This window comes from Epinephelus fuscoguttatus, linkage group LG23 (genome assembly GCF_011397635.1).
Source record: "Epinephelus fuscoguttatus linkage group LG23, E.fuscoguttatus.final_Chr_v1".
Taxonomy (NCBI): domain Eukaryota; kingdom Metazoa; phylum Chordata; class Actinopteri; order Perciformes; family Serranidae; genus Epinephelus; species Epinephelus fuscoguttatus.
The window spans coordinates 36,780,203-36,852,291 of NC_064774.1; the positions used below are offsets into that span (position 1 = coordinate 36,780,203).

At 38.9% G+C, this 72,089-nt stretch overlaps 1 protein-coding gene and 2 pseudogenes across 1 annotated transcript in view; all 3 read right to left on the minus strand.

The window, feature by feature from the left end:
- Positions 1-701: 701 nt before the first annotated feature.
- On the minus strand, positions 702-9,892 carry LOC125883468 (Fc receptor-like protein 5; annotated as a pseudogene).
- Positions 9,893-15,783: 5,891 nt separating this feature from the next.
- Positions 15,784-56,273, minus strand: LOC125883469 (Fc receptor-like protein 5; annotated as a pseudogene).
- Positions 56,274-65,210: 8,937 nt separating this feature from the next.
- Positions 65,211-72,089, minus strand: part of LOC125883470 (uncharacterized) — a 39,042-nt gene continuing 32,163 nt past the window's right edge. Inside the window, exons 21-31 of the mRNA XM_049567752.1 lie at positions 71,719-72,021; positions 70,692-70,967; positions 69,635-69,898; positions 68,601-68,708; positions 68,467-68,482; positions 68,278-68,366; positions 67,876-67,926; positions 67,710-67,766; positions 67,520-67,585; positions 67,149-67,205; positions 65,211-65,474 (exon numbers count right to left, since the gene is read on the minus strand). Coding sequence (XP_049423709.1) covers positions 65,467-65,474; positions 67,149-67,205; positions 67,520-67,585; positions 67,710-67,766; positions 67,876-67,926; positions 68,278-68,366; positions 68,467-68,482; positions 68,601-68,708; positions 69,635-69,898; positions 70,692-70,967; positions 71,719-72,021 — 1,295 coding nt within the window. The 3' untranslated portion in view covers positions 65,211-65,466. The remainder of the gene's footprint in view (positions 65,475-67,148; positions 67,206-67,519; positions 67,586-67,709; positions 67,767-67,875; positions 67,927-68,277; positions 68,367-68,466; positions 68,483-68,600; positions 68,709-69,634; positions 69,899-70,691; positions 70,968-71,718; positions 72,022-72,089) is intronic.

Genomic DNA, 72,089 nt, shown 5'->3' on the forward strand with positions numbered 1-72,089 from the left:
CTTTGTGATACACTGAGTCAAGAGGCTCAAAGGTGGAGGAAGAAGCATGCATATATACAATATCACCATAATCAAGAGCAGACGTGACTGTAGATTAAACAATGGTCTTTCAACTAGCAGGAGAAAAACAAGATTTGTTTCTATACAAAAATCCAATTTTGACCTTCAGTTTTCTTGATAGGTTTTCCGCATGGGTTTAATAAGTGAGTCTGGTATCCAGCCAGAGTCCCAAATATTTATAACAATTTCAATTGCAGAACCCTGAAGGGTTTGGATATGGACAGTAGGCTGGATATTCTTGGGTAACATAGAGCAGTGGTTCCCAACCTTTTTTCCTTAAAGGAAATGGCCACTTTAGGAGGATAACAGCTCGCTGGAATAACAGCTACACTTGAAGTATTACATTTTGAAAATGTAATAAAAGTCCACTGATGCATTTCAAAAACGTCAGAATGGCTCATCCGTCATAATCCAAGTGCCCTGAAGCTGTGGCAGCCCGTCATCCTCCGATACCCTGTACAAGTTTTGTGGATTAAAAAACTACACTGGACTTCTTGTTGGCATGAGGGTCAGTAAGTACTGTCTGTATTTTCAAAGTGGCCATTTTCCTTTAAGAGACCCCTTTTCTGTCATTGAGTTAAACACTACTGCAGTTCTTCATGTTGTCATCCATTCTGCTGGTTTTGTCTATGCAGATCTCTTTATTGATCTGGATGAAAACCAAAAGGAAAAACAAGGTTAGGGTTATTTAAGAATTGAGGGTGCTCAATGACATTTTACACCCATTTCTAACCCATTTAACTATCTGTATCTGTAAAATAAGTCACTATAGTGACTTATCCCAAAATGCATATTGTGTTAATGCTGTATTATTACCAAGAGCTTTTCCTGGTTTGACCTCTGAATAAACAGTTTCATCCACCGCTGCAGGACGTGATTTTCCTATGAATGTTTTGCATTAAACACTAACGCCCCAGTAAACAATCATAATGATATGTACACTGTCTTCTTTAGCAATGCATCCATACATGATCTAAAATAATCTTAGTGTCCACAACAAAACACAAGAGAAGGCATGATACAGGTTACAGTGTTAGGAGGAAGAGGTCGTTGTTTCTAAAAGTGGAGTATGGGTACCCCTAGGGGTACTTTGGAGTACTGCAGGGGGTACATGAGATTTTTAAAATACAAAAAAGTGAATATAGTGGATTTTAGTTTAATACAAAAATGTAATTACAATATTGATAGACCACGTTTTATATATATTCAGTTATATTTTATATAGCTATATATTTTATATTGACAGCACAGGAGATACATGGACCAAAAAGGTCCACACACTGAGATCAATGCGAAGATAGTCTATTTATGTAACACATCTTTGCACAAGAAAAGATGCTAAACATGCAACAAAATGATGAAGAGCAGCAAATGTTTCAGTCCTTGACTATAATCAGAGCTACTGACATGAGTACCTCACAGAACAGATATAGACACAGACAGATTCCTACCAGGTGTGGTCAGTCAGCTGGTGCCACTTATTAGATGAGATCAACTCTGAGGTGCAGAAGCATGACTACCAAATCACAATGACCTGTCATATGAGTACTACACTACTCACAGCATCCTCAAACACCAATATATGATAACAGAACATAAGAATATACAATATACACTAAACACAACCATACACAGGATGATAGAAAAGAAAGGACAGAACATGACCAAGCATGTCCAACAAGGCCATGTTGACACATGCAGCTCTGGAGAGGAACAAGAAACCTAGAAAAAAACAAGACCAATTGCGTGTTTGATTCAGACCTAAAGGCTGTTCAGTTTTGTGAAGAAAGATCCATCTACTTTCACACTGAAGACGTTTTGTTTCCAGATCTGTATGTCTGCAGCGAGGGTTAACTACATCACTGCCACAGAAGCTGAGTGCAGTGGCTGGATGTTTGGCCTCCTGGAGGTGAGCACCTTTGAGCACCTTATTTTGTACACAGATGTCTTATATAAATAGACTGTTTTTGCATTGATCTCAGCCTGTGGAGCTTTTCGTGGCTTTGTGGCATGTTCACATTTCCATTTGTCCACTGTGTGTTTCTGCCAAAAATGTTTTTGCTCTGGTCAGGGAATACTCAGCTGAATAAATATTTCAAAGGGTGTACATTATTGAAAAACCTTTCGGAAACCACTGGAATAGGTCATAATGATGGCTTCGTGAACTTAATGAATGAAAAATTGTCATGATTTTAGAATATGTAAACAGTAAATCAATGAAAATAAGAGAAGAAAATAAGAAATTACAGCCACCATTTTCCAACACTGAAGCATTTTTGACTTGGATGACAAACTGTGTCAAAGAACAGCTGCAGGTGGACGTTTTACTTACCTTTGTCTTTCTTGGCTTTATTGTGAAAGTTCACCTGGGCATACATCACATTGTTGTCTGAAACAGAAGCCACATTTCAAGTTTTATTTGTACAACAGTTACAAACAAATGGATGGATCGATAAGCAGAATTAAACCAATTAAATGTAATGTGTCCTGATGTGTTTTCCATGACTGCACAGTAGGGCCAGGTATTAAAGCAATAAATGGAAAAGTAAATGACATACAATTTACATAAAATCTGAACGCTCTTTATGTACTGTAGGATTTGACCACTGCAGACACACCAAGTGGTATGAAGTGGTATGAAAAGATTACACTGTGACAGTACCCAGTAAAAAGTTAGAGTGAATCTGTTGTACTTCACTGTACCTGTAGCTGATCTTATCTTCACATCTGAGTAAACTGCGCTCTCCTCTGGCTCCTCTGTTTTCTTCCCTGTTTGAAGGATCAGATGAATGCATGAAAAGACAACTTCCTGTATTTTATTTAGGTACTGTTGGTCTACAAAGGCATCTCTAGTGTTTGATGTAATTGTCACTACATAAAATAAAGTACTCACCCTTCTTAGCGATGTTTTTGAGCTCAACCACAGAATATGTGACATTGCTGGATTCACCTGAAACATAGATATTTGTTTAAACTTAAGGGATTGTCAATAAATCACTGATCATCTTATTCTAGTATATCTAACTGCTCAGTGTCAAATATAAAGTCTATACTTTACCATGTTCAGGTTCTTCAAAGCCTTTGATTGATTCAGAGAAGAACAGCATCGCCTACAGAGCAGTGAAAATCAAGCCAAGGTCATAGTAAAACCTTTGATCACATTATAGAATATTCTACATAATTCCAAAACATAGTGATGGCCAAATGAGTCCTCTTGAACCACTGTCTTTATTTTCTGAAGCCACCAGATGGCACTGTCTGCTCAACAAAGGTTTGAAAGCACACTTTGAGTCCTTCATCTTTATATTTAAACCAAGAGTGCCATCTGGTGGGGTCAGAAAATAAAGAAAGTGGTTCATGAGGTTTCATTTGGCCATCACTACCAAAACAGATAATCACATGTGAAATACTAGTCTTAGAGTTGATGATAAATCATAAAATTAATCAGGATGAAGGCTGACCATGGAGGAGGAGCATATTCCTTGAGCTGAGTTTCATCCTGGTTGATCATGTGGTCTGTAGCAGGGCCCCGACTGCTGCTCTGAGACCTGGTGGGCCCAAAACATGAAGTAAATACAGTGACTTTAAAAGAATATGCACTGTGCTACTGTCACATTCAGAATGAGAGAAGAGAGTGTTGGACCGACCTCAAAACATGAATCTGTGGAGCAAAAAGACATCTGTTGTTACATTGTTTTGTATGCCAAATTGTTCGACTGTTACTACAGTACATGTAATCACATCAGAGTCAGTCTAACATCAGAAGTAAAAGATCTCACCTTTTGACTTTCTGTAGAGATACAGAAACAGCAGCAGGAGAAGAATCAGTAAAACTCCACAAACCGGCCCAACAATCAACAGCACAGGAAATGGAGGCCTGGGCGCTGCTATAATAAATATTCTATATTAATATTTACTCATATAACACTTTGATCAAATAGAGTTCCCAAAGTGCTTTACATAAACACAGAGTCAAGGTCCAGTCAAGCCAAGTAATAAAACTCCAAGAGTAAAAAGACAATGACTGACGTCCAAAAATGTATAAGAACATACATCAGACTGTTCTCACAAACTGCTTGTACATTTTCCTACGAAAAGTAATGCGCCAAATTCATTCATATTCCACGGATTTGAAATGCTGCGATAACATGACCAATGCACTGTGACAGTAAACAAGGAGGCAGTCCCGAGCACGCAGATTGGAGTGGTGGAGGGTCACAAACAATAGACATTTACTTGTTACTTTCCGCTGGTGTCACATGTGTACTTTGAATGAATTTTGAGGTCTTTCAAGGTGCGTCTTCACCATGTTTGATCCTAACCTAACCACTGTAACTTCCACTGGCTAACCTAACATCCCAAACTTGTTAACAAGTTAACAACGTAACTATGTGTTAAGGACGCAACATAATATGTGGGCGCTAATTCATAGGAACCATACAAACCATTATGAGAATATGTTGCACACATAGATACTAACATGCAAACATAATCTAAGTATGTATACAAAAATACATTCACGCATTAATAAATGCACAACTAGAAAACCACATACACTAAAATACACCTTTATAATCCCCTGATCAGATACCATGCACATTTAGATTAACACACAAACACATACAGTATCATAATAAATTCTAAACCTTTCACTTCTAATCATATATATTTTTTTAAATGTATGAAACAGTTTCTCTTTCACAAACAGTTTTTGAAAAAGCTAAACAAAGTCAGACTAATTCAGATATAATCTTTCTATCTTGGACCGTAACACAGCTTTACAAAAAATGCTGAAGAAACTGTTTTAATCATACTCACATTTTACTGACATCCAACTCTCTGGTGACGTCCATCTCTGCCGACCTTGTGGTGAATCTTTTCCTGTACATTTATAAAAGCCTTCATCTGACTTTGACACTGCAGAGATAGTCAGCTCCCCTCCAGTAACATTTTGGATGAGTTTGTCATTTTTATAGAAATCCACATTATAAGGAACTTTTTCTGTCTTGAATTTGCAGCCAAGAGTGACAGAATCTCCCTCAGTAACAGGATGGACAGGGCTCATCAGGGTAATATTACCGTCTGTAAAAAGATTAAAGAATACAAAGATTTGGTTGCAGAGATCAGCTGGTGCAGCTTAAACAAGCTGATGTAACATTATGAAAATAAATGTTTGAATTAATTTTACAGCTGCATGCAGTAACTGAGAAATCCCTGTCTTACTGTAAATGTATCTTTCTGTCATCAAACCAACAAAAGATTATAGTACTTGTTTCAGTGTTGCTCACTGATGTACTGTAACACTGTAATTTCAGTGCAGATCACCCTTAAAGGTCTGGTGTAGGATTTAGTGGAATCCAGCGGTGAGGTTGTCGAACTGAAACTTCTTCCTTTGACCAAGCCTGTAGGAGAACTACTGTGGCTGTATGTAGATATAAACAGCTCATTCTAAGGTAACGAAAACACAATGACTCTTTTTTCAGATGATAATAAACCAATTAAAACATAGTTATGAATACTATACACCATTTCTGCCAATAGATGCCCCTAAATCCTACACACTGGACCTTTAAACAAGTCCTTTCATTTCAGCTGCTGGTGACTGGGGATGTGACAGTATAAAATTAATGTTAGATGATTATTGTCATAAAGGTGTCAGTGAGCAATAAAATCCATCTGACAACATCTTGGAAAATATTAAGAAATGATACTTGAATGAACCAAAGCTGATGAGCTCTTTTAAAGGTCATCAAGTTTCACTCATTTTGAAAATCAGTTTGTATAATGTTAGTCACCTTCAGATTTTCAAAACTATGTAACAGAATGTTAAAATACTTCAGAAACAAAATCTTTTAAATGAATTAAGACTCACACTGTATAGTGATGTTGACTGCATTGCTGAACTGTCCTGTTTCAGACTCACACCAGAAGACTCCACTCTGCCAGTGACGGTCCATGTTGCATCTGGATCCAGTCATGGTCCCCCAGTAAGAAGAGGAAGAAGAACAGTGTCCAAGGTAGCCATCTACAGAAAACCTGCTCACTCTCCACTCAGCAGAGTTTCCCTCACAACTCAGTGACACAGGCTCTCTGCTGAAGTGTTGCATTCTGTCAGGACTCACTGTGAGAGACGCTGCTGAATGAGAATCTAAAAACACATAAAAAGCAGACAAAAAATAAACATTTAAAAGGCTATACTGTCAACAATCATTTGGTTTCCTTGTTGGTTTTAATGTGTTTAAATGCTGGAGTATAGACACAAAGGATCACACCAGTACAGGTATATAATAAAATTTAAAATTACACCATGGAAACAATCCTTCAGGTTTAATGTGGATTTAATCATTTTGTTATTTCAGGCTACAATGCACTAATACAAGGGTGCATAAATTGAAGTACAGCTCTCTGGGTACATAACCTCCATGTTTATCCCAAAACATGAAGAGAGGAAGAAGAGAGCTAGCATGAAAAGACAGAAGATAAGAAACAAGCCAACATAAAGGTTTGAGGGACAGAGAGAAGGAAACAAGCAAACATAAACTGAAGGAAGTAAAAAAAAAAATGTGTGAAAATAAAAACAGGAAAAAAGAAAAGAGGAAAGGGACGCTGAAGAAATGAATTCAAGGAAAGAAAAAAGAATCTCGACCTTTCGCTACAGTACAGTAAGTACTCAAAATGTAATGTAGTAGTCTTATGAGATTGGGTTATGGATTTCAGTATAGTTGAAGGTTTGAACAAATGTGCACAATGAATGATGTGTAAAAATAAAAAGGAAGTCATGAGATGCACTCATTTTAAAATTCAGTCCAGCAAAAGAATCTGACAACAAAAACATCAGTAGTTTGAAAAACTAAACTACTGACCTGATGCTGGTGTGAGGGAAAGGTCACAACAAGTGCTTTTATACAATCATCTGAGCATGGAAAAGTCAAAAAAACCTACCTCCAGACCAGACAAACTTAGGTTCACTGTAATGAGTATAATACACAGGATCTCCTCTTCAAGCTCTGCACACATATCCTGCTGTGTGTGTCTGTCCATCAACCATGTAGGAAAACTGTTCAGTACCATGTATGCTGCCAGGCATCAGCTCATAGCTGTAGGAGTCGTCTGACAGTTTGGGAACAGCCTTATACCAGAAGAACCTCCATCCTGCAGATGGATGTTTAACACTGCAGTTCAGAGTTACTGAGGCTCCAGGACTCAGCCATAATGGAGACACAGTGAGGACAGGCTGAGGTATATCTGTTGGAAAGTGATTTCACAGAATGAAGACATGCTATAATTTGTTGTTGGTAGATGACATCCACGACTTGTATTCAAATTCAAATATAAAGATACACTGTCTGAAAATACAGGGAACAATAATTTCTTTTCACATTCAGCAAAATAAAGATGACGACTGATGACATGTGACTTACAATCAGATACTCTCAATGTGAAAGCATCACTCCACTCTGTTGAAGACTTTTCATGTTTCAGTGTGCCCACACACCTGTAGTCTCCACTGTGTGATGACAAAGCATATGTAATCATGTTTTCCTTTTGTTTTTCAGGTCTGTATGAGCTGAGTGTCGTCCACTCATACTCCCACTCAGCCTCCTCCATCCTCAATTTCACATGTCAGTGTGATCGTCTCCAGATAGTATATCTCAGGCCAGTTGGGTCGCAGGGTCACAACAGCTCTGTTTGTAACTGTTCATGATCAAGAGGCCACAAATATAAAGATTAGAAAAGATTAAACATCAAACTCATTTCAGTGTTAGTCTTAATCCTCATTCAAAAATACACGGTGTATTATTTTCTGCATTTTATATTCCATATCATATTACCGACTGGATCACTGTACTCTGTGTAGTAAAGTGGATCTCCTCTTCCTCCTCTGCACCAGTAGAGTCCTCCTGTGAGACACTGATTGTTTCATTTGAGAGGAAGACAACATCTTGTGTGGTCAGAGGTTCAGAGGCTTTATTGCCTCTGTACCAGAAGTATTTCCAACCAGATGATGATGATGATGATGATGATGATGATGGGCTCACAGAGCAGGTCAGCGTCACACTGCCCCCTGATGGAAAGTGTCTGCTGAGGTTGGCCTTTGGTTGTGCTGTTTAATTTAGACAAAGACATAAAAGTGGTCATTATTTCCCTGTGAATCAGTCCAGTTTGAAAGAGAATGAAAATGAATAATATAATCTCATCCAGCATTCTTGGTGGTGCTACAACTTACTGTAGAAAATGATATCAAATTATTTTGATCACCTTTTTAAATCAGTAATATATTATTAAAGTATCATAAACTGATGGAAATCAGTTGCAACAATGCTTCTGTTAAACATTTATTAACCACTAAAGCTGCTGGTTAAATTAACCTAACATGGATTAAAGTGAGCACAAACACACTTCTAAGAATGAACGACAATTTAAACACAGCTTTCTTTTTTCCTTGTTAAGTGTCCACTGTGTTCAAAGATAATGCAGAGAAATCATCACTCCACTTCACTCTGGAAATGCTAAAGTACATGCCTGCTGCTCTTTATCGCAAAATGCCCTTAAATTTTGAGACTCTAGTGTGAAAACTACTTACGTTCCATTTTGAGTTTTACTGGTTCAGATTCTTCGTCCTCAAATTTACACATGTAAGAGCTCCCATCTGAAATGACTTGAACTGTGTTTTCTGAAGACATCGCTGACTGATGGTTTGTGTCTCTTTCAATAGGTGATCCGTCTTTGTAGAAAACAGCATTCTTCTCCTTTGTCTGAGTACGATGTCGACAGCGCAGGGTCACTGATTCTCCTTCAAACACAGTGGATGCAGGACTTTCCAGGATCACATCTTTGTCTGTGGAACACAGGTCAGTAGGTGTTTCATTAAATCATCTCAACAAATGAACGTATCAGTCATTTGAAGATCTTGTTTGAGTCGTAGGGGACAAATTCTTGACCATCCCTGTGGATTGTGCAATAACAGTCTTTTTCTCAACCTAAAACTGTTTTTAAACAAGATTAACAACATTCATACATTATATATTGGCACTTTGCCAAACAGGTTGATCATATCAACATGGCTGATAAAAATAAATAAATATATAAATAAATGCTTATAATGAACTCGGTCATGGTGGTAAAACTTATCACTTACCTGATACAGTTAGAGAGACTTTATTACTTTGTTTTCTTGAATATGGTGAGCGCTTGTGATCACCAAAGCACTGGTATTCACCACTGTGGCCTGTAGATAGAGACTGTGATGTATATCTCTTATGGGGGCTGTAGCGGATAAATTCTTGACGTTCCCTCTTGATTGTGTAATACCAGTCGGTGTCTTTTCCCACCCTCATGTCACATATGAAGGTAACAGACTCTCCGGTAAATAAAGTGGACCAGTTTGGTTCAGTGGTCAGCACAGCATCTATAAAACCAACATAAACATTGTGTTTTCTTTATTGTATTAATTAAACACTGCCGAAACAGAACACACAGAAAATGGTGAAAAGTGATGCAGGTGTTGAATATTTGTCTCCAGTGAATATATAAACAAGAAGAAGTATAATTACCTTGAGCATGTCCACAGTAGAGGAGTAGATTCAGTGCTGAGATAAAAATTGGAACTTCATCAGACATTATCAAACTTACAGAAAAGATCGATTATAATAACCTCAGACATTTTTTTCATTCATGGCGACAATTCTTTCAAAGTCACTGGTGTACTCACAGAAAACCCCCAGCACACAGAGCAGAGTGTGCCCCATCTTCACACTCACGACTGTTACTCTGCCTCTGAGAAATGCTTCTACGCTGTGTAAAGAAAAAGCTCAGAACGTGTGAATCATATGATGAAAGATCAGAAACTGTGGGATGACAGAAGATGCAGTACACATAAATACTGGACAGGAAGTTTTCTCTCACTTCTTCCTCTGAGTCATTGCATTCTGTACTTCCTTCCCTTTTACACGGAGCTTACACAACCAGACTGGTTTGACCACAGCATGTTTTAATGATAGTTTTTGTTGGACTTTATTTGTGGTGACCCACACAAGACAATCTATAAATTGATTTGCAAATACACAGAACGTACTCTGTGGACATGTACTTTAATTTCACAGAAAAATGTTACAGGTTTTACGAGGTTTCACATTCAGTGAATGTAGAGTCTGTAGGCAAACCCCGGAGATCTTGCCTCCGGAAGAAGAGCGGAAGAGCCCCGGTTTCCGGTTGTAGGCTGTTTGTAGTCTGCGTGATATTGATCAATCACGTTCTAGCCGGCTGCAGTTGTTGCCAGGTTAAACGGTCGTGTGGTGAACACTGTGAGGCGGAACATAATTGGCGTCATTGTGTCTGAATCCATCGCAATGGTTCAGCATATTTACTTATATAGAAATGGAAGTGTGAAACAGAAATGCAGCCTTACTCAAATCAAAGCCGAATGCCAAAAACGGGTTCTGCCCCAGAGGCTACCTCTGGATTGCTTCTCTGATAATGTGAGCCATTTCATGAGACACACTACTTGTGTTTATTCATGGCTAACATAACTAATGCTTAGTACGCTTTTATTTTGATATTGATCGGGGCAGCATTCAGTCAAAAATGGTGGCTGCGCTGTAAGTGCACCCTCTTGTGGCTGTTAATCATAAATAACTTCAGTGTCATCTCTTGTCATTGTAACCTGTTTGGTCCAGTGACGGTAACAGCTGATGGTGCTGATGAGAAGACGGGAAGAAAGAATCATGTAGCAGAGACACACCAGTGACATCATCTCTTACGAAGCATTTAACCTTAACGTTACCGTCACGAGGATAGTGATCATTTTCGTTATCAGGCCAACTGTCAAGAACGTTAACTGATCACCTGACAGAGGTAAATGTAGGCTACTAAAGTGACTGATAATTCCATCTGTGGTGTAAATGACTAATTATTGTGAAATCCATCAATACATGCCCTATATGACTCCTAGCCATGCCTTACACAGCACTGCACCCACCCCAAAACAGTTACAGTTCGCTAACACCTCAGTTTGACCCCCTAAGCATATTCAATCAGTGTATCAACAAAGTAGTGGTGGTGGAAATGAACAAAGTACATTACGACTTAGGTCCTGTACCTCAGTATCATTTTGATGTACTTGTACTTTACTTGAGAATAACTCCTTCATCAAGATGTGGGATTTAAGTGTGCTTTAAGATCTTGCAGACTAAGTTTTCTCACAGTGTTTGAGACTGTGAAATTGATTGTAGCCATCCCCTTTCTCATATTTTTATAAACCAACATCACCAGAGACAGTTGCAGTCAACACCACAGTGACAGCAGGTTTTATGGCTATGTTTATAATCATATGCATTTTACCTTCCAGGTTAACGACATGATATTTAAAATGCACAGCTACCCTGAAGACATTATATTACTAAAGTAATCTGTTGCTGTGTGCAGAAGGTTCTGGTGTTAATGGGATGATGTCGTTGTCTAAATGTGTATGCAGCAACACATTTTGTAGGTGTGAAAAGGAAGTGAAGGAGGGTTTAATGACCTCATACTGACAGGCGGTGCCTTGGCCGGCTTTTTCTCCGGCTCTAGTTGGAGCAAGACATAACATTTTTTTAAAAAGCAACATTTGGTGATTGCTGTTTATTTTATGATGTTTATGGCAGAGTCAAAGAAAACAATGTTTAAATTCTGGACAGAGTGCCCAGGAGACAATTTATATTTAGTTAATGTTCATTTAGTCACTTCCTCTGTGTGTGTGTGTGTGTGTGTGTGTGTGTGTGTGTGTGTGTGTGTGGGTGGGTGGCGTATTTAATCTGAACGATGCATCACAGACTCTACTGGTGCAAAAGTTCATTTTTACTATCATGTCATTTTCTATTTATGTTTACATGCAGCCCTTCTTTTAATATCCTTCTCTGAGCTTTATTGTGACAACTACGTGATCTAAGCTGTTGAGACAGTTGTATTTTCTGATTAAATCAGCATTGCATTGTACCCTGTGGTTTTTGTTTGTTTATTTCTTAATGGTCATAAAAAATCTTCCAAAACATGAACTCATCCTGATCTATAAGTATTTTTACACCCACAACTCTGAGAATACTGTAAATAGGGATTATTTCACTATAGTTCAGTTGATCATTTCCATCATTGCTCTCTGTGTAGAAACACAACACACAACTATGAAAAATGCAAAATGCCCAACAATTATGTGTTATAATTATGAACTACTTAGTGCAATACTAGTGTTGTCTAAAATGCTGTGACCGTGTGACGTCCCTGCATGCTACCTGCAGTGGTTGGGCAGGAAGTGTGGGACTGTCAACATATGTGGTCAAACCCAAAGTGTTGTGAGGCCTCAGAAAAAGAAGATGTGGGAAAGGTCTGGTCTCATGTACTATTTATACATATTAGGTATGTAAGTTCTCTTTTCTTTTGTCCAGCAGCTCCAGCTGTTTTTAAATGCTTTTGTTTATTATGTATTTGACAGTTCAGCCAGTTTATGGTTGAGATAATCAGTGAACTATCACAGAGACATAATCAAGAGGAATAAAGTAGCAGCCAAAAACATGAGGCACGAACACAGCGCATCATGTGGGCAGGGTTTAACCTGCTACACAGACTCCATGTTTGCTGCATGTAGTTGCTGCAGTTTACTGTGTGTGTACTGAGTTTTGTTGAGTAATAATGCAGTTGGATATGCAGGGTTTGGAGGTGTATGCGATATTAAATCCACATTCAACCTGAAGGATTGTTTCCATGTGTGTGATCCTTTGTGTCTATACTCCAGCATTTAAACAGATTAAAACCAACAAGGAAACCAAATGATTGTTGACTTTGTGGCCTTTTTCCTTTTTTTAATGCTTTGTCTACTTTTTATGTGTTTTTAGATTCTCGTTCAGCAGCGTCTCTCACAGTGAGTCCTGACAGACTCCGTGTGTATCAACAAGCTCAACGACACAGACAGTGGCAGCTATCAAGTTTCAGTCACTGATGGGAATTATGATGAATCAGTGGAGAAACACATACTGATTGTTGAAGGTAAGATCTGAATGCTTCTCTTGTCTTTAGCCAGTGTATGGGTCTTCTTGGTCTGCAGATTTCATTGTTAAGGTTATTATGGCAGTCCTTATGATACATGTCTCTTTAACTTGCAGTATTTAGTGCAAGACCACCTTCAAGATTTTCTCAAACCTTTTATGACATCAGACACCCTTTAAATGCTTACACCACATGTTTTCATTGTGACTTCAAAAAAGTTCTATCGTCCAGTTTACAAATAAAATCACATACACTGTACATTGTTACACAGTTGGCATCTGCCATTGTACATCTCTGTTTATTTTCAAATGATATGTGAAAGTTAAAGTCTCTGTCTTAATTTCAGATCTTTCATTTGCCTATGAATCTTTGATAAAGACCACGTGGCTTGAACCTTCATGTAAATTTTGTGTTACCAGAACTGGCTGCTGACATAGAAAGTATAGACAAAGCTTAGGTATGCTGGGATACTGTAAGGGCACTCAATGGCCAGGGAAATAAATTCATGAAAACATTTCTTAAAACATGCAGTTATACATGCATATGTGTGCTGTGGAGGCTTTATCTGAGGCTTGTGTTGGTACAAACTTATTGATGTTGTTATTCCTACTAGTTGCCACCAGAGGGTGCCAACAAATCACCCAATGCCTCAATCTCTCGGTTTGGTTGGGTGCTGCATAAACTGCTCCTACACCCAGTTACGGTTATTGCAATCGGCTATATAGGCGGCCGCCTGGGCCACAATTCAAAGGGGGGCGCAAAAATTGCACCTGTGAAAAAAAAAAAAAAAAAAGTTTCAGTGTGTCATCACAGTCTGTTGGCGTCTGCCACAGTCCACCCACCTGTCAGCCACAAAGCTATTGGAATAAAGAGTCCACCCACCTTCTCCTCTGTAACCCACTCATCTACCTATTAGTACACCCACCTCATCAGCTATCACTACACTACTGAGAGGAGTGTATGTGGAGAGAAATAAAATAAAACACAACAACAACAACAACAACAACAACAACAACAGTAAACCCGTGTTGAAATCAGGAGGAGAGCTAGTTATCATTACCTCTGAGCAGCAGGTGGCCACAATGAACAGCTCCACTGATTTACATTGTGGTGCCTTCATCCTCTATTCAGTAAAAATAGAATTGGGCGAAGGTACATTACAACATTCTCATGATGTGTTCAGTGTAATCTTGTAAAATGTATCTTTTGGAGAGAAACTTGAATAAATCCAGCTGTTTGAAGGAGAAATTTGTTGATGTTTTCACAGCAATATAAAAAAGAAATTAGAGAGGGAATTACGGCATATTATAAAAAGTTTTTTGTCACACTTACAGAAACCAGAGGTAACACAGCAGTTTTTGCAATAGAGCCTTATAAATAAACAAGATACAATGGTGCTCCCTTCTGTTTGTTAAGGAGGACCATCCCACCTTTTCATATAAGATGCAACGGAGTGTGAGAAATGTACCACCTATGATGAAGTGCAGCGCTTTGTGAATCACAGAGTCAAGAGGCTTTAAGGTGGAGGAAGAAGCATGCATATATACAATATCACCATAATCAGGAGCAGACGTGACTGTAGATTAAAAAATAGTCTTTCGATGAGCAGGAGAAAAACAAGATTTGTTTCTAAAGTTGTCTAGTCTTTAGAAATTGTCTACCACCAAATGTCCAAATGAACTGTGCAAGCTTTGGTGACCCTTAGTGGGTGTCAGGACTTTAAGAAAGAAGCATAAACTTGTTTGATGAGAGAGATCTGAAATGTATCAGAGCAGTGTGTAGATTTTCCATGGCCTGATTAAGAGAAGAGCTGCTGACACATAAAAGCATGTCATCTGCATAAAAATGTGCAAGTTTTTCCGATTGCTATCAAAAAAACATATGTCTAACAAAAGCATGACTTTACTGGATCACTACAATCAGAGAGAAGAAAAACAAATAAACTGCTTATGTACAGGAAATCATTTAAGAACAATTAAAAACACTGGCAACAGCAAAGTATTGGAACAAAAGTTTATTGATACATGAAAAGGGTCAACCATACTTTCAAAATACAGAAGCTATTTATAGTATACAGAAGATATTTTGGAAGATTTTTAATGAGGGTTGAGAAATAAACAAACAAAAACCAGGGTACAATGCAATGCTGATTTAATCAGAAAATACAACTGTCTCAACAGCTTAGATCACATAGTTGTCACAATAAAGCTCAGAGAAGGATATTAAAGAAGGGCTGCATGTAAAAATAAAAACAAAATGACATGATTGTGAAAACAGCGTAGGAATGGCGTCTTGTATGACAACTGCATTACATTTTGAGCTACAAACCATCAATGTCTCATGATTAATATTTATTTATTTCTATTAGTTAACATTTTTAACTTAAAACATGGTAAACTGAGGATGCCACCAATATACAGATCTGGAAAATAAACAGATTCTTACTTCATTATGTACCGTAGTGAAAGCATGCATATATACAATATCACCATAATCAAGAGCAGACGTGACTGTAGATTAAACAATGGTCTTTCAACTAGCAGGAGAAAAACAAGATTTGTTTCTATACAAAAATCCAATTTTGACCCTCAGTTTGCTTGATAGTTGTTCTACATGGGTTTTAAAAGTGAGTCTAGTATCCAGGCAGAGGCCCAAAGATTTATAATATTTTACAATTTCAATTGCAAATATTTCAAACTTCTGCTGTTATTTGGAACAAACTGCAGCTGATCCTGTCGTCACATTTGAGTATTCGTTCTCCTCTGGCTCATTATTCCTCCCTGTTAAAAGAATAAGATGAATTCATGAAAAGACAAGTTACTGTACTGTATTCAGGGTACACTGGCCTACACAAGCATCTCAACTTTTGCACGTCATTCTCACCACATAAAATGAAGCATGCAGCCCTCTTAGCAATCAGTGTTTTTAAGATCAGTTACAGAATATGTGACATCCCTGGTTTCATTTAAAATCAGTCCTTTAACCAACTCTATTATTTCTGCTCCATGTTGAACAAAAAGTATCTACTGTACCATGTTCAGGTTCTTCAGAGCCTCTGATTGTTTCGTAGAGACAGACGTCACCTACAGAACAGAAAATCAAGCCAAGCTATTCATCATTTTAATCCCATCATGTAGGAATTCCTAATCTTCTAAAACAGATAATCAAAACTAAAAATGTTAGTCTTAGATTTAATGATAAATCATAACATGAATCAGGATTAAGGCTGACCGTGGAGAAGAGAAGCATACTCTCTGCCTTGAGTTTCATCCTGGTTGATCATGTGGTCTGGAGCAGGACCCTGATTGGTGCTCTGAGACCTGGTGGGCCCAAAACATGAAGTAAATACAGTGGGTTTAATAAGGAACATGTAATGTGCTGCTGTTATGTTCAGAATGAGAGAAGAGAGTGTTGGACCGACCTCATGAAGCATGAATCTGTAACAAAAGAAAAAAAAAGACATTAACTGTGACATTGTTTAGTATTGCAAATTGTTGTTATTTACAGTACATGTGATTACATCACAATCTGATATCAGCAGGAAAAGATCTCACCTTTTGACTTTGTGTAGCGACACACAAACAGCAGCAGGAGAAGAATCAGTGACACTCCACCAACCAGCCCAACAATCAACAGCACAGGAAATGGAGAGCTTTGTTCAGGCCTGACGCTGCTATAATAAATATTATATTAGTAATTACAAGTACTGACTCATAAATAAATGTACAAATATTAGAACACATACACTCATAAACCCTGATCACACACCATGTACATTTAGATTCACACATAAACACACAGTAAAAACTTCTCAGTCTAACCTGTTATTTGATGAAAACTTTTCTTTGGCTCAAAAGAATAAGTAATATGAAGTAATATACAGTTAATTTATTAACATGTATTTACTAGTTTATTTCTGTGTTTCATCACTTAATGCCCTAGTTTATAAAACTAATATCTAACAACAAACTTGCAGGTAAACTCAGCTGAAACTTACCCATCTTCTAATTTAGTGATGACTTTTCTAACTCAGACCGTAACACAGCTGACAAATAAAGATTGTGTTTTGAATCATACTCACATTTTACTGACATCCAACTCTCTGGTGACGTCCAATTCTGCCGACCTTGTGATGAATCTTTTCCTCTACATTTATAAAAGCCTTCATCTGACTTTGACACTGCAGAGATAGTCAGCTCCCCTCCAGTAACATTTTGGATGAGTTTGTCATTTTATAGAAATCCACATTATAAGGAACTTTTTCTGTCCTCAATTTGCAGCCAAGAGTGACAGAATCTCCCTCAGTAACAGGATGGACAGGGCTCATCAGGTAATATTACCGTCTGTAAAAGATTAAAGAATACAAAGATTTGGTTGCAGAGATCAGCTGGTGCAGCAAACAAGCTGATGTAACATTATGAAAATAAATGTTTGAATTAATTTTACAGCTGCATGCAGTAACTGAGAAATCCCTGTCTTACTGTAAATGTATCTTTCTGTCATCAAACCAACAAAAAGATTATAGTGCTTGTTTCAGTGTTGCTCACTGATGTACTGTAACACTGTAATTTCAGTGCAGATCACCCTTAAAGGTCTGGTGTGTAGGATTTAGTGGAATCCAGCGGTGAGGTTGTCGAACTGAAACTTCTTCCTTTGACCAAGCCTGTAGGAGAACTACTGTGGCTGTATGTAGATATAAACAGCTCATTCTAAGGTAACGAAAACAAAGTGACTCTTTTTTCAGATGATAATAAACCAATTAAAACATAGTTATGAATACTATACAGCATTTCTGCCAATAGATGCCCCTAAATCCTACACACTGGACCTTTAAACAAGTCCTTTCATTTCAGCTGCTGGTGACTGGGGATGTGACATTTTTTAGATAAAATGTTGACTTTTGTGGAAATTACATTCAGAAAATGTCAATTTAACCAAGAAGCCAACCTTCGTCAGGCTGGAAAATATGGCACTAGGGTGTTGTACGTGGTTTAATTACAGCTTTAATAACATTTTTATGTATTCATACATTAACGTTCATTATTATTGGTATTTGTTGGCAGCCAATGTGGATTTTATGGCAGTGTGCTACAGACTGGTAGAGCTTCAAAACTCTGGTACTTCAAGTAAAATTAATGTTAGATGATTATTGTCATAAAGATGTCAGTGAGCAATAAAATCCATCTGACAATATCTTGGATAATATTAAGAAATTATACTTGAATGAACCAAAGCTGATGAGCTCTTTTAAAGGTCATCAAGTTTCACTCATTTTGAAAATCAGTTTGTATAATGTTAGTCACCTTCAGATTTTCAAAACTATGTAACAGAATGTTAAAATACTTCAGAAACAAAATCTTTTAAATGAATTAAGACTCACACTGTATAGTGATGTTGACTGCATTGCTGAACTGTCCTGTTTCAGACTCACACCAGTAGACTCCACTCTGCCAGTAACGGTCCATGTTGCATCTGGATCCAGTCATGGTCCCCCAGGAAGAAGAGGAAGAACAGTGTCTCAGGTAGCCATCTACAGAAAACCTGCTCACTCTCCACTCAGCAGAGTTTCCCTCACAGCTCAGTGACACAGGCTCTCTGCTGAAGTGTTGCATTCTGTCAGGACTCACTGTGAGAGACGCTGCTGAATGAGAATCTAAAAACACATAAAAAGCAGACAAAAATAAACATTTAAAAGGCTATACTGTCAACAATCATTTGGTTTCCTTGTTGGTTTTAATGTGTTTAAATGCTGGAGTATAGACACAAAGGATCACACCAGTACAGGTATATAATAAATTTAAAATTCCTCCATGGAAACAATCCTTCAGGTTTAATGTGGATTTAATCATTTTGTTATTTCAGGCTACAATGCACTAATACAAGGGTGCATAAATTGAAGTACAGCTCTCTGGGTACATAACCTCCATGTTTATCCCAAAACATGAAGAGAGGAAGAAGAGAGCAAACATAAAAAGTGAGTATATAATTGATGCCTAAAATGCATTTTGGAGAGAATAGTTGGATGTTAAAGTGCCACAGTAAAGCACCATTACATAAAAGCAGCAACACCAGACCAGACAAATACCCCATTACAACTAAAAGTCCTGTATTTAAAGGTTTGAGGGACAGAGAGAAGGAAACAAGCAAACATAAACTGAAGGAGGTAAAAAAATACATGAAAATAAAAACAGGAAAAAAGAGCAGAGGAAAGGGACGCTGAAGAAATGGATGGAAGGAAAGAAAATAAATGTATCTCAATGTTTTACAACAATACATATTGAAGAAAAACTTTATTTTCAAGATCTGTGTATTGGTGGCATTCTTAATTTACAATGTCTTTAGATAAAAGTTAACACAGAAATAAATGAATATTATAATAATAATATCTTATAAGATTGAGTTATGGATTTAAACTAAGCATGTGTAAAAATGAAAAGGAGGTCATGAGATTCACTCATGTTAAAATTATTAGTACAGTAGTTTGGAAAACTCAAACTAAACCTACCTCCAGACCAGACAAACTTAGGTCCACTGTAATGAGTATAATACACTGGATCTCCTCTTCCAGCTCTGCACACATATCCTGCTGTGTGTGTCTGTCCATCAACAATGTAGGAATCCTGTTCAGTCCCATTGATGCTGCCAGGTATCAGCTCATAGCTGTAGGAGTTGTCTGACAGTTTGGGAACAGCCTTATACCAGAAGAACCTCCATCCTGCAGATGGATGTTCAACACTGCAGTTCAGAGTTACTAAGGCTCCAGGACTCAGCCATAATGGAGACACAGTGAGGACAGGCTGAGGTTTATCTGTTGGAAAGTGATTTCACAGAATGAAGACATGTTTTGGTGTGTTGTTGGTGCATTACATGCACTGCTTGTATCATAACTCAAATGTTAAGGTGCACTGTCTAAGAATACATGGACCAAAATAAAGATGACGACTGATGACATGTGACTTACAATCAGATACTCTCAATGTGAAAGCATCACTCCACTCTGTTGAAGACTTTTCATGTTTCAGTGTGCCCACACACCTGTAGTCTCCACTGTGTGATGACAAAGCATATGTAATCATGTTTTCCTTTTGTTTTCAGGTCTGTATGAGCGGGTGTCGTCCACTCATACTTCCACTCAGCGCCTCCATCCTCAATTTCACATGTCAGTGTGATCGTCTCCAGATAGTATATCTCAGGCCAGTTGGGTCGCAGGGTCACAACAGCTCTGTTTGTGACTGTTTATGCACAAGTTAGAAAAGATAAAACATAACATTTTCAGTGTTAGTCTTAATCAAAATTTATGAATACACAATGTAACCTATTGTTACTGCATGTTGTTTTTCATGTCATTTTGCCAACTAGTAACTACTACTAACTGGATCACTGTACTCTGTGTAGTAAAGTAGCTTTCCTCTTCCTTCCCGACACTGATAGATACCATCTTGTGAGATACTGATGTTTTGTTCACCATTGGTAAGGATTATAGTTTCATGGGAATCTGAGGAACGTCTGAACCAGTCATATTTCCATCCAGCAGAGCCTTCCACAGAACAGTTCAGTGTCAGAGTGCCCCCTACTGGTACTGTTGTCCTGCCTGCTCTCAGAGTGGCCACAGGTCTTTGTGCTTGGTTTAGAATACATTTTTATTATTTGTCTATTATTCACTATTATCTTCTAGGGAGTGAGTACCAGTTGTCTGTATTGAAGGAGACAACTGGTCGACCGTTCCTGTTGAATGTGTAAAGCCAGTCAGTGTCTGTTCCTTCTCTCATGTCACATATGAAGGTAACAGACTCTCCACTAAATAAATAGGGTGAGTTGGGTTCAGTGATCAGCTCAGCGTCTACAAACCCACGCAAACATATAACAGATACACAGTCAACATACAAACCCTAAAAAAATTGTCTGAGGAACATGTAATGACACACTCTTAATCACTGCTTTAGTCACATCATAACTGCTACATGAAATGATACATATATTGATCAAATATAGTGAATAAATAGTGAATAAACCCCAAAACAGAAAAGACAGAAAATTGTTCAGTCACCTTCAGTGTGTCCACAGTCGAGAGTGTATTCAGCGCTGTAATAAAGATTGATACTTAAGACATTATAAACTGGCTGAACTGTCAAATACATAATAAACAAAAGCATTTAAAAACAGCTGGAGCTGGACAAACATATGATACTCTGTTCCTCTCACTACATGTTCCTTAATCTGTATCTGTCAAACAAATAAAGTCACTTATGTACTCACAGAATAACAACAGCACGCAGAACAAAGTCAGCCCCATCCTCACATCGAGCACTGACACTCTGCACTCTGTTTTATTAGAAGGGGTCCGCCTCTAATAAACAGAAGGACTGACACTGTACCAGGAAGAAAAAAAAGAGAACTTACATTTCAAATATGCAACACTTTGGGTTTGACCACATATGTTGAACTGCCATTGTGCAATGCTGATTTAATCAGAAAATACAACTGTCTCAACAGCTGAGATCACATTGTTGTCACAATAAAGCTCAGAGAAGGATATTAAAAGAAGGGCTGCATGTAAACATAAAAAGGAATGGAATGAAATGAAATGAATGTAATTTTTCACCAGCAGAGTCCACTTGTCAGTATGAGGTCATTTAACCCTCCTTCACTTCCTTTTCACACCTACAAAATGTGTTGCTGCATACACATTTAGACAACGACATCATCCCATTAACACCACAATGTTCTGCACACAGCAACAGATTACTTTAGGAATATAATGTCTTCAGGGTAGCTGTGCATTTTAAATATCATGTAGTTAACCTGGAAGGTAAAATGCATATGATTATAAACAGAGCAATAAAACCTGCTGTCACTGTGGTGTTGACTGCAACTATCTCTGGTGGTGTATCAGTAGTGTGTACGGCCCCCAAGTGCCTGTATGCACTCACAGCAACATCTGGGCACGCTCCTGATGGCAGATGGTTTCGGGACAGACTGTGGCGGCACATGGCGGCAACGGATGCACTGATACATAACGTCACATAGGTGCTCAGTTGGACTTAGGTCAGAGGAACGAGAGGGCCAGGCAATGACCTGACATATGAGGTCATAAAAAATCTTCCAAAACATGAACTCATCCTGATCTATAAGTATTTTTACACCCACAACTCTGAGAATACTGTAAATAGGGATTATTTCACTATAGTTCAGTTGATCATTTCCATCATTGCTCTCTGTGTAGAAACACAACACACAACTATGAAAAATGCAAAATGCCCAACAATTATGTGTTATAATTATGAACTACTTAGTGCAATACTAGTGTTGTCTAAAATGCTGTGACCGTGTGACGTCCCTGCATGCTACCTGCAGTGGTTGGGCAGGAAGTGTGGGACTGTCAACATATGTGGTCAAACCCAAAGTGTTGTGAGGCCTCAGAAAAAGAAGATGTGGGAAAGGTCTGGTCTCATGTACTATTTATACATATTAGGTATGTAAGTTCTCTTTTCTTTTGTCCAGCTCCAGTGTCAGTCCTTCTGTTTCTTGTTGAGTGCAGAGTGTCAGTGCTCGATGTGAGGATGGGGCTGACTTTGTTCTGCGTGCTGTTGTTATTCTGTGAGTACATAAGTGACTTTATTTGTTTGACAGATACAGATTAAGGAACATGTAGTGAGAGGAACAGAGTATCATATGTTTGTCCAGCTCCAGCTGTTTTTAAATGCTTTTGTTTATTATGTATTTGACAGTTCGACAGTATGTTGTTGTGTATTGAAAGCTATATTTGCATATGCGTTTGTATGTTTTCTCATTATACAGAGTTTGATACTGTATATCATCGATATCATCAGAGAGTCGGCCTTCCTCAGACACAGCCCGGTCCGGCTGCTGGAGGTCTGACAGCTGGGAGCTGTAGATCTCCACCGCCAGGCTGAAATCTCCGGCCCGGCTCGCCTCCTCCGCCACCTCCAGCATCTCTGGACAGATCCCCGCAGCTCCGGGGTTGGACAGCGGGTGGACGAAGATCTCGCCCAGGTGAGACCTGACTCCTGTCTCCATCCTCCTCTTCCTCTTTAACTCAGACAGATGATGAAGAGGTTCACTGAGAGTCAGACAGGAGCTGACCTGAGTCCCTGCACTGATCTCAGATCATAGCCCAAAGTAAGATAAAGTGTTAATTAACTTCTGATCAACCCAAACCTCCGACTGAGCCCGACTCCCGACCGCCATGGGCAGTATGTGAGGACTCACTGAGAGACACAGCCCCGCACCAACGGTCCCCTGTGGAACATGGTCTGAGTCAGGGTCTCTGCAGGGTCAGCACCGGCTCGGCTGCCCGGAGGTCGGTCACACAGACCGGAGCCTGCCGCCTGTCACACCTCTGGAAACGTCTCTAACACACAATCTGAAACTTGACAGATTTTGTTGCTTTAATAAAAATATGTCCAGTGTTTTGTGAGTCCGCTGGGTGAAGTCCTCCGTGCTCAGCAAGACAGTAAGAAGCTTAATTTCCTTTTAGTCTGTCGCGTTAAACTCGGTGTTGAGATACTGTTCAAACTCAACAGAAGCCAAGTCTAGCTTTTAAAACAGTTAACAACACATACAGTCCAGGCTCACGTCGGCGTCAATGACACCCGGTTACGCCAATCGGAGGTCACTAAAATTAATATTGCTGTGTGAATATGCAAAAACGATGTCGGACTCCGTAGTTTTCTCTGGACCCCTCCCAAATCTGACCAGTGATGACATGTTTAGCCGCATGTCATCATTTAACCGCTGGCTGTCCAGGTGGTGTCCAGCAAACGATGTGGGTTTCGTTAATAATTGGCAAACTTTCTGGGGAAAACCTGGTCTTATTAGGAGAGACAGCATTCATCCCACTTTGGATGGAGCTGCTCTCATTCCTAGGAACCTGGCAAACTTTATTAGTAATTTAAATCCCTGACAACCCAGAGTTGAGACCAGGACTCAGAGTCGCAGTCCTAAACGCCTCTCTGAGCTTCTAGTTCAGTTACCCAGCCATAGTTTTAATAGTTTTATACAAACGGTGTCTGTCCCCAGACCGCCTAAATTATCTAAATCTAAAATTAAACAAAGAGGAGTTGTGCATAACAACCTCATAAAAATTAAAACCTCTTCTGTGACAGAAAGACAAAACAGGAGAATTAAATGCGGACTGTTAAATATCAGGTCTCTATCGTCTAAAGCAGTGTTAGTAAACGAATTAACATCAGATAATCATATTGATTTACTCAGTCTCACTGAAACCTGGCTGTGTCAAGATGAATATGTCAGTCTAAATGAGTCCACTCCTCCCAGTCATAATAATACCCACATTCCTCGAGGCAGCGGCCGAGGAGGGGGAGTTGCAGCCATTTTTAACTCTAGTCTGTTAATCAGTCCTAAACCTAAACTAGATTATAATTCATTTGAAAGCCTCGTTCTTCCTTTTACATCCGACCTGGAAAACCTCGCAGCCACTTTTATTTGTTATAGTGTACTGTGCTCCTGGCCCGTATTCTGAATTTTTATCTGAATTCTCAGAGTTTTTATCCAGTTTAGTTCTTAAATCAGATAAAGTTATTATTGTAGGCGATTTTAACATTCATGTCAACGTTGATAATGACTCCCTGGCTACCGCGTTTATCTCATTATTAGACTCCATTGGCTTCAGTCAGGGTGTACATGAACCTACTCATTGTTTTAACCATACCCTTGATCTAGTTCTGACGTATGGAATTGAAATTGATAACCTAAAAGTCTTTCCACAGAATCCCTCGCTATCGGATCATTATCTGATTACTTTTGATTTCTTTTACTCGATTACACGCCACTCAGCAACAGTTACTATACTAGATGTTTATCATATAGTGCTGTCGAAAAACTTAAGGAAAAGATTACTTCGTCGTTAAATTCAATACCAATACCTTCAGTAACAGAGGTTTCCCGTGCCGACTTTAACCTCTCCCGAATTGATCATTTTGTTGATAGCACCGTAGGCTCGCTACAAACAACACTCGACTCTGTAGCTCCTCTTAAAAAGAAGTTAAAAAAGCAAAGAAAGTTCGCTCCTTGGTATAACTCTCAAACCCGTAAGTTAAAACAAATATCGCGAAAATTTGAAAGGAATTGGCGATTAACCAAACTGGAAGAATCTCGTTTAATCTGGACAGACAGTCTCAAAACTTATAAGAGGGGCCTCCACAATGCCAGAGCAAACTATTACTCAGCTCTAATAGAAGACAATAAGAACAACCCCAGGTTTCTTTTCAGCACTGTAGCCAGGCTGACTGAGAGTCAAAGCTCTATTGAGCCTTGTATTCCCTTAGCCCTTAGCAGTAATGATTTTATGAGCTTTTTTAATGACAAAATTCTAACTATTAGAGGCAAAATTCATGACCTCCTGCCCTCAGATAGTACCTATCTAACCTCAAACACAGCTGTAAAATCTAATATATATTTAGATTGCTTCTCCCAATTTCTCTTCAAGAATTGACTGCAGTGATTTCTTCATCCAAATCATCAACGTGTCTCTTAGACCCCATCCCAACTAGGCTACTTAAGGAGGTCTTTCCTTTAGTTAACACTCATATATTAGATATGATCAATATATCCTTATTAACAGGCTATGTACCACAGTCTTTTAAGGTAGCTGTAATTAAACCTCTACTAAAAAAGCCCTCCCTGGATCCAGAGGTGTTAGCCAACTATAGACCAATATCTAATCTTCCCTTTATGTCAAAGATCCTTGAGAAAGTAGTCGGTGTGATTTTCTCCAGGATAATAATTTATTTGAGGAATTTCAGTCAGGATTTAGAGTGCATCATAGCACTGAGACAGCTCTAGTTAAAATTACAAATGACCTTCTGATTGCTTCAGACAAAGGACTCGTCTCTGTACTTGTTTTATTAGATCTTAGTGCGGCGTTGACACAATTGACCATCAAATTCTGCTGCAGAGACTGGATCACTTAATTGGCTTAAAAGGCTCAGCACTAAGCTGGTTTAAATCTTATTTATCTGATCGTTTTCAATTTGTTGACGTTCGCAATGAACCATCCTTACGTACTAAAGTTTGTTTTGGAGTTCCACAAGGTCCTGTGCTCGGACCAATCCTGTTTACTCTATATATGCTTCCGTTAGGTAACATCATTAGAAATCACTCTATAAATTTCCATTGTTATGCGGATGATACTCAGTTGTATTTATCAATGAAGCCAGAAGAAAGCAATCAATTAACTAAACTCCATAATTGCCTTAAAGACATAAAAACTTGGATGAGCACCAATTTCCTGATGTTAAATTCAGACAAAACTGAAGTTATTGTTCTTGGCCCCAAACAACTCAGAGACTCTTTGTCTGATGACATAGTTTCTCTAGATGGCATTGCTCTGGCCCCTGCCACTACCGTAAGAAACCGTAACATTTGATCAAGATTTGTCTTTTAATTCTCATTTAAAGCAAACCTCACGGACTGCATTTTTTCATCTGCGTAATATTGCGAAAATTAGGCCTATCCTGACCCGAAAAGATGCAGAAAAATTGGTCCACGCTTTTGTTACCTCAAGGCTGGATTATTGTAACTCTCTATTATCAGGTAGCTCTAGTAAGTCCTTAAAAACTCTCCAGCTAATTCAGAATGCAGCAGCACGTGTACTAACAGGAACTAAGAAACGCGATCATATCTCTCCTGTTTTAGCTTCTCTGCACTGGCTCCCTGTAAAATCCAGAATTGAATTTAAAATCCTACTGTTAACTTATAAAGCTCTAAATGGTCAAGCTCCATCATATCTTAGAGAGCTCATAGTGCCATATTATCCCACCAGAACACTGCGATCTGAGAACGCAGGGTTACTCGTGGTCCCTAAAGTCTCCAACAGTAGATCAGGAGCCAGAGCCTTTAGCTATCAGGCTCCTCTCCTGTGGAATCATCTTCCTGTTACGGTCCGGGAGGCAGACACCGTCTCCACATTTAAGACTAGACTTAAGACTTTCCTCTTTGATAAAGCTTATAGTTAGGGCTGGCTCAGGCTTGTCCTGTACCAGCCCTTAGTTAGGCTGACTTAGGCCTAGTCTGCCGGAGAACCACCCTATAATACACGGGCCCCTTCTCTCCTTCTCTCTCTCTCTCTCTCGTATCCTATTACTGCATCTAGCTAACCCGGCCATTCTGGATGTCACTAACTCGGCTTCTTCTCCGGAGCCTTTGTGCTCCACTGTCTCTCAGATTAACTCATATCACAGCGGTGCCTGGACAGTGTGACGTGTGTGGTTGTGCTGCTGCCGTGGTCCTGCCAGATGCCTCCTGCTGCTGCTGCCATCATTAGTCATTAGTCATACTTCTTCTGTTATTATACACATATGATTATTGTCACACATGTATACTGCCAGGTATTAATACATACTTTCAACATATTGTACCGCAGTAACCAGAACTATAACTATAATATTATTACTTCCATTAATGTTGTTGTAAGATACTGTCATTACCTGCTCTCTCTCTCTCTCTCTCTCTCTCTCTCTCTCTCTCAATGTGTCATGTGGATTACTGTTAATTTGTTATGCTGATCTGTTCTGTAAGACATCTATTGCACGTCTGTCCATCCTGGAAGAGGGATCCCTCCTCAGTTCCTCCTCCTGAGGTTTCTACCGTTTTTTTCCCCTGTTAAAGGGGTTTTTTTGGGGAGTTTTTCCTTATCCGCTGTGAGGGTCATAAGGACAGAGGGATGTCGTATGCTGTAAAGCCCTGTGAGGCAAATTGTGATTTGTGATATTGGGCTTTATAAATAAAATTGATTGATTGATTGATTGAGTTCAGCCAGTTTATGGTTGAGATAATCAGTGAACTATCACAGAGACATAATCAAGAGGAATAAAGTAGCAGCCAAAAAACATGAGGCACGAACACAGCGCATCATGTGGGCAGGGTTTAACCTGCTACACAGACTCCATGTTTGCTGCATGTAGTTGCTGCAGTTTACTGTGTGTGTACTGAGTTTTGTTGAGTAATAATGCAGTTGGATATGCAGGGTTTGGAGGTGTATGTGATATTAAATCCACATTCAACCTGAAGGATTGTTTCCATGTGTGTGATCCTTTGTGTCTATACTCCAGCATTTAAACAGATTAAAACCAACAAGGAAATCAAATGATTGTTGACTTTATGGCCTTTTTCATTTTTTTAATGCTTTGTCTACTTTTTATGTGTTTTTAGATTCTCGTTCAGCAGCGCCTCTCACAGTGAGTCCTGACAGACTCCGTGTGTATCAACAAGCTCAACGACACAGACAGTGGCAGCTATCAAGTTTCAGTCACTGATGGGGATTATGATGAATCTGTGGAGAAACACATACTGATTGTTGAAGGTAAGATCTGAATGCTTCTTTGTCTTTAGCCAGTGAATGGGTCTTCTTGGTCTGCAGATTTCATTGTTAAGGTTATTATGGCAGTCCTTATGATACATGTTTCTTTAACTTGCAGTATTTAGCGCAAGACCACCTTCAAGATTTTCTCAAACCTTTTATGACATCAGACACCCCTTTAAATGCATACACCATGTTTTCATTGTGACTTCAAAAAAGTTCTATCGTCCAGTTTACAAATAAAATCACATACACTGTACATTGTTACACAGTTGGCATCTGCCATTGTACATTATTTTCAAATAATATGTGGAAATTAAAATCTCAGTCTTAATTTCAGATCTTTCATTTGCCTATGAATCTTTGATAAAGACCACGTGGCTCGAACCTTCATGTAAATTTTGTGTTACCAGAACCGGCTGCTGACATAGAAAGTATAGACAAAGCCTAGGTATGCTGGGATACTGTAGGGGCACTCAATGGCCAGGGAAATAAATTCATGAAAACATTTCTTAAAACATGCAGTTATACATGCATATGTGTGCTGTGGAGGCTTTATCTGAGTCCTGTGTTAGTACAAACTTATTGATGTTGTTATTCCTACTGGTTGCCACCAGAGGGTGCCAACAAATCACCCAATGCCTCAATCTCTCTGGGTGGGTGTTGCAGAAACTGCTCCTACACCCAGTGGCGGTTCTTGCCATAGGCGATATAGACGGCCGCCTAGGGCACCATTCAAGGGGCGCCAAAATTGCACCTGTGACAAAAACAACAACAAAAGTTTCAGTGTGTCATCACAGTCTGTTGGCGTCTGCCACCTTCTCCTCTGTAACCCACTCACCCACCTCATCAGCTATCACTACACTACTGAGAGGAGTGTATGTGGAGAGAAATAAAATAAAACACAACAACAACAACAACAACAACAACAGTAAACCCGTGTTGAAATCAGGAGGAGAGCTAGTTATCATTACCTCTGAGCAGCAGGTGGCCACAATGAACAGCTCCACTGATTTACATTGTGGTGCCTTCATCCTCTATTCAGTAAAAATAGTACTGGGCGAAGGTACATTACAACATTCTCATGATGTGTTCAGTGTAATCTTGTAAAATGTATCTTTTGGAGAGAAACTTGAATAAATCCAGCTGTTTGAAGGAGAAATTTGTTGATGTTTTCACAGCAATATAAAAAAGAAATTAGAGAGGGAATTACGGCATATTATAAAAAGTTTTTTGTCACACTTACACTAAGCTCTGGAACGAGACCAGTGCACATTTCACACATGCATATAAACACTATGTGATGGAAGGATAAACCTGCAGTCATTTCACTCACTCCATTTCACTCTGCTACTCTGCATTGTCTGTGCAGCTGCCGACGTTTGTTGACAAACAGTTTTTAACTGAGTCAGGCCAGTTTTAATTTTCACACCCAATGATACTTTTAATTCCTTTCCTGTATAAATAAATGAAAATGAAGTGAAAGTAAAAAGGCGTTTTTGTTTGTGTGTGTATGAAAGAAGGTTATGTTAAAGGTTATTTCATAAATGTGTATTACTGAATTTGTGCTAATTCAAAGGTAATTTAACAAAGGGCTGAATGACTTTAAAACAGTTTAATCATTTTTTTGTAGTGTAGATTTCTGTTTTTCACTGGCACAAAAGAAGAAAAAGTGACAACAAATAAAAACACAAGAAACACTGATATAAAAACATTGCTATCAACTATTGGTCAAATTGTTACTTTCAACATTGGTATCATTATCGGCCCAGAATTTCAAAATCAGTGCATCGCTAGTTCAATTAGAAAGTTAATTTCTCGCCTTACCTCTCTGAGCTGCTCCATCCCTACGCTCCTGGTCGGTGCCTCAGGTCAGCTGATCAGCTGCTCCTGGAGGTACCGAAGTCCAAGCGGAAGCTCAGAGAGGACAGAGTTTTCTCAGATGGTGCTCCCAAACTTTGGAACAACCTATCCTTAGTGCATCACACAAGCCCACTCACTGTCCATATTTAAAACTCGTCTTAAAACCCATTTTTATTCCTTGGCTTTCAACTCAGCATGAGACTCTGCTCTTGTTTTAGTGTTTTTATTGTTTTGCTTTATTTTATTGTTTTAGTGTTTTTATTGTTTTTAATTGTTTGTTTTATGTCTTGTGTTTTTATGTTTATGTACAGCACTTTGTTTCAGCTGTTCTTAAAGTGCTCTATAAATAAAGTTGAGTTGAGAGTTGAGTTTAAAAAATGGCATATACAGGTCAAACATAGACAGATGCAAATTTTACATTTTCACACTCAAGAAAAGCAGTTATAAGTGTCAGTGCAAGTTCATAAGTTCAACCTTTTCAAATGTTCAAATTGAATAAGAGAATGCAACTTAAACATTTTTGGAGCCCACTCCAGTTGTATGCATCATAGTATTTGAAGCTATGTTTACCAAGTTCAGCGTGAACATAGGGTAGCACTAATTTACGATGTCCTGAGACCTGGCATTGTATTTAAATGCAACCAGAGAGCAGAGGTAACACCGCAGTTTTTGCAGTGAAGCCTTAAAAATGAACAAGATACAATGGTGCTCCCTTCTGTTTGTTAAGGAGGACCATCCCACCTTTGTGAGAAATGTACCACCTATGATGAAGTGCAGTGCTTTGTGATACACTGAGTCAAGAGGCTTTAAGGTGGAGGAAGAAGCATGCATATATACAATATCACCGTAATCAAGAGCAGACGTGACTGCAGATTAAAAAGTAGTCTTTCGATGAGCTGGAGAAAAACAAGATTTGTTTCTATACAAAAATCCAATTTCAACCTTGTAGTTTTTTTGGGGTTTTTTTTGAAAAAAGTTTTCTTACACCCATTAAAATCAAGAAGGCCTCCAAACCCCCTGTGAAGCTTTGGTGACCCTTAGTGGGTGTCAGGACTCCCAGGTTGGAAACCTGTGACCTAGAGAACAGCATAAACTTGTTTTAAATGTACCAGAATTTAAAAGAAGCTCATGTTTGATGAGAGATCCGAAATATATCAAAAGCAGTGTGTAGATTTTCCATGGCCTGATTAAGAGAAGAGCTGCTGACACATAAAAGCATGTCATCTGCATAAAAATGTGCAAGTTTTTCGATTGCTATCAAAGAAACATACGTCTAACAAAAGCATGACTTTACTGGATCACTACAATCAGAGAGAAGACAAACAAATAAACTGCTTATGTACAGGAAATCATGTAAGAACAATTAAAAACACTGGCAACAGCAAAGTATTGGAAAAAAAGTTTATTGATACATGAAATGGTCAACCATACTTTCAAAATACAGAAGCTATTTATAGTATACAGAAGATATCTTGGAAGATTTTTAATGAGAGTTAAGAAATAAACAAACAAAAACCATAGCATACAATGCAATGCTGATTTAATCAGAAAATACAACTGTCTCAACAGCTTAGATCACATAGTTGTCACAATAAAGCTCAGAGAAGAATATTAAAAGAAGGGCTGCATGTAAAAATAAAAAGAAAATGACATGATTGTGAAAACAGCGTAGGAATGGCGTCTTGTCTGACAACTGCATTACATTTTGGGCTACAAATCATCAATGTCTCATGATTAGGGCCGTAACGTTACATGTATTTGTGTCGAACCGTTCGGTACGCGGCTTTCGGTTCGGCACGACCCTGTACCGAATTATTGGGCGCAGGATATTATTTTATTTTGTTTTATTCCGTTTTTGTGAGCCGAACCATTTAAAATATCTAGTTAACCGGTAACCGGATATATTCAGCGAATATTGCAAAAAAACACACATTCAGTATTCGGTGGAATAAGTTAAAAGCAAGGCCGAATAATAGCGGCGTTTTGATAACGCAATCAAACGGCGTGCCGTGACGGGCGGAATAAAATGTCGGCAGTGTGGCGATCCATCTGTCACGGCACTCACATTTGCGACTAAAAATAGTTTTGAGCGAGCAAAATAGGCTTAAATCATTCAACACACTGTGCGAGCAGCCTACAGATTTCACCCAGCAGCAGAAACGAAAGGCGAATCCCACCAGTTGTGGGTTGAACGGGGGTCACAGACACAAACAGTAATGTATTCCTGTCAAATACAGCGCCATCGGCTTACCGGCAACGGAGAAGTCGGTTCCAATAATATCCTCTTCTTGGTGTCATGACTGCCCAGAAGTACCTGAACAGCCGAGCCAGCCTAACACAGGTATGTGACGTGTCAGAGGAGAAACGAGCCTTTCACATTTCTCTCTTTCTGGCAGTAAAGGCCCACAAACCTCACCGCACTTTAGGGACTGTTCATTGCTTATGAAGGGACTGTCAGGGGAGGAGGGTGGCTGGTTGATTCTTATTTTATTTATTTATTTTATTTTGATCCCCCCCTATGTTAATCACTTATTGATGCTGTTAGTAATTAAGTAATTAATTCCATTGAAATATCATTGATGTATTATAGAAAAGTCATTTATCTATTCATAAATGACAAAAGGCACATCTGCCTCATTTTCGCTGTGGTATCGTGATACTACTCAGAACCATGATATTTTCATTGGTATCGCACAGTGGGTCCCAATTTTGGTACCGTGACAACACTAATCTGGAGGGGGTTCATCTGCAAAAACTAATGAAAAACTAAACAATGATATTCGGTATTCGGTACTCGGTATTCGGCCAAGCGTTTAATAATATTCGGCTTCGGCCACAAATTTTCATTTCGGTGCATCCCTACTTTGGTTTCAGGGTAAAATACGAAGATGGAAATAAACAAGTTGACAAGACAAAAGCAGTGTGCCGACACTGCAGAACAGCGGTCGGGTATGTACTTGGAAACACGTCTAACATGCTAACGCATCTAAGGCGACACCACCCGAGTTTGAACGTTAACCGGTACAACTAGAAAAAGCAATCTGGTGCAAACTACGATATCGTTGTCGTTTAAAAAGAAAGAGCGTTTCCCTGACCATCGCGCTAAAGAAATAACCAACGCCATTGGAGTTGAGTAAAATTGTTTAAGCTGCACTTTAGATATAAGCAAGTTTTGTTTACTGCACTTTAACAAAGTGGGAAAGCTAAGTAAGCTCCTAGTAAAACTGAATCTGAGCAGGCTTTAAGGCTGACCAGCTGCACTATACTTTTTATTTTAATTGAGTAAAACTGTTAAAGCAGAAATATATATTTATATTTTTCATTAAAAAAATGTGTTAAAAAAACAGCAGAATTTTATTTTTCACTTTTATATTTCTATTTTCATTCAAACAATGTGAAAAAGCAGGATTTTATACATATTTGTTTCATTCAAAAATTGTGTAAAAAGAGTTAACTGCTGTGGTGGTATGTTTTAATAAGGTTACCAATAAGTAAAAGATATCTATCTACCTATATATTTATATATATATATATATATATATATATGTGTGTGTGTGTGTGTGTGTGTAAATAAAAGCTGCAAATACTGTTTAAACAAAGTTTTAGTTTATCATGTCATCCATTCTGTGGGATCTGGAAGAAAACCAAAGGAAAAGGTGAATTAAGCTCATCTAAGAATGAATGGGTGCTTTTTGACATTTAACTCTGTTATTACACATCATGAAGTGATTGTCAGTGACAGTGGCGACAACTAATTTGTGTGAGATGAGATGTAAATGTGCCATATACTAATCGGTGTAAAACACTGTAGATGAAGGATTTGACCATTGCTGACTCCTGGTAGTGATATTAAAAACTTACAATGTGACAGGCAGCACAGCATCCAATAAAATCTTACATTATAGAAAATAGAATTATATAGAATATTTCTGTTTAGTACAGAGTTTATTGTACTTGACTGTACCTGCAGCTGATCCTGTCGTCACATTTGAGTATTCGTTCTCCTCTGGCTCATTATTCCTCCCTGTTAAAAGAATAAGATGAATTCATGAAAAGACAAATTACTGTACTGTATTCAGGGTAAACTAGCCTTCACAAGTATCTCAACTTTTGCGTGTTATTCTCACCACATAAAATGACGCATGCAGCCCTCTTAGCAATCAGTGCTTTTAAGATCAGTTACAGAATATGTGACATCCCCGGATTCATTTAAAATCAGTCCTTTAACCAACGCTATTATTTCTGCTCCATGTTGAACAAAAAGTATCTACTGTACCATGTTCAGGTTCTTCAGAGCCTCTGATTGTTTCAGAGACAGACGTCACCTACAGAACAGAAAATCAAGCCAAGCTATTCATCATTTTAATCCCATTATGTAGGAATTCCCTAATCTTCTAAAACAGATAATCAAAACTAAAAATGTTAGTCTTAGATTTAATGATAAATCATAACATGAATCAGGATTAAGGCTGACCGTGGAGAAGAGAAGCATACTCTCTGCCTTGAGTTTCATCCTGGTTGATCATGTGGTCTGGAGCAGGACCCTGATTGGTGCTCTGAGACCTGGTGGGCCCAAAACATGAAGTAAATACAGTGGGTTTAATAAGGAACATGTAATGTGCTGCTGTTATGTTCAGAATGAGAGAAGAGAGTGTTGGACCGACCTCATGAAGCATGAATCTGTAACAAAAGGAAAAAAAAGACATTAACTGTGACATTGTTTAGTATTGCAAATTGTTGTATTGTTACTACAGTACATGTGATTACATCACAATCTGATATCAGCAGGAAAAGATCTCACCTTTTGACTTTGTGTAGCGACACACAAACAGCAGCAGGAGAAGAATCAGTGACACTCCACCAACCAGCCCAACAATCAACAGCACAGGAAATGGAGAGCTTTGTTCAGGCCTGGACGCTGCTATAATAAATATTATATTAGTAATTACAAGTACTGACTCATAAATAAATGTACAAATATTAGAACACATACACTCATAAACCCTGATCACACACCATGTACATTTAGATTCACACATAAACACACAGTAAAAACTTCTCAGTCTAACCTGTTATTTGATGAAAACTTTTCTTTGGCTCAAAATTAATATTACTTTGTAATATAAAGTAATATACAGTTAATTTATTGACATGTATTTACTTGTTTATTTCTGTGTTTCATCACTTACTGCCCTAGTTTATAAAACTAATATCTAACAACAAACTTGCAGGTAAACTCAGCTGAAACGTCATCTTCTAATTTAGTGATGACTTTTCTAACTCAGACCGTAACACAGCTGACAAATAAAGATTGTGTTTTGAATCACACTCACATTTTACTGACATCCAACTCTCTGGTGACGTCCAACTCTGCCGACCTTGTGATGAATCTTTTCCTCTACATTTATAAAAGCCTTCATCTGACTTTGACACTGCAGAGATAGTCAGCTCCTCTCCAGTAACATTTTGGATGAGTTTGTCATTTTTATAGAAATCCACATTATAAGGAACTTTTTCTGTCCTCAATTTGCAGCCAAGAGTGACAGAATCTCCCTCAGTAACAGGATGGACAGGGCTCATCAGGGTAATATTACCGTCTGTAAAAAGATTAAAGAATACAAAGATTTGGTTGCAGAGATCAGCTGGTGCAGCTTAAACAAGCTGATGTAACATTATGAAAATAAATGTTTGAATTAATTTTACAGCTGCATGCAATAACTGAGAAATCCCTGTCTTACTGTAAATGTATCTTTCTGTCATCAAACCAACAAAAGATTATAGTACTTGTTTCAGTGTCGCTCACTGATGTACTGTAACACTGTAATTTCAGTGCAGATCACCCTTAAAGGTCTGGTGTGTAGGATTTAGTGGAATCCAGCGGTGAGGTTGTCGAACTGAAACTTCTTCCTTTGACCAAGCCTGTAGGAGAACTACTGTGGCTGTATGTAGATATAAACAGCTCATTCTAAGGTAACGAAAACAAAGTGACTCTTTTTTCAGATGATAATAAATCAATTAAAACATAGTTATGAATACTGTATACCATTTCTGCCAATAGATGCCCCTAAATCCTACACACTGGACCTTTAAACCATTCCTTTCATTTCAGCTGCTGGTGACTGGGGATGTGAGAGTATAAAATTAATGTTAGATGATTATTGTCATAAAGGTGTCAGTGAGCAATAAAATCCATCTGACAACATCTTGGAAAATATTAAGAAATGATAATTGAATGAACCAAAGCTGATGAGCTCTTTTAAAGGTCATCAAGTTTCACTCATTTTGAAAATCAGTTTGTATAATGTTAGTCACCTTCAGATTTTCAAAACTATGTAACAGAATGTTAAAATACTTCAGAAACAAAATCTTTTAAATGAATTAAGACTCACACTGTATAGTGATGTTGACTGCATTGCTGAACTGTCCTGTTTCAGACTCACACCAGAAGACTCCACTCTGCCAGTAACGGTCCATGTTGCATCTGGATCCAGTCATGGTCCCCCAGTAAGAAGAGGAAGAACAACAGTGTCTCAGGTAGCCATCTACAGAAAACCTGCTCACTCTCCACTCGGTAGAGTTTCCCTCACAGCTCAGTGACACAGGCTCTCTGCTGAAGTGTTGCATTCTGTCAGGACTCACTGTGAGAGACGCTGAATGAGAATCTAAAAACACATAAAAGCAGACAAAGAATAAAACATTTAAAAGGCCATACTGTCAACAATCATTTGATTTCCTTGTTGGTTTTAATGTGTTTAAATGCTGGAGTATAGACACAAAGGATCACACCAGTACAGGTATATAATAAAATTTAAAATTACACCATGGAAACAATCCTTCAGGTTTAATGTGGATTTAATCATTTTGTTATTTCAGGCTACAATGCACTAATACAAGGGTGCATAAATTGAAGTACAGCTCTTGGTACATAACCTCCATGTTTATCCCAAAACATGAAGAGAGGAAGAAGAGAGCTAGCATGAAAAGACAGAGAGAAGGAAACAAGCCAACATAAATGGAAGGAGGTAAGAAAATACATGAAAATAAAAACAGGAAAAAAGAAAAGAGGAAAGGGACGCTGAAGAAATGAATTCAAAGAAAGAAAAGAGAATCTCGACCTTTCGCTACAGTACAGTAAGTACTCAAAATGTAATGTAGTAGTCTTATGAGATTGGGTTATGGATTTCAGTAGTTGAAGGTTTGAACAAATGTGCACAATGAATGATGTGTAAAAATAAAAAGGAAGTCATGAGATGCACTCATTTTAAAATTCAGTCCAGCAAAAGAATCTGACAACAAAAACATCAGTAGTTTGAAAAACTAAACTACTGACCTGATGCTGGTGTGAGGGAAAGGTCACAACAAGTGCTTTTATACAATCATCTGAGCATGGAAAAGTCAAAACAAACCTACCTCCAGACCAGACAAACTTAGGTTCACTGCAATGAGTATAATACACTGGATCTCCTCTTCCAGCTCTGCACACATATCCTGCTGTGTGTGTCTGTCCATCAACAATGTAGGAATCCTGTTCAGTCCCATGGATGCTGCCAGGTATCAGCTCATAGCTGTAGGAGTCGTCTGACAGTTTGGGAACAGCCTTATACCAGGAGAACCTCCATCCTGCAGATGGATGTTTAACACTGCAGTTCAGAGTTACTGAGGCTCCAGGACTCAGCCATAATGGAGACACAGTGAGGACAGGCCGAGGTTTATCTGTTGGAAAGTGATTTCACAGAATGAAGACATGCTATAATTTGTTGTTGGTAGATGACATCCACGACTTGTATTCAAATTCAAATATAAAGGTGCACTGTCTGAAAATACAGGGAACAATAATTTCTTTTTCACATTCAGCAAAATAAAGATGACGACTGATGACATGTGACTTACAATCAGATACTCTCAATGTGAAAGCATCACTCCACTCTGTTGAAGACTTTTCATGTTTCAGTGTGCCCATACACCTGTACTCTCCACTGTGTGATGACAAAGCATATGTAATCATGTTTTCCTTTTGTTTTTCAGGTCTGTATGAGCAGAGTGTCGCCCACTCATACTCCCACTCAGCGTCTCCTCCATCCTCAATTTCACATGTCAGTGTGATCGTCTCCAGATAGTATATCTCAGGCCAGTTGGGTCGCAGGGTCACAACAGCTCTGTTTGTAACTGTTCATGATCAAGAGGCCACAAATATAAAGATTAGAAAAGATTAAACATCAAACTCATTTCAGTGTTAGTCTTAATCCTCATTCAAAAATACACGGTGTATTATTTTCTGCATTTTATATTCCATATCATATTACCGACTGGATCACTGTACTCTGTGTAGTAAAGTGGATCTCCTCTTCCTCCTCTGCACCAGTAGAGTCCTCCCTGTGAGACACTGATTGTTTCATTTGAGAGGAAGACAACATCTTGTGTGGTCAGAGGTTCAGAGGCTTTATTGCCTCTGTACCAGAAGTATTTCCAACCAGATGATGATGATGATGATGATGATGGGCTCACAGAGCAGGTCAGCGTCACACTGCCCCCTGATGGAAAGTGTCTGCTCAGTCTGGCCTTTGGTTGTGCTGTTTAATTTAGACAAAGACATAAAAGTGGTCATTATTTCCCTGTGAATCAGTCCAGTTTGAAAGAGAATGAAAATGAATAATATAATCTCATCCAGCATTCTTGGTGGTGCTACAACTTACTGTAGAAAATGATATCAAATTATTTTGATCACCTTTTTAAATCAGTAATATATTATTAAAGTATGGTAAACTGATGGAAATCAGTTGCAACAATGCTTCTGTTAAACATTTATTAACCATTAAAGCTGCTGGTTAAATTAACCTAACATGGATTAAAGTGAGCAAAACACACTTCTAAGAATGAAGCGACAATTTCAACACAGCGTTCTCATTTGCCCGTTGTTAAGTGTCCACTGTGTCTAAGATAATGCAGAGAAATCATCACTCCACTTCACTCTGGAAATGCTAAAGTACATGCCTGCTGCTCTTTATCGCAAAATGCCCTTAAATTTTGAGACTCTAGTGTGAAAACTACTTACGTTCCATTTTGAGTTTTACTGGTTCAGATTCTTCGTCCTCAAATTTACACATGTAAGAGCTCCCATCTGAAATGACTTGAACTGTGTTTTCTGAAGACATCGCTGACTGATGGTTTGTGTCTCTTTCAATAGGTGATCCGTCTTTGTAGAAAACAGCATTCTTCTCCTTTGTCTGAGTACGATGTCGACAGCGCAGGGTCACTGATTCTCCTTCAAACACAGTGGATGCAGGACTTTCCAGGATCACATCTTTGTCTGTGGAACACAGGTCAGTAGGTGTTTCATTAAATCATCTCAACAAATGAACGTATCAGTCATTTGAAGATCTTGTTTGAGTCGAGGGGACAAATTCTTGACCATCCCTGTGGATTGTGCAATAACAGTCTTTTTCTCAACCTAAAACTGTTTTTAAACAAGATTAACAACATTCATACATTATATATTGGCACTTTGCCAAACAGGTTGATCATATCAACATGGCTGATAAAAATAAATAAATATATAAATAAATGCTTATAATGAACTCGGTCATGGTGGTAAAACGTATCACTTACCTGATACAGTTAGAGAGACTTTATTACTTTGTTTTCTTGAATATGCTGAGTGCTTGTGATCACCAATGCACTGGAATTCACCACTGTCGTCTGTAGACAGAGATTGTGATGTATATCTCTTGTCTGAGCCGAAGGGGGGAAATTCTCGACCATTCCTGTAGATTACGTAATACCAGTCAGTGTCTTTTCCCACCCTCATGTCACATATGAAGGTAACAGACTCTCCGGTAAATAAAGTGGACCAGTTTGGTTCAGTGGTCAGCACAGCATCTATAAAACCAACATAAACATTGTGTTTTCTTTATTGTATTAATTAAACACTGCTGAAACAGAACACACAGAAAATGGTGAAAAGTGATGCAGGTGTTGAATATTTGTCTCCAGTGAATATATAAACAAGAAGAAGTATAATTACCTTGAGCATGTCCACAGTAGAGGAGTAGATTCAGTGCTGAGATAAAAATTGGAACTTCATCAGACATTATCAAACTTACAGAAAAGATCGATTATAATAACCTCGGACATTTCTTTCATTCATGGCAACAATTCTTTAAACAAAGTCACTGGTGTACTCACAGAAAACCCCCAGCACACAGAGCAGAGTGTGCCCCATCTTCACACTCACGACTGTTACTCTGCCTCTGAGAAATGCTTCTACGCTGTGTAAAGAAAAAGCTCAGAACGTGTGAATCATACGATGAAAGATCAGAAACTGTGGGATGACAGAAGATGCATTACACATAAATACTGGACAGGAAGTTTTCTCTCACTTCTTCCTCTGAGTCATTGCATTCTGTACTTCCTTCCCTTTTACACAAAGCTCGCCCAACCAGACTGGCTTCACCATGGCATATTTTAATGTTAGTTTTTGTTGGACTTTATTTGTTGTGACCCACACAAGACAATCTATAAATTGATTTGCAAATACACAGAACTTACTCTGTGGACATGTACTTTAATTTCACAGAAAAATGTTACAGGTTTTACGAGGTTTCACATTCAGTGAATGTAGAGTCGTAGGCAAACTCTGGAGATCTTGCCTCCGGAAGAAGAGCGGAAGAGCCCCGGTTTCCGGTTGTAGGCTGTTTGTAGTCTGCGTGATATTGACCAGTCACGTTCTAGCCGGCTGCAGTTGTTGCCAGGTTAAACGGTCCGTGTGGTGAACTCACTAGGCGGAACATAATTGGCGTCACTGCAAACTCTGAATCCATCGCAATGGTTCAGCATATTTACTTATATAGAAATGGAAGTCGGAAACAGAAATTCGCCTCCTCCGCCCAAATCAAACCGAATGCCAAAAACGGGTTCTGCCCCAGAGGCTGTATCGCCGTCTGCCGGAAGTCAGACACTGAATACAGCCGATGGGTTCCAAGAATGTGGCTAACATAACTAATGCTTGGTATGCTTTTATTCTGATATTGATCGGGGCAGCATTCAGTCAAAAATGGTGGCTGCGCTGTAAGTGCACCCTCTTGTGGCTGTTAATCATAAATAACTTCAGTGTCATCTCTTGTCATTGTAACCTGTTTGGTCCAGTGACGGTAACAGCTGATGGTGCTGATGAGAAGACGGGAAGAAAGAATCATGTAGCAGAGACACACCAGTGACATCATCTCTTACGAAGCATTTAACCTTGACGTTACCGTCACGAGGATAGTGATCATTTTCGTTATCAGGCCAACTGTCAAGAACGTTAACTGATCACCTGACAGAGGTAAATGTAGGCTACTAAAGTGACTGATAATTCCATCTGTGGTGTAAACGACTAATTATTGTGAAATCCATCAATACATGCCCTATATGACTCCTAGCCATGCCTTACACAGCACTGCACCCACCCCAAAACAGTTACAGTTCGCTAACACCTCAGTTTGACCCCCTAAGCATATTCAATCAGTGTATCAACAAAGTAGTGGTGGTGGAAATGAACAAAGTACATTACGACTTAGGTCCTGTACCTCAGTATCATTTTGATGTACTTGTACTTTACTTGAGAATAACTCCTTCATCAAGATGTGGGATTTAAGTGTGCTTTAAGATTTTGCAGACTAAGTTTTCTCACAGTGTTTGAGACTGTGAAATTGATTGCGACCATCCTCTTCCTCATTTCTGTGTAAACCAACATCACCAGAGACAGTTTCAGTCAACACCACAGTGACAGCAGGTTTTATGGCTATGTTTATAATCATATGCATTTTACCTTCCAGGTTAACGACATGATATTTAAAATGCACAGCTACCCTGAAGACATTATATTACTAAAGTAATCTGTTGCTGTGTGCAGAAGGTTCTGGTGTTAATGGGATGATGTCGTTGTCTAAATGTGTATGCAGCAACACATTTTGTAGGTGTGAAAAGGAAGTGAAGGAGGGTTTAATGACCTCATACTGACAGGCGGTGCCTTGGCGGCTTTTTCTCCGGCTCTAGTTGGAGCCATAACATTTTAAAAAAGCAACATTTGGTGATTGATGTTTATTTTATGATGTTTATGGCAGAGTCAAAGAAAACAATGTTTAAATTCTGTGTGAGTGCCCAGGAGACAATTTATATTTAGTTAAGATTCATTTAGTCACTTCCTGTGTGTGTGTGTGTGTGTGTGTGTGGGTGGGTGACGTATTTAATCTGAACGATGCATCACAGACTCTACTGGTGCAAAAGTTCATTTTTACTATCATGTCATTTTCTATTTATGTTTACATGCAGCCCTTCTTTTAACATCCTTCTCTGAGCTTTATTGTGACAACTACGTGATCTAAGCTGTTGAGACAGTTGTATTTTCTGATTAAATCAGCATTGCATTGTACCCTGTGGTTTTTGTTTGTTTATTTCTTAATGGTCATAAAAAATCTTCCAAAACATGAACTCATCCTGATCTATAAGTATTTTTACACCCACAACTCTGAGAATACTGTAAATAGGGATTATTTCACTATAGTTCAGTTGATCATTTCCATCATTGCTCTCTGTGTAGAAACACAACACACAACTATGAAAATGCAAAATGCCCAACAATTATGTGTTATAATTATGAACTACTTAGTGCAATACTAGTGTTGTCTAAAATGCTGTGACCGTGTGACGTCCCTGCATGCTACCTGCAGTGGTTGGGCAGGAAGTGTGGGACTGTCAACATATGTGGTCAAACCCAAAGTGTTGTGAGGCCTCAGAAAAAGAAGATGTGGGAAAGGTCTGGTCTCATGTACTATTTATACATATTAGGTATGTAAATTCTCTTTTCTTTTGTCCAGCTCCAGTGTCAGTCCTTCTGTTTCTTGTTGAGTGCAGAGTGTCAGTGCTCGATGTGAGGATGGGGCTGACTTTGTTCTGCGTGCTGTTGTTATTCTGTGAGTACATAAGTGACTTTATTTGTTTGACAGATACAGATTAAGGAACATGTAGTGAGAGGAACAGTATCATATGTTTGTCCAGCTCCAGCTGTTTTTAAATACTTTTGTTTATTATGTATTTGACAGTTCAGCCAGTTTATAATGTCTTAAGTATCAATCTTTATTACAGCGCTGAATACACTCCTCAACTGTGGACACACTGAAGGTAACTGAACAATTTTCTGTCTTTTCTGTTTTGGGGTTTATTCACTATTTATTCACTATATTTGATCAATATATGTATCATTTCATGTAGCAGTTATGATGTGACTAAAGCAGTGATTAAGAGTGTGTCATTACATGTTCCTCAAACACTGTTTTAGGGTTTGAATGTTTGACAGTATCTGTTATATGTTTGTGTGTGATTTCAGACGCTGAGCTGATCGTTGAACACAACTCACACTGTTTATTTAGTGGAGAGTCTGTTACCTTCATATGTGACATGAGAGAAGGAACAGACACTGACTGGCTTTACACATTCAACAGGAACGGTCGACCAGTTGTCTCCTTCAATACAAACAACTCATACTCACTTAACCTGACGGCTGACTTGAGCGGTGATTATCAGTGCACTGGTCGTCACAAGGTCTCAACAAAGTTGACCAAACAGAGTAACAATGTCACTCTGTCTGTATCAGGTAAGATATCTGATTTGTTGTCATGGCCACCAAGTTCAGCATCACCTGTAGCACAGCCATGTTGAGATAATCAGTGAACTATCACAGAGACAATCAGCAGAAGTTTTAACCTGCTACACAGACTCCATGGTTGCTGCATGTAGTTGCTGCAGTTTACTGTGTGTGTACTGAGTTTTGTTGAGTAATAATGCAGTTGGATATGCAGGGTTTTGAAGTTTATGCGATATTAACTGATATTGAAATAATTAACTGCATCATTTTAACAACAGGATGCATTGATTTGATTGATTATTTGAATGTAAAGGTTGCTGGGTTGCTTTGCATTGCCACTGGTACAAATAAGAATCCCTTTTAAAGAGATTGTACTCATTTTTTACACAGTTCACCTGTTGGAGGACACAGAGCCACACATAGAGAGGAAACATAGACTAGCTGCATTAAAACACAGAATTGCAGAGAACAGCAAGCTCAGTGTAGCAGCTTCAGTTGATTATAGTGGACGTGCTCTGCTGTGGGCATGATGCAGCATATGTGTTGCTCTGCAGCTGTGTCTCATGTATTTTGGCCATAAGAGAAAAGAATCTGCATGTTTTTCAATTGACTTTTGATACATGTGGGTGGCATGGTGGCACAGTGCTTAGCATTGCCCACCCTGGGCCAATGCAAGAGCAAAAAAACCAACCAAACAAACAAAAAAACTCTCAAGCAAATAAGAGTTAATTACTGATGTAGTCTGCACAAAAGGTGTACAGATGAGGGAAATAAACACTCAATCAATTACAGTTCATCCAGATAACAAGGCAAGGCTGCACTGAAGTAAACACTGGAGAATACTCTCTTAAAGGAAGAGAGAAATTCCCTCCAGACAGTGACGGGGCAGAAAAGACTGAAGAAATGGTTTGTTATTTTATACTTTGTTGGATGCACAAAGTCAAAGTCAAATTTATTTGTATAGCACATTTCACATGACAAGCATAGCTAAATGTGCTTAAAATGAACACAAAATACATATGAAATCATATAACAACAAGGAAATTACATAGTAAAAGAGCATGTAGAAACCTGATAACAACAATATAAAAATAATGGTACAGCTGGTTTAAACCACACATATGTCTAAGTAAAAGCTTGTGAAAAACGTTTTTAACCTGTGTTTACAAGTGGATATTGATGTAATAGACCATTCAAGAACTGGACCATAGTGACTAAAGGTACCATGAGCTGATCTAGAATATATTCTTGGAATAGTGAGAAGGTCTCTACTTCCAGATCTCAGGAATCTATCTGGCGTGTACTCAGCCAGCATGTCATTGATATAAGGTGGAGCTACACCATTCATAGCTTTAAAAACAACAAGCAAAATCTTAAAATCAATTCTTTGCTTTACGGGAAGCCAGTGAAGAGAAATTAAAATGGGAGTGATGTGCTCATATTTTTTGTCCTGGTTATCACTCTAGCTGCAGCATTCTGAACAAGCTGCAGCCTGTAAAGTGCCTGTTTTGTCATTCCTGTGAAAAGTCCATTACAGTAGTCCAGCTTGCTAGAAATGAAAGCATGCACCAACATTTCAGCATCTGAGAGGGATATAAATGATCTAACTTTAGTTATGTTTCTAATATGATAGAATGCAGTCTTGAATATGAAGGAAATATGCTTCTGAAAATTAAGATCAGTGTCAATAATAGCGCCTAGATTCTTAACATGCTCAATAGGTTTCACAGAAAGAGGAGTCAGTCGGGAACTAATCTGCTGCCTTAAAGCTTTTGGACCAATGAGAAGAATTTCAGTTTTGTCATCATTTAATTGTAAGAAATTTTTGGTCATCCAGCACCTAACATCATTAATGCACTGGATGAGGTCATTTACAGGACTAAGATGCTTAGCAGAGACAGATATCTATAGCTGGGTGTCGCATAGGAATGATATGATATATTGTATTGATGGATTATGGAACCAAGTGGGAACATGTCGTTAAAAAGAAGAGGGCCAAAGATAGACCCTTGAGGCACTCCATATAAAACGCTGACCTCATCTGAAAGACAATCTCATGATGAAATGCAGCGCTTTGTGATACACTGAGTCAAGAGGCTCAAAGGTGGAGGAAGAAGCATGCATATATACAATATCACCATAATCAAGAGCAGACGTGACTGTAGATTAAACAATGGTCTTTCAACTAGCAGGAGAAAAACAAGATTTGTTTCTATACAAAAATCCAATTTTGACCTTCAGTTTTCTTGATAGGTTTTCCGCATGGGTTTAATAAGTGAGTCTGGTATCCAGCCAGAGTCCCAAATATTTATAACAATTTCAATTGCAGAACCCTGAAGGGTTTGGATATGGACAGTAGGCTGGATATTCTTGGGTAACATAGAGCAGTGGTTCCCAACCTTTTTCCTTAAAGGAAATGGCCACTTTAGGAGGATAACAGCTCGCTGGAATAACAGCTACACTTGAAGTATTACATTTTGAAAATGTAATAAAAGTCCACTGATGCATTTCAAAAACGCGTCAGAATGGCTCATCCGTCATAATCCAAGTGCCCTGAAGCTGTGGCAGCCCGTCATCCTCCGATACCCTGTACGAGTTTTGTGGAATAAAAAACTACACTGGACTTCTTGTTGGCATGAGGGTCAGTAAGTACTGTCTGTATTTTCAAAGTGGCCATTTTCCTTTAAGAGACCCCTTTTCTGTCATTGAGTTAAACACTACTGCAGTTCTTCATGTTGTCATCCATTCTGCTGGTTTTGTCGATGCAGATCTCTTTATTGATACGTGATTTTCCTATGAATGTTTTGCATTAAACAGCGCCCCAGTAAACAATCATAATGATATGTACACTGTCTTCTTTAGCAATGCATCCATACATGATCTAAAATAATCTTAGTGTACACAACAGAACACAAGAGAAGGTATGATACAGGTTACAGTGTTAGGAGGAAGAGGTTGGTGTTTCTAAAAGTGGAGTATGGGTACCCCTAGGGGTACTTTGGAGTACTGCAGGGGGTACATGAGATTTTTAAAATACAAAAAAGTGAATATAGTGGATTTTAATTTAATACAAAAATTCATTCATTCATTCATCTTCTAACCGCTTCATCCTCTTGAGGGTCGCGGGGGGGCTGGAGCCTATCCCAGCTGACATCAGGTGAGAGGCAGGGTACACCCTGGACAGGTCGCCAGACTATCACAGGGCTGACACATAGAGACAAACAACCATTCACACTCGCATTCACATCTACGGACAATTTAGAGTTATCAATTAGCCTAGTCCCCAATCTGCATGTCTTTGGACTGTGGGAGGAAGCCGGAGTGCCCGGAGAGAACCCACGCTGACACGGGGAGAACATGCAAACTCCGCACAGAAGGGCTCCCACGCCCGGGATCGAACCGGCAACCCTCTTGCTGTGAGGCGAGAGTGCTAACCACCACACCACCGTGCCGCCCTAATACAAAAATGTAATTATAATATTGATAGACCACGTTTTATATATATTCAGTTATATTTTATATAGCTATATATTTTATATTGACAGCACAGGAGATACATGGACCAAAAAGGTCCACACACTGAGATCAATGCGAAGATAGTCTATTTATGTAACACATCTTTGCACAAGAAAAGATGCTAAACATGCAACAAAATGATGAAGAGCAGCAAATGTTTCAGTCCTTGACTATAATCAGAGCTACTGACATGAGTACCTCACAGAACAGATATAGACACAGACAGATTCCTACCAGGTGTGGTCAGTCAGCTGGTGCCACTTATTAGATGAGATCAACTCTGAGGTGCAGAAGCATGACTACCAAATCACAATGACCTGTCATATGAGTACTACACTACTCACAGCATCCTCAAACACCAATATATGATAACAGACCATAAGAATATACAATATACACTAAACACAACCATACACAGGATGATAGAAAAGAAAGGACAGAACATGACCAAGCATGTCCAACAAGGCCATGTTGACACATGCAGCTCTGGAGAGGAACAAGAAACCTAGAAAAAAACAAGACCAATTGCGTGTTTGATTCAGACCTAAAGGCTGTTCAGTTTTGTGAAGAAAGATCCATCTACTTTCACACTGAAGACGTTTTGTTTCCAGATCTGTATGTCTGCAGCGAGGGTTAACTACATCACTGCCACAGAAGCTGAGTGCAGTGGCTGGATGTTTGGCCTCCTGGAGGTGAGCACCTTTGAGCACCTTATTTTCTACACAGATGTCTTATATAAATAGACTGTTTTTGCATTGATCTCAGCCTGTGGAGCTTTTCGTGGCTTTGTGGCATGTTCACATTTCCATTTGTCTACTGTGTGTTTCTGCCAAAAATGTTTTTGCTCTGGTCAGGGAATACTCAGCTGAATAACTATTTCAAAGGGTGTACATTATTGAAAAACCTTTCGGAAACCACTGGAATAGGTCATAATGATGGCTTCGTGAACTTAATGAATGAAAAATTGTCATGATTTTAGAATATGTAAACAGTAAATCAATGAAAATAAGAGAAGAAAATAAGAAATTACAGACACCATTTTCCAACACTGAAGCATTTTTGACTTGGATGACAAACTGTGTCAAAGAAAATCCAGTAACAGCTGCAGGTGGACGTTTACTTACCTTTGTCTTTCTTGGCTTTATTGTGAAAGTTCACCTGGGCATACATCACATTGTCGTCTGAAACAGAAGCCACATTTCAGGTTTTATTTGTACAACAGTTACAAACAAATGGATGGATCGATAAGCAGAATTAAACCAATTAAATGTAATGTCCTGATGTGTTTTCCATGACTGCACAGTAGGGCCAGGTATTAAAGGAATAAATGGAAAAGTAAATGACATACAATTTACATAAAATCTGAACGCTCTTTATGTACTGTAGAATTTGACCACTGCTGACACACCAAGTGGTATGAAGTGGTATGAAAAGATTACACTGTGACAGTACCCAATAAAAAGTTAAGAGTGAATCTGTTATACTTCACTGTACCTGTAGCTGATCTTATTTTCACATCTGAGTAAACTGCGCTCTCCTCTGGCTCCTCTTTTTTGTTCCCTGTTAAAAGGACCAGATGAATGCATGAAAAGACAAGTTTGATTTGAAATAAAGTTTGATTTGGTTATTTAGGTACTGCTGGCCTACAAAGGCATCTCTAGTGTTTGATGTAATTGTCACTACATAAAATAAAGTACTCACCCTTTTTAGTGATGTTTTTGAGCTCAACCACAGAATATGTGACATTGCTGGATTCACCTGAAACAGATATTTGTTCAAACAATCACCTTATTATTCTAGTATATCTAACTGCTCAGTGTCAAACATAAAGTCTATACTTTACCATGTTCAAGTCCTTCAAAGCCTTTGATTGATTCAGAGAGAACAGCATCGCCTACAGAGCAGTGAAAATCAAGCCAAGGTCATACTAAAACCTTTGATCACATTATAAAATATTCTACATAATTCCAAAACATAGTGATGGCCAAATGAGTCCTCTTGAACCACTGTCTTTATTTTCTGACGCCACTAGATGGCACTGTCTGCTCAACAAAGGTTTGAAAGCACACTTTGAGTCCTTCATCTTTATATTTAAACCAAGAGCGCCATCTAGTGGGGTCAGAAAATAAAGAAATTGGTTCATGAGGTTTCATTTGGCCATCACTACCAAAACAGATAATCACATGTGAAATACTAGTCTTAGAGTTGATGATAAATCATAAAATTAATCAGGATGAAGGCTGACCATGGAGAGGAGGAGCATATTCCTTGAGCTGAGTTTCATCCTGGTTGATCATGTGGTCTGTAGCAGGGCCCCGACTGCTGCTCTGAGACCTGGTGGGCCCAAAACATGAAGTAAATACAGTGACTTTAAAAAGAATATGCACTGTGCTACTGTCACATTCAGAATGAGAGAAGAGAGTGTTGGACCGACCTCACAAAACATGAATCTGTGGAGCAAAAAGACATCTGTTGTTACATTGTTTTGTATGCCAAATTGTTCGACTGTTACTACAGTACATGTAATCACATCAGAGTCAGTCTAACATCAGAAGTAAAAGATCTCACCTTTTGACTTTCTGTAGAGATACAGAAACAGCAGCAGGAGAAGAATCAGTAAAACTCCACAAACCGGCCCAACAATCAACAGCACAGGAAATGGAGGCCTGGGCGCTGCTATAATAAATATTCTATATTAATATTTACTCATATAACACTTTGATCAAATAGAGTTCCCAAAGTGCTTTACATAAACACAGAGTCAAGGTCCAGTCAAGCCGAAGTAATAAAACTCCAAGAGTAAAAAAGACAATGACTGACGTCCAAAAATGTATAAGAACATACATCAGACTGTTCTCACAAACTGCTTGTACATTTTCCTACGAAAAGTAATGCGCCCAAATTCATTCATATTCCACGGATTTGAAATGCTGCGATAACATGACCAATGCACTGACGACAGTAAACAAGGAGGCAGTCCCGAGCACGCAGATTGGAGTGGTGGAGGGGTCACAAACAATAGACATTTACTTGTTACTTTCCGCTGGTGTCACATGTGTACTTTGAATGAATTTTGAGGTCTTTCAAGGTACGTCTTCACCATGTTTGATCCTAACCCTAACCACTGTAACTTCCACTGGCTAACCCTAACATCCCAAACTTGTTAACAAGTTAACAACGTAACTATGTGTTAAGGACGCAACATAATATGTGGGGCGCTAATTCATAGGAACCATACAAACCGTTATGAGAATATGTTGCACACATAGATACTAACATGCAAACATAATCTAAGTATGTATACAAAAATACATTCACGCATTAATAAATGCACAACTAGAAAACCACATACACTAAAATACACCTTTATAATCCCCTGATCAGATACCATGCACATTTAGATTAACACATAAACACATACAGTATCATAATAAATTCTAAACCTTTCACTTCTAATCATATATATTTTTTAAATGTATGAAACAGTTTCTCTTTCACAAACAGTTTTTGAAAAAGCTAAACAAAGTCACACTAATTCAGATATAATCTTTCTATCTTGGACCGTAACACAGCTTTACAAAAAATGCTGAAGAAACTGTTTTAATCATACTCACATTTTACTGACATCCAACTCTCTGGTGACGTCCAACTCTGCTGACCTTGTGGTGAATCTTTTCCTCTACATTTATAAAAGCCTTCATCTGACTTTGACACTGCAGAGATAGTCAGCTCCTCCAGTAACATTTTGGATGAGTTTGTCATTTTATAGAAATCCACATTATAAGGAACTTTTTCTGTCTTGAATTTGCAGCCAAGAGTGACAGAATCTCCTCAGTAACAGGATGGACAGGGCTCACCAGGATAATATCACCGTCTGTAAAAAGATTAAAGAATACAAAGATTTGGTTGCAGAGATCAGCTGGTGCAGCTTAAACAAGCTGATGTAACATTATGAAAATAAATGTTTGAATTAATTTTACAGCTGCATGCAGTAACTGAGAAATCCCTGTCTTACTGTAAATGTATCTTTCTGTCATCAAACCAACAAAAAGATTATAGTACTTGTTTCAGTGTTGCTCACTGATGTACTGTAACACTGTAATTTCAGTGCAGATCACCCTTAAAGGTCTGGTGTGTAGGATTTAGTGGAATCCAGGTGAGGTTGTCGAACTGAAACTTCTTCCTTTGACCAAGCCTGTAGGAGAACTACTGTGGCTGTATGTAGATATAAACAGCTCATTCTAAGGTAACGAAAACAAAGTGACTCTTTTTTCAGATGATAATAAATCAATTAAAACATAGTTATGAATACTGTACAGCATTTCTGCCAATAGATGCCCCTAAATCCTACACACTGGACCTTTAAACCATTCCTTTCATTTCAGCTGCTGGTGACTGGGGATGTGACAGTATAAAATTAATGTTAGATGATTATTGTCATAAAGGTGTCAGTGAGCAATAAAATCCATCTGACAACATCTTGGAAAATATTAAGAAATGATAATTGAATGAACCAAAGCTGATGAGCTCTTTTAAAGGTCATCAAGTTTCACTCATTTTGAAAATCAGTTTGTATAATGTTAGTCACCTTCAGATTTTCAAAACTATGTAACAGAATGTTAAAATACTTCAGAAACAAAATCTTTTAAATGAATTAAGACTCACCCTGTTTAGTGATGTTGACTGCATTGCTGAACTGTCCTGTTTCAGACTCACACCAGAAGACTCCACTCTGCCAGTAACGGTCCATGTTGCATCTGGATCCAGTCATGGTCCCCCAGTAAGAAGAGGAAGAACAGTGTGTCAGGTAGCCATCTACAGAAAACCTGCTCACTCTCCACTCAGCAGAGTTTCCCTCACAGCTCAGTGACACAGGCTCTCTGCTGAAGTGTTGCATTCTGTCAGGACTCACTGTGAGAGACGCTGCTGAATGAGAATCTAAAAACACATAAAAAGCAGACAAAGAATAAAACATTTAAAAGGCCATACTGTCAACAATCATTTGGTTTCCTTGTTGGTTTTAATGTGTTTAAATGCTGGAGTATAGACACAAAGGATCACACCAGTACAGGTATATAATAGAATTTAAAATTCCTCCATGGAAACAATCCTTCAGGTTTAATGTGGATTTAATCATTTTGTTATTTCAGGCTACAATGCACTAATACAAGGGTGCATAAATTGAAGTACAGCTCTCGTACATAACCTCCATGTTTATCCCAAAACATGAAGAGAGGAAGAAGAGAGCTAGCATGAAAAGACAGAGAGAAGGAAACAAGCCAACATAAATGGAAGGAGGTAAGAAAATACATGAAAATAAAAACAGGAAAAAAGAAAAGAGGAAAGGGACGCTGAAGAAATGAATTCAAAGAAAGAAAAGAGAATCTCGACCTTTCGCTACAGTACAGTAAGTACTCAAAATGTAATGTAGTAGTCTTATGAGATTGGGTTATGGATTTCAGTAGTTGAAGGTTTGAACAAATGTGCACAATGAATGATGTGTAAAATAAAAGGAAGTCATGAGATGCACTCATTTTAAAATTCAGTCCAGCAAAACAATCTGACAACAAAAACATCAGTAGTTTGAAAAACTAAACTACTGACCTGATGCTGGTGTGAGGGAAAGGTCACAACAAGTGCTTTTATACAATCATCTGAGCATGGAAAAGTCAAACTAAACCTACCTCCAGACCAGACAAACTTAGGTTCACTGTAATGAGTATAATACACTGGATCTCCTCTTCCAGCTCTGCACACATATCCTGCTGTGTGTGTCTGTCCATCAACAATGTAGGAATCCTGTTCAGTCCCATGGATGCTGCCAGGTATCAGCTCATAGCTGTAGGAGTTGTCTGACAGTTTGGGAACAGCCTTATACCAGAAGAACCTCCATCCTGCAGATGGATGTTTAACACTGCAGTTCAGAGTTACTGAGGCTCCAGGACTCAGCCATAATGGAGACACAGTGAGGACAGGCTGAGGTATATCTGTTGGAAAGTGATTTCACAGAATGAAGACATGCTATAATTTGTTGTTGGTAGATGACATCCACGACTTGTATTCAAATTCAAATATAAAGGTGCACTGTCTGAAAATACAGGGAACAATAATTTCTTTTTCACATTCAGCAAAATAAAGATGACGACTGACATGTGACTTACAATCAGATACTCTCAATGTGAAAGCATCACTCCACTCTGTTGAAGACTTTTCATGTTTCAGTGTGCCCACACACCTGTACTCTCCACTGTGTGATGACAAACATATCTAATCATGTTTTCCTTTTGTTTTTCAGGTCTGTATGAGCTGAGTGTCGTCCACTCATACTCCCACTCAGCGCCTCCATCCTCAATTTCACATGTCAGTGTGATCGTCTCCAGATAGTATATCTCAGGCCAGTTGGGTCGCAGGGTCACAACAGCTCTGTTTGTAACTGTTCATGATCAAGAGGCCACAAATATAAAGATTAGAAAAGATTAAACATCAAACTCATTTCAGTGTTAGTCTTAATCCTCATTCAAAAATACACAGTGTATTATTTTCTGCATTTTATATTCCATATCATATTACCGACTGGATCACTGTACTCTGTGTAGTAAAGTGGATCTCCTCTTCCTCCTCTGCACCAGTAGAGTCCTCCCTGTGAGACACTGATTGTTTCATTTGAGAGGAAGACAACATCTTGTGTGGTCAGAGGTTCAGAGGCTTTATTGCCTCTGTACCAGAAGTATTTCCAACCAGATGATGATGATGATGATGATGATGATGATGGGCTCACAGAGCAGGTCAGCGTCACACTGCCCCCTGATGGAAAGTGTCTGCTGAGGTTGGCCTTTGGTTGTGCTGTTTAATTTAGACAAAGACATAAAAGTGGTCATTATTTCCCTGTGAATCAGTCCAGTTTGAAAGAGAATGAAAATGAATAATATAATCTCATCCAGCATTCTTGGTGGTGCTACAACTTACTGTGGAAAATGAATTTTTTTTTTTTTTAATTTTATATACTTTATTAATCCCTGAGGGGAAATTCAATTTTTCACTCTGTTGTCAATTACACACAGGTCCGAACACACACATGCATAAACTGGACCTATACATGCACTAAGTGGAGAAATGTCAGAGTGGGCTGCCCATGACAGGCGCTCCGAGCGGTTGGGGGGTTCGGTGCCTTGCTCAGGGGCACCTCGGCAGTGCCCAGGAGGTGAACTGGCACCTCTCCAGCTACCAGTCCACGCTTCATATTTTTGGTCTGGACGGGGACTTGAACAGCCAGCCCAACCCAAGTCCCTATGGACTGAGCTACTGCCACCCCAAAGTATGGTAAACTGATGGAAATCAGTTGCAACGATGCTTCTGTTAAACATTTATTAACCACTAAAGCTGCTGGTTAAATTAACCTAACATGGATTAAAGTGAGCACAAACACACTTCTAAGAATGAACGACAATTTAAACACAGCTTTCTTTTTTTCCCTTTGTTAAGTGTCCACTGTGTCTAAGATAATGCAGAGAAATCATCACTCCACTTCACTCTGGAAATGCTAAAGTACATGCCTGCTGCTCTTTATCGCAAAATGCCCTTAAATTTTGAGACTCTAGTGTGAAAACTACTTACGTTCCATTTTGAGTTTTACTGGTTCAGATTCTTCGTCCTCAAATTTACACATGTAAGAGCTCCCATCTGAAATGACTTGAACTGTGTTTTCTGAAGAGATCGCTGACTGATGGTTTGTGTCTGTTTCAATAGGTGATCCATCTTTGTAGAAAACAGCATTCTTCTCCTTTGTCTGAGTACGATGTCGACAGCGCAGGGTCACTGATTCTCCTTCAAACACAGTGGATGCAGGACTTTCCAGGATCACATCTTTGTCTGTGGAACACAGGTCAGTAGGTGTTTCATTAAATCATCTCAACAAATGAACATATCAGTCATTTGAAGATCTTGTTTGAGTCGGGGACAAATTCTTGACCATCCCTGTGGATTGTGCAATAACAGTCTTTTTCTCAACCTAAAACTGTTTTTAAACAAGATTAACAACATTCATACATTATATATTGGCACTTTGCCAAACAGGTTGATCATATCAACATGGCTGATAAAAATAAATAAATACATAAAGTAATGCTTGTAGTGAACTTGGTCATGGTGGTAAAACTTATCACTTACCTGATACAGTTAGAGAGACTTTATTACTTTGTTTTCTTGAATGTGCTGAGTGCTTGTGATCACCAATGCACTGGAATTCACCACTGTCGTCTGTAGACAGAGATTGTGATGTATATCTCTTATCTGAGCCGAAGGGGAGAAATTCTTGACCATTCCTGTAGATTACGTAATACCAGTCGGTGTCTTTTCCCACCCTCATGTCACATATGAAGGTAACAGACTCTCCGGTAAATAAAGTGGACCAGTTTGGTTCAATGGTCAGCACAGCATCTATAAAACCAACATAAACATTGTGTTTTCTTTATTGTATTAATTAAACACTGCTGAAACAGAACACACAGAAAATGGTGAAAAGTGATGCAGGTGTTGAATATTTGTCTCCAGTGAATATATAAACAAGAAGAAGTATAATTACCTTGAGCATGTCCACAGTAGAGGAGTAGATTCAGTGCTGAGATAAAAATTGGAACTTCATCAGACATTATCAAACTTACAGAAAAGATCGATTATAATAACCTCGGACATTTCTTTCATTCATGGCAACAATTCTTTAAACAAAGTCACTGGTGTACTCACAGAAAACCCCCAGCACACAGAGCAGAGTGTGCCCCATCTTCACACTCACGACTGTTACTCTGCCTCTGAGAAATGCTTCTACGCTGTGTAAAGAAAAAGCTCAGAACGTGTGAATCATGATGAAAGATCAAAACTGTGGGATGACAGAAGATGCATTACACATAAATACTGGACAGGAAATTTTCTCTCACTTCTTCCTCTGAGTCATTGCATTCTGTACTTCCTTCCCTTTTACACAAAGCTCCCAACCAGACTGGCTTCACCATGGCATATTTTAATGTTAGTTTTTGTTGGACTTTATTTGTTGTGACCTACAAGACAATCTATAAATTGATTTGCAAATACACAGAACTTACTCTGTGGACATGTACTTTAATTTCACAGAAAAATGTTACAGGTTTTACGAGGTTTCACATTCAGTGAATGTAGAGTCTGTAGGCAAACCCCGGAGATCTTGCCTCCGGAAGAAGAGCGGAAGAGCCCCGGTTTCCGGTTGTAGGCTGTTTGTAGTCTGCGTGATATTGACCAGTCACGTTCTAGCCGGCTGCAGTTGTTGCCAGGTTAAACGGTCCGTGTGGTGAACTCACTAGGCGGAACATAATTGGCGTCACTGCAAACTCTGAATCCATCGCAATGGTTCAGCATATTTACTTATATAGAAATGGAAGTCGGAAACAGAAATTCGCCTCCGCCCAAATCAAACCGGAATGCCAAAAACGGGTTCTGCCCCAGAGGCTGTATCGCCGTCTGCGGAAGTCAGACACTGAATACAGCCGATGGGTTCCAAGAATGTGGCTAACATAACTAATGCTTGGTATGCTTTTATTTTGATATTGATCGGGCAGCATTCAGTCAAAATGGTGGCTGCGCTGTAAGTGCACCCTCTTGTGGCTGTTAATCATAAATAACTTCAGTGTCATCTCTTGTCATTGTAACCTGTTTGGTCCAGTGACGGTAACAGCTGATGGTGCTGATGAGAAGACGGGAAGAAAGAATCATGTAGCAGAGACACACCAGTGACATCATCTCTTACGAAGCATTTAACCTTGACGTTACCGTCACGAGGATAGTGATCATTTTCGTTATCAGGCCAACTGTCAAGAACGTTAACTGATCACCTGACAGAGGTAAATGTAGGCTACTAAAGTGACTGATAATTCCATCTGTGGTGTAAATGACTAATTATTGTGAAATCCATCAATACATGCCCTATATGACTCTAGCCATGCCTTACACAGCACTGCACCCACCCCAAAACAGTTACAGTTCGCTAACACCTCAGTTTGACCCCTAAGCATATTCAATCAGTGTATCAACAAAGTAGTGGTGGTGAAATGAACAAAGTACATTACGACTTAGGTCCTGTACCTCAGTATCATTTTGATGTACTTGTACTTTACTTGAGAATAACTCCTTCATCAAGATGTGGGATTTAAGTGTGCTTTAAGATTTGCAGACTAAGTTTTCTCACAGTGTTTGAGATTGTGAAATTGATTGCGACCATCCTCTTCCTCATTTCTGTGTAAACCAACATCACCAGAGACAGTTGCAGTCAACACCACAGTGACAGCAGGTTTTATGGCTATGTTTATAATCATATGCATTTTACCTTCCAGGTTAACGACATGATATTTAAAATGCACAGCTACCCTGAAGACATTATATTACTAAAGTAATCTGTTGCTGTGTGCAGAAGGTTCTGGTGTTAATGGGATGATGTCGTTGTCTAAATGTGTATGCAGCAACACATTTTGTAGGTGTGAAAAGGAAGTGAAGGAGGGTTTAATGACCTCATACTGACAGGCGGTGCCTTGGCCGGCTTTTTCTCCGGCTCTAGTTGGAGCCATAACATTTTAAAAAAGCAACATTTGGTGATTGATGTTTATTTTATGATGTTTATGGCAGAGTCAAAGAAAACAATGTTTAAATTCTGGACAGAGTGCCCAGGAGACAATTTATATTTAGTTAAGATTCATTTAGTCACTTCCTCTGTGTGTGTGTGTGTGTGTGTGTATGTGTGTGAGTGTGAGATTGAACGATGCATCACAGACTCTACTGGTGCAAAAGTTCATTTTTACTATCATGTCATTTTCTATTTATGTTTACATGCAGCCCTTCTTTTAACATCCTTCTCTGAGCTTTATTGTGACAACTACGTGATCTAAGCTGTTGAGACAGTTGTATTTTCTGATTAAATCAGCATTGCATTGTACCCTGTGGTTTTTGTTTGTTTATTTCTTAATGGTCATAAAAAATCTTCCAAAACATGAACTCATCCTGATCTATAAGTATTTTTACACCCACAACTCTGATAATACTGTAAATAGGATTATTTCACTATAGTTCAGTTGATCATTTCCATCATTGCTCTCTGTGTAGAAACACAACACACAACTATGAAAAATGCAAAATGCCCAACAATTATCTGTTATAATTATGAACTACTTAGTGCAATACTAGTGTTGTCTAAAATGCTGTGACCGTGTGACGTCCCTGCATGCTACCTGCAGTGGTTGGGCAGGAAGTGTGGGACTGTCAACATATGTGGTCAAACCCAAAGTGTTGTGAGGCCTCAGAAAAGAAGATGTGGAAAGGTCTGGTCTCATGTACTATTTATACATATTAGGTATGTAAGTTCTCTTTTCTTTTGTCCAGCTCCAGTGTCAGTCCTTCTGTTTCTTGTTGAGTGCAGAGTGTCAGTGCTCGATGTGAGGATGGGGCTGACTTTGTTCTCGATGCTGTTGTTATTCTGTGAGTACATAAGTGACTTTATTTGTTTGACAGATACAGATTAAGGAACATGTAGTGAGAGGAACAGAGTATCATATGTTTGTCCAGCTCCAGCTGTTTTTAAATGCTTTTGTTTATTATGTATTTGACAGTTCAGCCAGTTTATAATGTCTTAAGTATCAATCTTTATTACAGCGCTGAATACACTCCTCAACTGTGGACACACTGAAGGTGACTGAACAATTTTCTGTCTTTTCTGTTTTGGGGTTTATTCACTATTTATTCACTATATTTGATCAATATATGTATCATTTCATGTAGCAGTTATGATGTGACTAAAGCAGTGATTAAGAGTGTGTCATTACATGTTCCTCAAACACTGTTTTAGGGTTTGAATGTTTGACAGTATCTGTTATATGTTTGTGTGTGATTTCAGACGCTGAGCTGATCGTTGAACCCAACTCACACTGTTTATTTAGTGGAGAGTCTGTTACCTTCATATGTGACATGAGAGAAGGAACAGACACTGACTGGCTTTACACATTCAACAGGAACGGTCGACCAGTTGTCTCCTTCAATACAAACAACTCATACTCACTTAACCTGACGGCTGACTTGAGCGGTGATTATCAGTGCACTGGTCGTCACAAGGTCTCAACAAAGTTGACCAAACAGAGTAACAATGTCACTCTGTCTGTATCAGGTAAGATATCTCATTTGTTGTCATGGCCACCAAGTTCAGCATCACCTGTAGCACAGCCATGTTGAGATAATCAGTGAACTATCACAGAGACATAGACGGATTATCATGACCATGGGCCCTGGACACAAACTCGTCACAGGCCCCTGCTTACACACGCAAACAGTGCGCGCGCAAAGGCGCTCTTCCCATTACGCACAAACCAACACCAGGCAACACACAACCACACAAAATTACTGTCATTTTAGGTCTGTTTTGTTTGGCAACTGCCATGTACAGGACAATATACATATTTTGAGGGGAGGGACAGCAAGCTCATATAGCCAGCCAGCCCTTGCAGTATTATGGAGTAAAACACACCTTAATTAAAATATAAGCACCTAAAAAAATCGTCAAAGTAATAAAGGCAACATGAATGAACATCAGTAAAGAGCCACAGCTACGACCACACAAAACCACAGTGTAACAAATGTACTCACCTAAACCACCGGCTTTTTTCTGGCCTTCTTCAAGGAAAAGTCCTTGATAAGGTCATCAAAGTCCAACTCGGACCAGTTCGGCCTCTATGGCCATGAGTGACAAACTGTTAAGGCGTCTCTGGGTCATTTTGTCCGAAGTTCATTTTTATCCTGGCCATTTGAGAAAATGACCGTTCTCCTCGCAGTTTGTGACAGGAAGCGTCAGGTACAGTCTTACGGCAATGTACACATTAGGAAATGTTGACTGTAATCCACAATCAAGTATTGTTTTAAGACATTTCGATGGAGGCACATTCTGTCCGTCTGATCTGATGAAAGATCTGAAGTGAATCAGTTCATTTCCAAGATTGCTGTCCAAGTCAGCGGGATAGGCGGAGGCCAGTGTGTTCGCTTTGTCAATTAACTCACGGTCAGATGTGTTCTCCAGCATGAAAAGAACACCAAACAGATCACACAGGTGCTTGTATGCATCAATTCTATGGCTGAGACAGCTGACTAACTTATCGATAGCCACACTGAATGTTTCTATTTGGAATTTGCTTTTCCCATCAAATACCGCATCTTTTTCTGCGCTGTCATCCTCAAATCGTTTGCGCTTTCTGGTGCGCTGAAGGTCATATTTGTACGTCTGGCACACGCCTGGCACAGCTAAGGCTTCCTTTTCAAAGTCTGTGAAAAGATCTCTCTGTGCTGATACAAACTCACGCAGAGATCTGAGAAGGCGCACAGCTGTCATGAGCTCTATGTCCGCTTTTTGGAGCTGTAAACTTGTCAGTTGGAAACGAGTCAGAATGGTATTCCAGAAATTAGCCATGAATGCAGTTTCCAGTTTATTTAATTTTACTGCGAGTGTGCTGGCCTCACTTCGGTGTCTCTTTTCTCAGTTTCATCTTCAGCTATGCTCTCTAATGCCTCCCTTATTTTAACGTAGTTTTGCCAAAGAGCTTTAGTCGAGTCAGCTCGGCAGCTCCACCGAGTGTTAGACAGTGATTTTAAAGTTAAGTCTATATCAGAGTTCCGAAAAACTCGCTCCCACCTGTGAGTGGAGGCAGCGCAGAATGTGTACAAGGATTGCAGTAAATCAAAATACTGTCCCACTTCTAGACTGCTTGCCTCTATGCCGTTTACACCCACTAAATTTAAAGAATGGGCAGCACAAGGCACATAGTGGATTAATGGGTTTCTTTGCTTCAAATGTGCCTGTAGTCCATTGTACCGGCCCGACATGTTGCTGGCATTATCAAATGATTGGCCTCTACAATTAGATAAGTCCAGCCCGAGATTCTCCACCATGGCAATTACACAATCTGCCAGACTTTGGCCTGTATGGCTCTGAATTGGCTCAAATGCCAGGAAACGCTCCACTATGTTTTGTTGTTTATTTTAATATGCTCTGCCAGAAATGGGTCAAATTGGGATATTAACTCTAATATCCCCAAATAGTTGCCGTTACGTGGCGATCCAAGGAGCTCGTCATTCCCTCTGAATGCCAGTCCTCTTTCTCCTAAAAACTTGATCACTGCCACTACACGTCGCAAAACACCCCTCCAATATTCCCTCGCATCCGAAGTTTGCTTTCTCAGGGCTGAGTCGATTGCGCCAGTTCCACTCATCCTCTGCATCAGTGTCAGCATGTTGGACATGGACTGGGCTCCTCTCATGTTCTGAAATGCGATGTGGATGTTTCCAGTCACAAAAACCATCCACAAATGCATTCTTTGTCACCCCGAAAAGTTTGCAGGCAAAGCAAAACACATGTCCAGTTGATGGTGAATACACCACCCATTCTCGTGGTGCTAGTTGTCCATTAGGCAGTCGACTGCACATCATGTCATTGGTTAATGAACGAACCCGACCACCTAGACCGCAGTCTCTGTCGATGCAGGGTATTTTGCTCTTCTGTTCTGAAATGAAGAGGGCCCTCTTTCAATAAGAACACTCTTTACTTTGTCACTGGATATATTTCCCCACAGCGCAGGATCAGTAACAGTTTCACACCAGGAGTCTTCATCATCATCCCTCTGCTGTACGGCGCTCTCAGGTTCGTTCCCGGCCGCAACATCTCATCCTCCGCTGGCGATGTGAGGACTTAGCTCAGGCTGACCTGGCTCGCCGCCCGGCTGCTGCCCGCCGTAGTACTGCAAGCATTGTCCGCTACGGTGTCCGTAGGAGGCAGCGCCGCTCCACCACTACTAAACATCTCCGGTGAACTTGAGCTAGCAGTGTTAGCATCCTGCAGGTCATCCCGGTGACTTGTAGTATTGGCACCGCTGCTATGAGCATCATAATCTTGCCCCACTTTTCTGGTGAAAAATGTTGAGATGGATGGAATTTGCTACACCAAAGCGGCATCTTTGGCTTCTTTTTCTTTCCTTTGTTTTCGTTTAGCTGATCCACTGTGCGCCCGCTTCTCCATTTTGAAAACGCACTGTACGTTTGACCCCCAGCGTACATACGTATGTACGTACGTCATTGTGTCATCAAACATTACTGATTTAATCTTATAATTTCTAAAACATTCAAATGATTTTATCATCATACTACATTTTCAAAACCACATTCATTCCAATATTTTTTTTTAAATTGTACAAAAAAAAAAAACAACAACTCTGAAGGCCAAGGGCCCCTATTGGCTCTGGGGCCCTGGGCACACGCCCACTTTGCCCATGCGGTAATCCGTCTATGCACAGAGACAATCAGCAGGAGTTTTAACCTGCTACACAGACTCCATGGTTGCTGCATGTAGTTGCTGCAGTTTACTGTGTGTGTACTGAGTTTTGTTGAGTAATAATGCAGTTGGATATGCAGGGTTTTGAAGTTTATGCGATATTAACTGATATTGAAATAATTAACTGCATCATTTTAACAACAGGATGCATTGATTTGATTGATTATTTGAATGTAAAGGTTGCTGGGTTGCTTTGCATTGCCACTGGTACAAATAAGAATCCCTTTTAAAGAGATTGTACTCATTTTTTACACAGTTCACCTGTTGGAGGGACGCAGAGCCACACATAGAGAGGAAACATAGACTAGCTGCATTAAAACACAGAACTGCAGAGAACAGCAAGCTCAGTGTAGCAGCTTCAGTTGATTATAGTGGACGTGCTCTGCTGTGGGCATGATGCAGCATATGTGTTGCTCTGCAGCTGTGTCTCATGTATTTTGGCCATAAGAGAAAAGAATCTGCATGTTTTTCAATTGACTTTTGATACATGTGTGTGGCATGGTGGCACAGTGCTTAGCATTGCCCACCCTGGGCCAATGCAAGAGCAAAAAAACCAACCAAACAAACAAAAAAACTCTCAAGCAAAAAGCAAATAAGAGTTAATTACTGATGTAGTCTGCACGAAAGGTGTACAGATGAGGAAATAAACACTCAATCGAGTACAGTTCATCCAGATAACAAGGCAAGGCTGCACTGAAGTAAACACTGGAGAATACTCTCTTAAAGGAAGAGAGAAATTCCTCCAGACAGTGACGAGGCAGAAAAGACTGAAGAAATGGTTTGTTATTTTATACTTTGTTGAATGCACAAAGTCAAAGTCAAATTTATTTGTATAGCACATTTCATATGACAAGCATAACTCAATGTGCTTAAAATGAACACAACATACATATGAAAACACATAACAACAAGGAAATTACATAGTAAAAGAGCATGTAGAAACCTGACAATAACAGCAATATAAAAATAATGGTACAGCTGGTTTAAACCACACATATGTCTAAGTAAAAGCTTGTGAAAAACATTTTTAACCTGTGTTTACAAGTGGATATTGATGTAATAGACCTGAGGTCATGTGGTAAGGAATTCCAAAGAACTGGACCATAGTGACTAAAGGTACCATGAGCTGATCTAGAATATATTCTTGGAATAGTGAGAAGGTCTCTACTTCCAGATCTCAGGAATCTATCTGGCGTGTACTCAGCCAGCATGTCATTGATATAAGGTGGAGCTACACCATTCATAGCTTTAAAAACAACAAGCAAAATCTTAAAATCAATTCTTTGCTTTACAGGAAGCCAGTGAAGAGAAATTAAAATGGGAGTGATGTGCTCATATTTTTGTCCTGGTTATCACTCTAGCTGCAGCATTCTGAACAAGCTGCAGCCTGTAAAGTGCCTGTTTTGTCATTCCTGTGAAAAGTCCATTACAGTAGTCCAGCCTGCTAGAAATGAAAGCATGCACCAACATTTCAGCATCTGAGGGGGATATAAATGATCTAACTTTAGTTATGTTTTAATATGATAGAATGCAGTCTTGAATATGAAGGAAATATGCTTCTGAAAATTAAGATCAGTGTCAATAATAACACCTAGATTCTTAACATGCTCAATAGGTTTCACAGAAAGAGGAGTCAGTCGGGAACTAATCTGCTGCTTTAAAGCTTTTGGACCAATGAGAAGAATTTCAGTTTTGTCATCATTTAATTGTAAGAAATTTTTGGTCATCCAGCACCTAACATCATTAATGCACTGGATGAGGTCATTTACAGGACTAAGATGCTTAGCAGAGACAGATATGTATAGCTGGGTGTCATCAGCATAGGAATGATATGATATATTGTATTGACGGATTATGAAACCAAGTGGGAGCATGTAGTTAAAAAGAAGAGGGCCAAAGATAGACCCTTGAGGCACTCCATATAAAACGCTGACCTCATCTGAAAGACAATCTCATGATGAAATGCAGCGCTTTGTGATACACTGAGTCAAGAGGCTCAAAGGTGGAGGAAGAAGCATGCATATATACAATATCACCATAATCAAGAGCAGACGTGACTGTAGATTAAACAATGGTCTTTCAACTAGCAGGAGAAAAACAAGATTTGTTTCTATACAAAAATCCAATTTTGACCTTCAGTTTTCTTGATAGGTTTTCCGCATGGGTTTAATAAGTGAGTCTGGTATCCAGCCAGAGTCCCAAATATTTATAACAATTTCAATTGCAGAACCCTGAAGGGTTTGGATATGGACAGTAGGCTGGATATTCTTGGGTAACATAGAGCAGTGGTTCCCAACCTTTTTTCCTTAAAGGAAATGGCCACTTTAGGAGGATAACAGCTCGCTGGAATAACAGCTACACTTGAAGTATTACATTTTGAAAATGTAATAAAGTCCACTGATGCATTTCAAAAACGTCAGAATGGCTCATCCGTCATAATCCAAGTGCCCTGAAGCTGTGGCAGCCCGTCATCCTCCGATACCCTGTACAAGTTTTGTGGATTAAAAAACTACACTGGACTTCTTGTTGGCATGAGGGTCAGTAAGTACTGTCTGTATTTTCAAAGTGGCCATTTTCCTTTAAGAGACCCCTTTTCTGTCATTGAGTTAAACACTACTGCAGTTCTTCATGTTGTCATCCATTCTGCTGGTTTTGTCTATGCAGATCTCTTTATTGATCTGGATGAAAACCAAAAGGAAAAACAAGGTTAGGGTTATTTAAGAATTGAGGGTGCTCAATGACATTTTACACCCATTTCTAACCCATTTAACTATCTGTATCTGTAAAATAAGTCACTATAGTGACTTATCCCAAAATGCATATTGTGTTAATGCTGTATTATTACCAAGAGCTTTTCCTGGTTTGACCTCTGAATAAACAGTTTCATCCACCGCTGCAGGACGTGATTTTCCTATGAATGTTTTGCATTAAACACTAACGCCCCAGTAAACAATCATAATGATATGTACACTGTCTTCTTTAGCAATGCATCCATACATGATCTAAAATAATCTTAGTGTCCACAACAAAACAAGAGAAGGCATGATACAGGTTACAGTGTTAGGAGGAAGAGGTCGTTGTTTCTAAAAGTGGAGTATGGGTACCAATAGGTGTTCTTTGGAGTACTGCAGGGGGTACATGAGATTTTTAAAATACAAAAAAGTGAATATAGTGGATTTTAGTTTAATACAAAAATGTAATTACAATATTGATAGACCACGTTTTATATATATTCAGTTATATTTTATATAGCTATATATTTTATATTGACAGCACAGGAGATACATGGACCAAAAAGGTCCACACACTGAGATCAATGCGAAGATAGTCTATTTATGTAACACATCTTTGCACAAGAAAAGATGCTAAACATGCAACAAAATGATGAAGAGCAGCAAATGTTTCAGTCCTTGACTATAATCAGAGCTACTGACATGAGTACCTCACAGAACAGATATAGACACAGACAGATTCCTACCAGGTGTGGTCAGTCAGCTGGTGCCACTTATTAGATGAGATCAACTCTGAGGTGCAGAAGCATGACTACCAAATCACAATGACCTGTCATATGAGTACTACACTACTCACAGCATCCTCAAACACCAATATATGATAACAGAACATAAGAATATACAATATACACTAAACACAACCATACACAGGATGATAGAAAAGAAAGGACAGAACATGACCAAGCATGTCCAACAAGGCCATGTTGACACATGCAGCTCTGGAGAGGAACAAGAAACCTAGAAAAACAAGACCAATTGTGTTTGATTCAGACCTAAAGGCTGTTCAGTTTTGTGAAGAAAGATCCATCTACTTTCACACTGAAGACGTTTTGTTTCCAGATCTGTATGTCTGCAGCGAGGGTTAACTACATCACTGCCACAGAAGCTGAGTGCAGTGGCTGGATGTTTGGCCTCCTGGAGGTGAGCACCTTTGAGCACCTTATTTTCTACACAGATGTCTTATATAAATAGACTGTTTTTGCATTGATCTCAGCCTGTGGAGCTTTTTGTGGCTTTGTGGCATGTTCACATTTCCATTTGTCCACTGTGTGTTTCTGCCAAAAATGTTTTTGCTCTGGTCAGGGAATACTCAGCTGAATAAATATTTCAAAGGGTGTACATTATTGAAAAACCTTTCGGAAACCACTGGAATAGGTCATAATGATGGCTTGAACTTAATGAATGAAAAATTGTCATGATTTTAGAATATGTAAACAGTAAATCAATGAAAATAAGAGAAGAAAATAAGAAATTACAGCCACCATTTTCCAACACTGAAGCATTTTTGACTTGGATGACAAACTGTGTCAAAGAACAGCTGCAGGTGGACGTTTTACTTACCTTTGTCTTTCTTGGCTTTATTGTGAAAGTTCACCTGGGCATACATCACATTGTTGTCTGAAACAGAAGCCACATTTCAAGTTTTATTTGTACAACAGTTACAAACAAATGGATGGATCGATAAGCAGAATTAAACCAATTAAATGTAATGTGTCCTGATGTGTTTTCCATGACTGCACAGTAGGGCCAGGTATTAAAGCAATAAATGGAAAAGTAAATGACATACAATTTACATAAAATCTGAACGCTCTTTATGTACTGTAGGATTTGACCACTGCAGACACACCAAGTGGTATGAAGTGGTATGAAAAGATTACACTGTGACAGTACCCAGTAAAAAGTTAGAGTGAATCTGTTGTACTTCACTGTACCTGTAGCTGATCTTATCTTCACATCTGAGTAAACTGCGCTCTCCTCTGGCTCCTCTGTTTTCTTCCCTGTTTGAAGGATCAGATGAATGCATGAAAAGACAACTTCCTGTATTTTATTTAGGTACTGTTGGTCTACAAAGGCATCTCTAGTGTTTGATGTAATTGTCACTACATAAAATAAAGTACTCACCCTTCTTAGCGATGTTTTTGAGCTCAACCACAGAATATGTGACATTGCTGGATTCACCTGAAACATAGATATTTGTTTAAACTTAAGGGATTGTCAATAAATCACCTGATCACCTTATTCTAGTATATCTAACTGCTCAGTGTCAAACATAAAGTCTATACTTTACCATGTTCAGGTTCTTCAAAGCCTTTGATTGATTCAGAGAGAACAGCATCGCCTACAGAGCAGTGAAAATCAAGCCAAGGTCATAGTAAAACCTTTGATCACATTATAGAATATTCTACATAATTCCAAAACATAGTGATGGCCAAATGAGTCCTCTTGAACCACTGTCTTTATTTTCTGAAGCCACCAGATGGCACTGTCTGCTCAACAAAGGTTTGAAAGCACACTTTGAGTCCTTCATCTTTATATTTAAACCAAGAGTGCCATCTGGTGGGGTCAGAAAATAAAGAAAGTGGTTCATGAGGTTTCATTTGGCCATCACTACCAAAACAGATAATCACATGTGAAATACTAGTCTTAGAGTTGATGATAAATCATAAAATTAATCAGGATGAAGGCTGACCATGGAGAGGAGGAGCATATTCCTTGAGCTGAGTTTCATCCTGGTTGATCATGTGGTCTGTAGCAGGGCCCCGACTGCTGCTCTGAGACCTGGTGGGCCCAAAACATGAAGTAAATACAGTGACTTTAAAAAGAATATGCACTGTGCTACTGTCACATTCAGAATGAGAGAAGAGAGTGTTGGACCGACCTCACAAAACATGAATCTGTGGAGCAAAAAGACATCTGTTGTTACATTGTTTTGTATGCCAAATTGTTCGACTGTTACTACAGTACATGTAATCACATCAGAGTCAGTCTAACATCAGAAGTAAAAGATCTCACCTTTTGACTTTCTGTAGAGATACAGAAACAGCAGCAGGAGAAGAATCAGTAAAACTCCACAAACCGGCCCAACAATCAACAGCACAGGAAATGGAGGCCTGGGCGCTGCTATAATAAATATTCTATATTAATATTTACTCATATAACACTTTGATCAAATAGAGTTCCCAAAGTGCTTTACATAAACACAGAGTCAAGGTCCAGTCAAGTAATAAAACTCCAAGAGTAAAAAAGACAATGACTGACGTCCAAAAATGTATAAGAACATACATCAGACTGTTCTCACAAACTGCTTGTACATTTTCCTACGAAAAGTAATGCGCCCAAATTCATTCATATTCCACGGATTTGAAATGCTGCGATAACACCAATGCACTGACGACAGTAAACAAGGAGGCAGTCGAGCACGCAGATTGGAGTGGTGGAGGGTCACAAACAATAGACATTTACTTGTTACTTTCGCTGGTGTCACATGTGTACTTTGAATGAATTTTGAGGTCTTTCAAGGTACGTCTTCACCATGTTTGATCCTAACCCTAACCACTGTAACTTCCACTGGCTAACCCTAACATCCCAAACTTGTTAACAAGTTAACAACGTAACTATGTGTTAAGGACGCAACATAATATGTGGGGCGCTAATTCATAGGAACCATACAAACCATTATGAGAATATGTTGCACACATAGATACTAACATGCAAACATAATCTAAGTATGTATACAAAAATACATTCACGCATTAATAAATGCACAACTAGAAAACCACATACACTAAAATACACCTTTATAATCCCCTGATCAGATACCATGCACATTTAGATTAACACACAAACACATACAGTATCATAATAAATTCTAAACCTTTCACTTCTAATCATATATATTATATTAAATGTATGAAACAGTTTCTCTTTCACAAACAGTTTTTGAAAAAGCTAAACAAAGTCAGACTAATTCAGATATAATCTTTCTATCTTGGACCGTAACACAGCTTTACAAAAAATGCTGAAGAAACTGTTTTAATCATACTCACATTTTACTGACATCCAACTCTCTGGTGACGTCCATCTCTGCCGACCTTGTGGTGAATCTTTTCCTGTACATTTATAAAAGCCTTCATCTGACTTTGACACTGCAGAGATAGTCAGCTCCCCTCCAGTAACATTTTGGATGAGTTTGTCATTTTTATAGAAATCCACATTATAAGGAACTTTTTCTGTCTTGAATTTGCAGCCAAGAGTGACAGAATCTCCCTCAGTAACAGGATGGACAGGGCTCACCAGGATAATATCACTGTCTGTAAAAAGATTAAAGAATACAAAGATTTGGTTGCAGAGATCAGCTGGTGCAGCTTAAACAAGCTGATGTAACATTATGAAAATAAATGTTTGAATTAATTTTACAGCTGCATGCAGTAACTGAGAAATCCCTGTCTTACTGTAAATGTATCTTTCTGTCATCAAACCAACAAAAAGATTATAGTACTTGTTTCAGTGTTGCTCACTGATGTACTGTAACACTGTAATTTCAGTGCAGATCACCCTTAAAGGTCTGGTGTGTAGGATTTAGTGGAATCCAGCGGTGAGGTTGTCGAACTGAAACTTCTTCCTTTGACCAAGCCTGTAGGAGAACTACTGTGGCTGTATGTAGATATAAACAGCTCATTCTAAGGTAACGAAAACACAATGACTCTTTTTTCAGATGATAATAAATCAATTAAAACATAGTTATGAATACTGTATACCATTTCTGCCAATAGATGCCCCTAAATCCTACACACTGGACCTTTAAACAAGTCCTTTCATTTCAGCTGCTGGTGACTGGGGATGTGACAGTATAAAATTAATGTTAGATGATTATTGTCATAAAGGTGTCAGTGAGCAATAAAATCCATCTGACAACATCTTGGAAAATATTAAGAAATGATACTTGAATGAACCAAAGCTGATGAGCTCTTTTAAAGGTCATCAAGTTTCACTCATTTTGAAAATCAGTTTGTATAATGTTAGTCACCTTCAGATTTTCAAAACTATGTAACAGAATGTTAAAATACTTCAGAAACAAAATCTTTTAAATGAATTAAGACTCACCCTGTTTAGTGATGTTGACTGCATTGCTGAACTGTCCTGTTTCAGACTCACACCAGTAGACTCCACTCTGCCAGTAACGGTCCATGTTGCATCTGGATCCAGTCATGGTCCCCCAGTAAGAAGAGGAAGAAGAACAGTGTCTCGGGTAGCCATCTACAGAAAACCTGCTCACTCTCCACTCGGTAGAGTTTCCCTCACAGCTCAGTGACACAGGCTCTCTGCTGAAGTGTTGCATTCTGTCAGGACTCACTGTGAGAGACGCTGCTGAATGAGAATCTAAAAACACATAAAAAGCAGACAAAGAATAAAACATTTAAAAGGCCATACTGTCAACAATCATTTGATTTCCTTGTTGGTTTTAATGTGTTTAAATGCTGGAGTATAGACACAAAGGATCACACCAGTACAGGTATATAATAAAATTTAAAATTACACCATGGAAACAATCCTTCAGGTTTAATGTGGATTTAATCATTTTGTTATTTCAGGCTACAATGCACTAATACAAGGGTGCATAAATTGAAGTACAGCTCTCTGGGTACATAACCTCCATGTTTATCCCAAAACATGAAGAGAGGAAGAAGAGAGCTAGCATGAAAAGACAGAGAGAAGGAAACAAGCCAACATAAATGGAAGGAGGTAAGAAAATACATGAAAATAAAAACAGGAAAAAAGAAAAGAGGAAAGGGACGCTGAAGAAATGAATTCAAAGAAAGAAAAGAGAATCTCGACCTTTCGCTATAGTACAGTAAGTACTCAAAATGTAATGTAGTAGTCTTATGAGATTGGGTTATGGATTTCAGTAGTTGAAGGTTTGAACAAATGTGCACAATGAATGATGTGTAAAAATAAAAAGGAAGTCATGAGATGCACTCATTTTAAAATTCAGTCCAGCAAAAGAATCTGACAACAAAAACATCAGTAGTTTGAAAAACTAAACTATTGACCTGATGCTGGTGTGAGGGAAAGGTCACAACAAGTGCTTTTATACAATCATCTGAGCATGGAAAAGTCAAAACAAACCTACCTCCAGACCAGACAAACTTAGGTTCACTGTATTGAGTATAATACACTGGATCTCCTCTTCCAGCTCTGCACACATATCCTGCTGTGTGTGTCTGTCCATCAACAATGTAGGAATCCTGTTCAGTCCCATTGATGCTGCCAGGTATCAGCTCATAGCTGTAGGAGCTGTCTGACAGTTTGGGAACAGCCTTATACCAGAAGAACCTCCATCCTGCAGATGGATGTTCAACACTGCAGTTCAGAGTTACTGAGGCTCCAGGACTCAGCCATAATGGAGACACAGTGAGGACAGGCTGAGGTTTATCTGTTGGAAAGTGATTTCACAGAATGAAGACATGCTGTAATTTGTTGTTGGTAGATGACATCCACGAC